This window comes from Melitaea cinxia, chromosome 13 (assembly GCF_905220565.1).
Source record: "Melitaea cinxia chromosome 13, ilMelCinx1.1, whole genome shotgun sequence".
Taxonomy (NCBI): Eukaryota; Metazoa; Arthropoda; class Insecta; order Lepidoptera; family Nymphalidae; genus Melitaea; species Melitaea cinxia.
Window position 1 is genome coordinate 16,346,298 of NC_059406.1, and position 72,089 is coordinate 16,418,386.

The window sequence follows — 72,089 nt, forward strand, 5'->3', positions numbered from 1 at the left end:
TGTGGAACTAGAACGCCATCAGATTCAGGTTTAGCACAAATTTCGGGTGCTTCATCAGGTCTGGTTTCGTTATCAGGACCATTGTCGTTACCAGAATCACTATCATCAGCGTCTGGGATAATTCTATCACCGCATTGAACGCTTTTGGGCCAGTCGCAATATTCCTTGTCAGGATTGTAGAGTAAATCTCCAGGGCAGTTGAGAGCAACAGGTTCCCCTTGGGAACATTTATAGAATTGATTACAGTTCTTATGTGGAATAAGAACGCCATCAGATTCAGGTTTTGCACAAATTGCGGGTGCTTCATCAGGTGTGCTTTCGTTAACAGGACCATTGTCGTTGCCAGAATCGCTGTCATCAGCTTCTGGCATAATTCTTCCATCGCAATTAACACTTTGGGGCCAGTCGCAATACTCCTTATCAGGATTGTAGAGTAAATCATCAGGGCAGTTGAGAGCAACAGGTTCACCTTGGGAGCATTTGTAAAACTGATTACAATTCTCGTGAGCAACTAGAACTCCATCGGACTTAGGCTCAGCACAAATCCATTTTGCCTGACCGGGGTCATCATTAACCTCAATATTTTTTCCATTAGTCAAGCACAGTGTGCTTACCAGCAGTATGATTGCAACTGAAATAAAAATCATTGTTTTAAAACAATTGTTTAATTTTTTTTTATTTATATACTTTATTGTCAGGTTGGTGTACTACTATAGTAAACTTTTTTATATTTTAACCATTTGTTTGTGAAAGGATTTATTTTATAAATTCATAATATATAATTTACATGAATCGACTCCACCAAAAATTCCTATACACAAAATTAAAGTTTTGTAATAATAATATAAAATAAAAAAAATAAAAACGCTAGTGTACACAATATTATTTTTATATATAAAAATACTATCTTTCCCAAAAAATTATGGTGTTACTTATGAAGTGAAATACAGTTTCTATTTATTTTCTAAAAGCGATGGGTAATACAATAAGATTCACGGAATATAATTGTGTTTGCTCGCAAAGGTAAAAATAACCGACTTCAATTACATCGACAAGTAATACGACGTAGGTAGACGAAACAATAGTCAAGTAAATACGCATTATTAGATATAGCTCGAAAAGTACTTGTACAGATTTCAATTAAATTTAAATGGGATCACATAAACCAAATCATCTTTTGACTCAAAAAAAAATATCAAACTCGGTTCAAAAGTTCTGAGGTAACATACATAAAAAAATGCTTCGAATCGAGTACCTCCTCCTTTTTTGGAAGTGTTTTCAAAATATTTGGGAACGGCTGTAAGAATTACAAATACATAAGTACATTATAAGTTACTTTATATTTATTAATTCAAAAACTCTAAAGAAGAAAAATATTAAAAATTATGTAGGTTTAGAGTAGAATTTCACAGCAATATTTCTGTAAAGCCTGAGACCAGATCAGATAATTGACATTTATATTTGTTGCTCATGAACGGACAATCGTCTATACAACTAAATAAAATTGGTGTGTCTGTTTGTAATATTAAAATAACCGCTTTTTACGAAATGCACATGGATGTATACATGGTAAATATACCAAAAACACATTTTTTAAATTGTTGTCTGTCTGTTTGTTCCGGCTCTGAAACGGCCGGACCGATTTTGACGGGCCTTTCACTGGCAGATAGCTGATGTAGTAAGGAGTAACTTAGGCTACTTTTATTTAAGACATGTATTTATTTTGTAACTCCGCGAACGGAACAATAACGTTTTCGTTAAATTCCACGCGGACGAAGTCGCGGGCATAGCTAATTATGAATAAATACTTTGTGAAACAAACTATTGAAAAATAAAGGCGATAAGTAAGAAAACCCTGGACCACCTCTAAATAAAAAAGAAATAAAATGATAAATTTTTTTTTTTCATAATCTGGAGCCATCCGTGTGGGTAAATATCTCGATCTTACAGAAGATCACAGCTAAATAATACTATTCTCAAGCAGTGTTGTGTTCCCGTGGTCAGTAAGGTGACCAGAGTTCCCGAGAAAGATGGGGTAAGGTCAGCAACGCGCTTGCGATGCCTCTGGCATTGCAAGCTTCTATAAGCTACAATAATCGCTTACCATCAGGTGAAACGCACGCTTAATTGCTTACCTACTTGTATATATATAAAAAAACAACCAACAAACATTTATTAGAAGTAAATATGGAGGATATTGAAAGTGGCATATATCCCACGTCATAACTTCTATATCTATACAGATAGAAATGAACGTTTCTCTGTATATCCTTTATAGAATCGTAAACTATGTATTTGATCATGTCATTATCTTGAGCAAAGTATTGTTGGACATGAGCCCACAAAGGTTTCTGAGTTAATATGACTAAAAATAATAATAAAAAAAGCATACCAACATTTCTAAATTTTAAATGACATTTAGTAACTATAGCACAACAACTTCAGCCTATCACAGTCCACTGCTGGACATAGGCCTGAACTAATATGGTTTGCCCATAGTCACCACGCTGGGCAGGCGGGTTGGTGACCGCAGGGCTGGCTTTGTCGCACCTAAGACGCTGCTGCCCGTCCTCGGCCTGTGTATTTCAAAACCAGCAGTTGGATGGTTATCCCGCCATCGGTTGGTTTTTTAAGTTCCAAGGTGGTAGTGGAATAGCACAACTAAGGAATATAATATGTGTAACAATAAAATCAAACAAAAAACAATACCTTTCATTGTAGTTGTATGTATGACCGCTATTATCACTTGTGTGCACTGAAATTGACTAAGTAATAACTAATGCATAAAGATTGTAACGTTATATACTGAAGCATTATCTGAATAACAAGATTAAAAATATAACTTCATTGAATTCAAAGAATTGATTTTATCTGACAAAAAGTAAAGTGCTATGCAATTAATTGTTGATAAAAATCTGTTTTAACTGACTCAAGAAATGAGTTACTATATTCATTTTTAAATTTTAATTTTTATATTTAATGAATTTCAAACAAATTATAAGGAATTTTGGGTTAATTACAAGGATATTTATCTAAATTAGATTATATGTTAATTATTATATTAATTCCAAATTACATCTTAATGTCCTTTGCAATCAAAACACCTGGATCTGGAGCCTGGAGTAGCAGTGCTAAAAAAAAAGCGATAACTCCTCGTCTCCTTGCCTCCAATGGTGACAAGAAGGCTGCTGCATTTTTTGCCCAGAGAATCGGCATAGCGATACAACGGGAAAATGCTGTCAGCATTCTTGGCATGGCGGACATGATTTATATCATGTCTATCTGTAAATGTTTAGTTCTTAAGTTGGGAATTGTAAATGCGCATAATATTTTAAAATAAAATAAAATATAGAATTAAGTGGATAAATTTTTTTTCTAGGTATTAATATAGGATCTCCTGAAAATTGGGTTACTATACAAAAGTAATATGTATACTGCATTTTTATGTTAATGTTTGTCGATTTCACCGAGGTCTTTGAAGCAAATTATTGGTACTGTACCAATAAATTTTTATCTAAATCTTTATGTGTAATCTATTTGTCGAAAGAACTCTTCATAATTTGTTAGTGAGAAACAAGCAAATTAAACCGATCCACGCGTTGAACGCTATTGAACATACCAGACTTTATTTGATTAATTAGCCAATATTTAATTAATTAATTATATTATAGCTAATGAATGCTGTTATTAATGCAGATTGCAGAATCGGCTGATAATAATGATAATGGAACTCAAAAGTAACTCTTTGAGTTTTCAATATTTTACTCGAACCATTTGTCTCGCATCAAAGCTATCGTTACTTACTCACATATCCTTGTCATTTATACTTTCACTGATGATGATGATGATAAAGATTGTATCATTCCACAGCATGGGCATAGCTTCTTTTTCCATGTAGGAGTAGGATCGGAACTAAATCGCCTACACTCAACTGAATAAGGCACACCAGGAAATATCCTGCTCAAAATCCAAAGCACCCCGACTGGGGAAGTACCTGGGGATTTTTAGAAGATCACAGCTAAATAATACTGCTTTCCACTTTTGTTAGCAGATAGCTAAAAAGAAGAAAGAAGAAGATAACTACTCTTACTTTCTCCAGTGTGTAATTTGCAATTTTTTTTATTTGCAATTGTGTTTACATTTTTCAACCGACTCCAAAAACGAAGGAGGTTACTCAATTCGACCGTATATGTTTTTTTATGTATGTTCAGAGATAACTAAGTCGTTTATGAACCGATTTTTATAAATCTTTTTTTGTTGGAAAGGAGATATCCCTGGTGTAGTATCATGGGATAAGGAAACCAGGATCTGATGATTGGATCCCAGAGAAATCGAGGGAAACTCGAAATTCCGCATAAATTTTTACTTGGTGTACCGATTTTGATAATTTTTAATTTAATCGAAAGCCGATATTTATCATGTGGTCACATTTAAATTACATCGAGATCTGATTACAACTTTTGGGAGTAATCTTTGATGATGCGTATTTACTTGACTATTTTTTCTACCTATGTTGTATTACTTGTCGATATAATTGAAGTTGGTTTTTTTTTCGTTTGCCAGCAAACACATTTATTTATTTCAATATTTTATGAGATTATTTAAGTGATTTAAGACAGATATTCGGAGACTCGAAATGTATTTGATTAAGAAGTACATACATAAAGTGCAATGGAATTAATCATCATCAGAACAAAAAAGAACCCTTGCTAAATGAACCTTATCTTTAATTATATTAATAGTCAACATGTTGTCATTATTTTGAGTGTTATTGCCAATAATACGTAGAAATAATTATAAATAACAAAGATTAGATTACAGACCAATCTTTCCTATTATTTTCAAATCACGTCATGTTGTCATTATCATTCTTGTATTTCAAGCGCCTGCCTGTCTGTTTGTTCGTGATAAACACTTTTCTATGAATTTTCATGCAGTTTTCACTAAAACAATAGATGATGACAGTTTAGGCTAGGTGTTTAAATTGTTTTCAGAATAACAATCTTATCTCGTAAGTGCTGAGGACTACATGTGTGTAACTAAGAAATCAGTCGATGAATTTATTATATTATGAGAATGCGAGGAAATATAATCGTTTCAATAGTTTCTGATTTCGTCAAAATAATTAAATATGCTACAGCTCATACAGATGGTCAGAGGATTTGAATGCAAAACTGCCCTTAAATTTTGCCGACGTCCTGTTCCATTGGTCAAAAATTTAATTTTTTAGTATTATTGATTTTTTATAAGTCTACTGGCCTTAACAAATTAATTAATTAAATTTTGTAACACTGTTATTTTGGAACGAAGTTCCTTATGGGACGATGCGGGAGGACGCCAAAAAACGTCCATAACGAAAATGCGTGGATTAAGATTTTTATACAGTTTACTAGTTGACCAGGCAAACGTTGTTTTGCCAATAAACTATCTACTATAAGTGTGCGGGGATTTACTTATAAGCAAAGAAAGAAGCGAAGAAAGAGAGAATTAGAAAGCGTTGTAGACGATGTAAGTATTCTCTATTTAGTTTAATAAATTAATCTTTATTAAAGTAACAAATATATCTTAAATTACAATTCTCGATATTTATCTAAACATCTGTTTGCTGAAGGTGACAACGGTAGACATCTAGCGGGGATAACTGATCGATTGATAGTTGATCAGTTATCGACCGGCGAAGGCAGGAGATCAAATTGAGTTGAGAAAAAAAATCATACTTAAAGGAAATTATTAAAAATAATAAAAAAAAAATTGCGATGGAAAAATAGGGGTTGATCGTATTAAGAGTAATATATCATTTTTTTTTATTCTATGACATGACAAAATAAAAATCTTGCTAAAAAATTAAAGTTCATAATTAACAAATAAAATATAGGGGCTTATCATAGAGGGTTGAAAATTTAGGGTTGTGTGTATTTTTTTTTGTCGTATCATAAAAAAAATAAAAAAAAAATTATCTATAAATTAAAAAAAAATAGGGGTGGACTGCCATTTGTGAATGTGGTGAACATTTAGGGGGATGAAAAAATAGATGTTGTTCGATTCTCAGACCTACCCACTATGCACACAAAATTTCATGAGAATCGGTCAAGCCGTTTCGGAGGAGTTTAACTACAAACACCGCGACACGAGAATTTTATATATTAGATGTATGTTGGGTATTCAGTGTCCAATGTATAGTCTGCGTGATGACTGTTATTATAATAATATATTTTTATGATTCTCTAGCCGACCGGTGCCCACTTCGTTGGGCGTTACTTATTTTTGTGATACAAATAATTATACAGTAAAGTTTTCATCTCGCTCGAATTCCTTCAAATATTTGCGAAGATTACCCCCTACAAACAAACAAAGTTAAAAACTTTACCTCTTTATAATATTAGTATAGATTATGAATAAAATACAAGTGTTAAGATAATTTTGTGAAGAAGTTGTAATTTTTATCGATAAAAAAATCATAATAAAAAATTTCTACATGAATAATTATTTTGTTTATACCTCGAATAGAACTTGAAATTAATATTTTTCATGACCCCATATGGTTCTTTTTTTAAATAAACAAACACGTATTAATTTTAAAAACTTAATTGATTTGACGTTTATTTTAAAATAAATAATAATAAATTCATTTTCATAATATTTATATTTGACTAAATAACTTATAAATAGTTTAATGGTATAAATTAAAATTTATGAAATTGGCATGAGAATTCCTTGTTAATTACATTCTTTGTGTACTCTTTATGATTAATCTCTGACCCTTGCTTACATGGAAAAAGAGGCCTACGTCCAGTATTGGCATGTTACGAGGCTAAATTAATTGCACTTGGTAAAAGAGATAACTAAATTATTCTGCCTTCACATTCAACGTTTTTATACCAATCACAGGTCCTCTTCTGTGGGTTATAAAGTAAATTAGTTGCGCAAGATATTTCTATCGCTGCTCCGTTAAGACAAAAATAAAACTTAGCGCAATGTTCATGAGGGACGAATGATAATTGCGTTTCCGCATTAGCACAAACTGAATTTTCTTTATTTATACTCATTCGTGAACCGATACTGTTTCTTCTAGAAACAATTCTGTCACCGCATTCAACTTGTTTCGGCCAATCGCAGTGTTTTTTAATAGGATTGTATAGCAAAACTCCAGGACAATTAAGAACAACAGATTTTCCTTCGGAGCATTTGTAGAACTGATTACAGTGCTCATGTGCTACTAGAGCTCCGTCAGACTCAGGGTTAGCACAAATCGAGTTTGCCTGACGGGAATCATTATTGATCTCTATATTTTTTGCATTAGTTAAGCAAACAGTGCTTATCAGCAGTATGGCTGCAGCTGGAAGAAGAATTACATTTTAGAATATTGATAGTTAAAAAACATGTTAAGCTCTTCTTTAGATTATTACGGACAACGCAATTGCACTAGTTCAATTAGCGACATGAGACCCAACGCATTCGGAATCTCAATTAAGTGGCCAGTAGGAAACATAGAAAGGGACATACAAATAAAAAACATAATGACAAAATTTTTTCCTTAAATCTTAAGAAGTGTGATCAAGTCGTAAGAAATATAATTTTACATTTGTACATTTATCAATAATATTTGTAAAAAAATCAAACAAAAACAATACCTTTCATTTTAGTTGTATGTAGGACTAATTGTAAATGAAAAATTGTCTAAAAGGTAACTAATGCATAAAAGCGTGACGCCGAAGTTTATATATGAAAGGACTATATTGCATAACATGATTAAAAGCCATTCTTTAAAAAAAAACGAGGTTATCTATTTCGTATTAACAAACACAAAGTTCTGCAGAAACAATTAGTTGATAAAAATCAAGGTAAACTGACTTTTTATATTTTTAACCGACTTCCAAAAAAGGAGGAGGTTCTCAATTCGACTGTATTATTATTATTTTTTTTTTTTTATGTATGTTACATCAGAACTTTTGAGCGGGTGGACCGATTTCGACAAATTTTCTTTTAATCGAAAGGTGGTGTGTGCCAATTGGTCCCATTTAAATTTATTTGAGATCTAACAACTACTTTTCGAGTTATATCTAATAATGCGTTTTTACCTGACGCCTTTTTCGTCGACCTACGTTGTATTATACCGCATAAATTTCTACTGGATGTACCGATTTTGATAATTCTTTTTTTGTTGGAAAGGGGATATCTTTAGTTTGGTACCGTGATAAGGAAACCAGAATCTGATGATGGGATCCCAGAGAAATCGAGGGAAACTCAAGAAAATCCGTAATAACTTTTTACTGGGTGTACCGATTTTAATAATTTTTAATTTAATCGAAAGCTGATGTTTATCATATGGTCACATATAAATTTTATCGAGATCTGATAACTACTTTTTGAGTAATCTTTGATATCGCGTAGTTGCTTGACTATTTTTTCGTCGATCTACGTTGTATTACTTGTCGATGTAATTGAAGTCGGTTTTTTTTTTCGTTTGCGAGCAAACACAATTATTCAACTTATCGTCCATAATAAAATTTAGAGCAGCTCGACGGGGAAAGTGGCTCGACCTTGCAGAAGATTACTGCTAAATAATACTGCTTTCAAGCGGTGTTGTGTTCCTGTGGTAAGTTTGCCGGAGCTCCTGGGAGGGGAGGGGGGGATTTGGAATGCGCTTGCGATGCTGCTGTAGTTGCGGGCGTCCATGGGGAACGGTAATCGCATATCATTCGGTGAGCCGTACGCTTGAAGTACTTGAGATCAGTTGGGCTAACATCAGCGCCTAAACATCAGCGGTTTGCAGGTTCGATTCACGCTCGGGATGGATATTTGTGTTTGTGCAAATATTTCTCCCCGGGCTAGGTATCCGTCCTTCTGGGTCTTCCCAGAGTCTTGGGTGCCTCGGAGAATTCGTTAAGCTGTCTGTCCTGGCTGTTATCATAGATGACTGATAGCGATCGTTACTCATAGTGAGGAGTATATTCACCTACCCGCAATGGTAGATTAAGCTCCAAACCTTCTCCTACATGGGAGAAGAGGCCTATTCCCTGCAGTGCTATATTACGGTCTGATTAGTGTAAACATGTTTGGCTGTCTCATAATTATATGTCGACGAGTTGGTGACATCAAAATCTACTAGTTAGAACTTGTCAATGATCTTTAATAAAATTTAGAAGTGATTCAAGACCGTTGCTGATAGCTTTTTATTATTATTGAATTCTTTAAGACCACGTTTTACTACGAGTAGTGCCATTATTAGTCTCAAACTGATTGTGACTACAACAATACAGCACTTCCATTTTTTAGCAGTGATTATTAAAAATGTGAAACGAGTCAGTGGAATAAAGATGGTGTACTTTACAATACTCTACCGTCCTAGAGTAGTTGAGGGGTATTCCCCGCAGGTAAAACAGATCTATCATACAATAATTGCACATGATATCAATTCGTCTTTAGTGTGAAATCAAATTCATTTCCTTGTTCAACTTACAAATTGCTTATCGTTTTACGTTGAGTCATATCATTGTTTTCGTTTGTAGAGGTCAAATCATAGATAAAACAGTAAGACGGTGTAGTCTACTAACATACACGTAAATTATTTTAAGCAACAGTGATACGTTTATCTTATCAATTGTCTTTAATACCCGAGCAAGTTTACCACATTATTTTGTTTTTATTACAATAATTTATAACTATCGATTCGACACAAATCATATTTATTGACAGTAATATAATTTTTATCTTTTTATCGTTGAAAGCAGGATATTGTTTGATAATAAGCGGAATATAAGTGAACATTTCATTAGAAATTAAAAAAGCAAAATCAATATTTCCAATACACAACTTAATAACAGCGTTTTACCTCAGCGTTAATCTTATTTGAAGCTTTTTTGGAGTTCATTGGAGTTTACTCTTTACTCCTTAAGAATCGATTTTCATATAAGGCAAGGTATGAATAAAATATTAGGAGTAAAATCTATTTAACAAATAACTTCGTTACGTTGGGTTCCGATAGATGGCGTTATTTGATTCGTTTATTTACCATTTGATATTGAAATTCCTTCTCACTCCTCTTCCTTTTATGACAAATCTTTTACAGTTCAAGCCTCTCGCTTATGGAATACCTTGCCATTGAATATCAGACGTGTACAAACACCTGCACTTTTTAAAAAGACTGTTTGGAAGCATTTTCTTGAAACTCAACAATAAACAAGTAATTCATAATTATAATGTATACATATATGTATTTATATGTATGTATGCATGTACGTGGGTATATATGTATGTATGTATTTATATATCTATTATAGTATGTATGTATGTATTTATGTATCTATTTATGTATGTATGTATGTATGTATATGTTTAATTATTTGAATATTTATGATAAATTTGTTGTAACTTGTACACCTATGCTGACGCTAGACCATTTCCTTTGCCCTAAGGTTGCCTGGAAGAGATCGCTTTTTAGCGATAAGGCCGCCCTTTGTACCTAATGAATATATTGTCAATATTTTCTTTTTTTCTTTGATATGTATTATTTCTGTTTTTGGTGTACAATAAAGTGTATTATTATTATTATTATTATTGATATGGTATTAATCTTCTTCTTAGAGTAGTAAGCCTTTTTATGCCTATTTAGGCAATCGACTTGAAGGAGTAAACTCCAGTCGTGCGTCGGAACTGACACACAAACTTTTTTTTATTTGAAAGAGACGAACTTGACTCCCGGTAGCGTGTCCATAAATTTTTTACTTTTCGTCCGGACGCTCATGTGACTCCCTTTTAAAACAGCCACCACCACATTGAACTTTCCTGTTACTTGAAAGAACCCTGGGCATAGTATGAATGAAATTTTCCTTCTCCAGGACCCTGATGATTTTGAGCCAGGTTTATCCCTCGGTCGCCTTTTACGAACCCCACGGGAAGAAAGGGGGTGGTGCTATTCTACTCAGCCGACACCACAGGCTAACTACATTCTTTATTAATTGTTAAATAAGGTTAAATAATGGACTCGATAACCTGAATATAATAAAAGTAACAAAGCCGTCTAGCAGACATACATAAAAACTAATCATCGACAACCCAAATCGGTGTTATCTTTGACCGGCTCTTATATGTTTTCAATTTTATTGTTTTGTAATACCTAATAATAATAATTTTATTGTATTAATAAATTCAAAGTTAATCGTCCATTATCCATATTTGGATCACTTGAAGTAACGCCTACGAATTTGTAGACTAAAATTGCTCTGGTGCGTTACTAATTGGATCGATACCTGGTTTTTATTCGAGTTTCAGTAACTACGTAATTATTATTACAATGTGAAATTTTTAACAAATAGAGACTTGTGAAATAGACGAAAAAGAATTCATTCCAATATTTTATTCATCGTCTTTGTATTTTCGCTTTTCTTTTTTATAATTCAATTTCCCGGTATCGTTTTTTTTTGTTACGCCTTATTTTATTTGAGAGACAAATATTATACGAAGTTCAACGACTATGATCAATACGGGTATATTTAACGAAGTATATAAGTAAGCTTTATTACAAGTAAAAGACTTTTTTTTCTTACTTTTGATAAAGCTTAATTTTCACAATGTACTTTAATGGCAAAACTGTTCAGTTAGAATGTCAACCATTGTGTTGCGAATTACTAAATTTTAGTAACATATTCGAAATTGTTCAATTACAAATAAAGGAATGTACGAGTATAATTATATTATACAAATTGCTTACTATTGTAGCATTGAAAACACTAAAACATAAAATTCATTATTAAGGAACAGGATGATAGGAGATATTTTAATCAAAATCTGAACCTTACAGATAAGGCAAGATTGCAGCTAAATAATATTGCTCTCATTATTCCTGTATTGAGTAAGGTAGCCTGGGGATTAGGATTAGGGTCAGCAATGCGCTAGTGATGCTTCTGGTATTGCAGGTGGCCACAGACTGTGGTATCCTCTTACACCAAGGCGGACGGTACTTACTTTAACGGTAAAACGCAATAATTGAATATTTTTCATCTATAATATATATAAACGCGAAAGGTCATTCATCACGAAATCTCTGAAACTATAACACCTACAAACTTGAAATTTGGCAAGTAGGCTCCTTATAGGACGTAGACATCCGCTAAGAACGGATTTTACGAAACTCAACCCCTAAGGGGGTAAAATGGGGGTTGGAAGTTTGTATGAGAGTCCCATGTTTTTGACGTAAGAGACTTGAAATTTAAAATGTAAGCTCTATAGATAGATGGTGAAAAGGTGTCTAAATAATGTGTCTTTAGAAATCAACCCCTTTTTGGGTTAAAACGGGGGATAGTAGGTCGGCTCACTGATCACGAAATCTCCGAAACAATAACAGTTACAAACTTGAAATTTGGCAGAAAGGCTCCTTATAGGGCGTAGACATCCGCTAAGAACGAATTTTATAAAATTCGACCCTTAAGGGGGTAAAAAGGGGGTTGGAAGTTTGTATGAAAGTCCCATGTTTTTGAAGTAAGAGACTTGAAATTTAAAATGTATGCTCTATAGATGGTGAGAAGGTGTCCAAATAATGTATATTTAGAAATCAACTCCCTTTTGGGGTTAAAACGGGGGATGGTAGGTTGATTCACTCATCACGAAATCTCCGAAACTATAATACCTACAAACTTGAAATTTGGCAGGTACGTTTCTTATAGGCCTTATACATTTGCTAAGAACGAATTTTATGAAACTCGACCCCTAAGGTGATAAAACGGGGGTTGGAAGTTTGTATGAAAGTCCTATGTTTTTGAAGTAAGAGACTTGAAATTTAAAATGTATGCTCTATAGATGTTGAGAAGGTGTTCAAATAATGTATCTTTAGAAATCAACTCCCTTTTGGGGTTAAAATGGGGTATGGTAGGTTGACTCACTCATCACGAAATCTCTGAAACTATAACAGCTACAAACTTGAAATTTTGCAGATAGGTTCCTTATAGGGCGTAAACATCCGCTGAGAACGGATTTTACGAAACTCGACCCATAAGGGGATAAAACGGGGGTTGGAAGTTTATATGAAAGTCATATGTTATTAAGGTAAGAGACTTGAAATTTAAAATGTATGCTCTATAGATGGTGAGGAAGTGTCAAAATAATACATCGTAATCTATATATATAAAACAGAAAGGTCACTGATTGACATCACGAGAACTCAAAAACCGCTGGATGGTCCATCCATCCAAGATGGACAAAGATGAAATTTGGCAGGGAGGTAGATTATAGTTAGTAGACGTCCGCTAAGAACGGATTTTGCGATATTCCATCGCTAAGGGGGTTTAATTGGGGTTGATAGTTTGTATGAAACATATACAGAAGCAACAAGTTCGCCTGATAGGTTATTCATACTGCAGCCTGAAAATAAAACTAAAAATGTGGTGTATAGAGAGGTTTTATAAAAATAACTATTAAATTATACTAAATTGTGCCTTTGAAAAAGTTACTCAGAGTGATAAGCATTTCAAGTGACTGAAATAAAAAAATAATTTGCGTTAAGCATCTTAATAGTAATGCATATCTTCATAACCACGCGGACGTAGTCGCGGGCAACAGTTAGTGTATTATAAAACAAAGTTCCCAAAAGCGTATGTGACCGATTCCCTCAAAATCTACTTAACGGATTTTCATGCGGTTTCACAAATGGAGAGAGGGCTTCAAGAGGAAGGTTTACGGAACGGCAAAGCCGATTTTGATGAGAGTTTCACTGGAAGTTTGCCGGGAAAACTTTGTGACAAACTGATTTCAACGCGGGCGAAGCCGCGGGCACAGCTAGTAACAAACAAAACAAATTAATGACACGAGGAAATTCATTTTATTATAATTATTTTCTGGGTATAAATTCCACATTTAGTGTCTCTCCTGGCAAATACAGAATTCCTCTGTAGTCGATTTTAATATCTGAAGGTCTAGGCATGTTGGGACAAGGTCGGAGCTTGTAATTGAGCAATATGGAGGCTAGACCGAAATACACTGTCGTCAAGGCGAATCTCTTTCCTAGAACATATAAAAATATTAACACAATCAATAAAAGTGAATAAATAATTATAAACATTTTTGAATATCATGCTATTTTTTAATATGTACGATTTTATTTTTGTGTTACCCACACATTAGGCATTCTAAAAATTTTTGAATATCATATCAAAAAAAAACCACATGGTTCGCTTAAACCGAAAATAAAATCATCATATCTAAAATATCGATCTAGCGGGTACATCGTTCCATAGCTTAATTGGCTAGAGCGCCGACACGGTCAGTCGGAGACGCAGGTTCGATCCCCGCTGGAACGGTCAATTTTTGATATGATATTCAAAAATGCTTAGAATTCCTAATGTGTCCCACACATTAACACAAAAATAAAATCGTATAAATAATTATAATCGTGATAATTTTTTGATGTTAAGTGTTTTTTAACCATTTCGGTTGGTGGTCTTAGAAGATACACGCTAAGCGAAATTAGGTAATTTTTTAGCTCTTCCCACTGTGTCTCAGTGAACACACATTGAAATTGTTACGATCGTTTGTCATCGATAACCAATGAAAGGCTAAACTTTGTTTGATTTAAAATAATTGCTTTGAAAGTGTTATAAATTGTTTATTCCCATATCAGCTATTTACTGGTTCACACATTGTATATCTTTGTCAAAATTATTTAATGTATATTTAGGAAGTAGAATACATACCGACGCAAAACCTGGGTCCCTCTCCAAACGGCAAGTAGGAATGTGGTACAATTTTGTCTTTATTTTCTGGTAGAAATCTGTCAGGATCAAACTTGTGAGGGTCAGGGAAGTACTTCGGGTCGTAGTGCATCCCAGTACTATTGATGTACACCACTGTACCAGCTTCTATAGTCAATTTATCATCTACTTTATAGTCATTCATAGCTATTCTATCGAGCCAGCCCATTGTTGTATATTTTCGAAGGCCTTCTGTAAAATTCAGCAACATTAAATTAGTAAATGCGCGCGCATATTCTAATACAGATTTAGAACTACTAAAAATAATTTTACATTCGACAAGAACATTGTATGTTTTTATTCTACCTTTAAAAACACATTCGAGGTACGTTAGATCTGAAAGTACTTTAATATCGAAATCTTCACTTCCATTACGCTCCGCAGCTTCCGCTAGTTCTTGGTACAGTTTCTCCTGAAACACAAATATTTTAATATCAAAGTAACACTTTTGGATATATGATAAACTAAAAACTATACACTCGTAATTCTAGAATAAGAACATCCGATGATTGATGTTTCTCGGGTTTAAAATTAAGCAACTGAACGATTCTGACTGGCTGAATGGACCTAGATGAAACTGGATGAGAATGGTGGTCTACGAGAACGCTTGACGCAAAACTTAGGAAGGCTTATATCCAGCAATGGACTGCGATACGCGGAACGAACGTGTCTAAAGAATATAAATATTTGGTAAGCTATTTTTTTTACTTCAGATATTCCATTACCTGTACATCTTGATTATAGGCCAATTCGTATAAAATAAATGTCATGTTTGTTGCCGAAGTCTCAAATCCACCGAGTAAGAAAATCGCTGCTTGAGATATTATCAGCTCATCCGTGTAAGCTGCGGATGGAAAAAGTTAAAATCATCAAATGACCAATAAAGACCGTGAAGTCTTTTCATTTAAAATATTTATACGTTTTCTACAAAATATGTACCACTTACGTAATAAATAAATAAATATCTACACTATACACACGGTCGTCTGTTATTAAAGTAAGCAACTTAATGCTTGTGTTATAGGTAAAAGGCGACTGGTATAGCTACATATTTTTTTTTCGATAAACATACTTGTAAATAATACATATATAAATATATAAATAAATATTTATATTACACCCAGACTTGGGGTGGGAATCGAACCCACAACCCTCGGAGCAGAAAGCAGGGTGACAACAAACTACGCCAATGGGCTAGTCAAATCATAAATACTACGAAATAAAATATAAAAACAGACAAAAGATTTCTTAAACTTTGCTATTATCTGTCAAAGTACTGAATATTTATTAGAAATCGTGATAAAAAAGTTAATATTTTTCACATTTGTTTTCTTCTTGAATTTTTATGAGAAGGTCAAGTAAATCTCTGGGCTCCGTGTAGCTCTCGTTTGCTTTCCTCTGCGCCACCATTGATCGGAAAATTTTCTCAAAATATACGATTGAAGATCGTGGGAACAATTTAAATCTGCAATAAATTTTCATTGTTATTAATGCTACTTAGAAAAAGATTTTGTTAACAAGGAGTTCATACGATGATGTTCATTTATTAATATAATGACGAAATAACACTTTAATAAAAATAGTGATGGCTAAGTTTAAATAAAACTTAATTTTGAGTCGATTTTGTCATCAAATATTTATTTAGTGTGAGACGTATATTCTTGTAACTATCGCTCTGGTATAGTAGTAGGAGTTTAGTCGCCTGAAACGCCGACGGTTTGTAGATTTGGACGATGGCATCCGTAAAAGTATTTCAAATTAAGTGCTTAAGTTACTTTAAATGACTAAATACTTTTAACATTAAAATATTTTTTTGCTACAGAAAGACATATTAGCAAAAGAAGAAACCTATCAAAATTAAATCAAACTAAAAAAGTGTCGAAATAATTTACATACCTAAAAATGTCAACTAGCTCTGGGAACAAGAATATGCTACCCCATTGTATGCCTCTGTACAAGCTAAAAGTCGTGAGTTCCCTTGTAATATCCCTTAAAGGTCCACCCCCTGTGAGGGTCGCGTCGCTTTTAACGCCGAACGCAGAGGCACCAATCACGTCAGTTGTGTAATCAACGAACATTTTCTAAAAAAAAAAACGAAAATAAATTAATTTAAATAAAGAAACAAAAATAAGTTGTAGGAAAGCTTGCTGTTGTTTCTTTATTTTATTAAATGAACAATAAGATTAATACTAATACTTAAACGTAGATTCAGACCAATGACACTCTTCAAAGCAACGCTAAATATTCGAATGTATTTTTTGTTATTATTATTTTTTTAATATAAAACGGCAACAAGCATACGGCTCACTTGATGGCAAGCAATTACCGTAGCCTATAGATGTCTGCAACACCAGAAGCATCGCAAGCGCGTTACCGATCCTACCGCGACCTTCTCCAGGAGCTCTAGTCACCTTTCTCAGCATAGGAATAAAACACTGCTTTGAAAGAAGTCCATTCTATGCTTGGGGTTTTTCTCAAAGATAGGATTAAAAATGAGACTATCCGCGTGAGAACGAAACCGACATAGCGCACAGAATTAGCAAGTTGAAGTGGCAGTGGGCTGGTCATCTGTGTCGGAGGACCGATGACCGTTGGAGCAGACGGGTCCTGGAGTGGAGACCGCGTCTTGGCAAACGCAGTGTGGGACGTCCCCCGGCCCGTTGGACCAACGATCTACGTAAGATTGCCGGTGTCGGCTGGATGAGGATTGCGGAAAACCGGCGCGAACTTGGGGAGGCCTATATCCAGCAGTGGCCTGCCATCGGCGAAGTGATGAAAGAAGTATTATTTAGCTGTGATCTTCTGTAACGTCAAAGTACTTTTCCAGTCGGGCTTTTCCAGATTTTGAGCAGGATATTTCCAGCCGCGCTCTACCTCAGTTACTCTTGATCAATATAACGAACATGTGATATGACTTTTGAAATTAATTGCTATTGAGAATAATAGGTTTATCTTATTAATTATATTTCTGTTGACGATGAAACATAATATCTACATATTTTACGATACAATAGGTTTTTCAAGCTTAGAATTAATATCTTACCTTGAGGTCAATTTTAACATTGCGGTCAATGTGGATCCTTTGAACCAACTCCTTGGCCTTGGTTCGCGTGTAATCTTGAACAATCCTGAGCTTGGCTGCTGTGAACGCGCTGCTCAAATGTCGACGCATGGTTGACCATATAGGATCCTACATACATATAAATGCTTATTATAATTTCAAATATGTAGCGTAGATAATTAGGTGTATTAGTTTTAAGTGTAAGCTTTACTTACTTAACTCAAACTACTGTTAAATGACTATTTGAAAAATTGTATATTGATGTTATTGATCGCGTTGTCGGTCATCAGCGAGATGGATAGACCAAGTGAAAAACTCATCTGCCACTAACTTTTACACGGTCGTAAGAGACGCCATGGGCAGAGACCGGTGGAGGCAAATCATCCGCTCCAGATGCAACCCTAATGCTGACCACGATCCTCAGACATGAGGGACCGACAAGAGCGAGAGAAAAAGTACCGTAAAATTAGGATACAAGTCAGTGAAAATTTGAAAGATGATTATTTAAGGACAAGTGTTATTTTAAAGATGATTAAAAATATCGAAAGAATTCTTGCAAACAGTTTTAATTAGAGGACGATGAAGGCTTCAACACGAGACTATTTCTAAGGAAAAAGATATTGTTTAATAAATACTAAAGTTACTTTTTTTTCTTTTTTTTTATATCGCTAGGTCGGCAAACAAGCGTACGGCTCACCTGATGGTAAGAGATTACCGTAGCTTATAGACGCTGCAACACCAAAAGCATCGCAAGCGCGTTGCCGACCCAACCCCCCCCCCCCCGGAGCTCTAGTCACCTCACTCACCAACAGGAACACAATAGTGCTTAAAAAAACAGTATTATTTAGCTGTGGTCTTCTGTAAGGTCGAGGTACTACCCGAGTCGGGCTGCTCCATATTTTGAGTAGGAAATTCCTGGTGTGCCCTACCTCAGTTACTTACGTTTACAGTAAACAAATTCAGTCCACCGATGGGATCCGTGTCACCAGAGCTTGCGAAACGATTTCTGAAATTATCGAAATCCTTGATCAGGATATTGCGGGCGATATCTGGCGAGTTGACGACAAGACATGGTCTGAAGAACAACCAGATGCCAAAATAAGGGCTCTTGAAATGTTGATACATTCGACGTATCCACACTCCCTGAAAATTAATGTTATTACTAAAAAAAAAAAAAAAAAATATCACACGTCTCTTATCCAATATACATATTAATTAGTCGCTTTTTAAAGAAAAAGTCCACCACGTATGTTTTGTACACAGTAAATTTTTTACTTTGTATGACATTATATTATTTTTGTTATATAAGACGAAATTGGTTATTTATTACATTAACGACGCGTTGGAGCAGCGGTCGCAGCACTGGTTGTTTCGCTAGCGGTCGCGGGTTCGATCCCTGCTCACTACAAACATTTATATCGGCCATATAGATTTGTCGTAGTCTGTGCGTTTGTGCTTGTGTATTGTGTATGTTTTCGGACTCCCGACACAGGAGAAAATCCTACCGGTGGGAAAATCCCGTTGAGTGTGAAGCGTTTGTTATTTATTATTATTTTTATGCGTTATGATAGTCTCAGAAACCTATAAAGATATTTTGTTTAAATAATCAATAATATTTATTTAAGGTATGTAAATACAATAATTCATTTCCATTAATACGCAAAATAGCTTTATCAATTTCTTTTAAACTTCCGATATAGCCTCAAATTATTATTCATCTGAATACATATGTATCTATCAGTCATCCACTAAGACAGATTTTAGATTTAATTTATAATCCTTAAAACTTACCATATTCTCTCTCTGCAGAAATGTTAGGCTGCCCAGTATTGGCACTGGTGGTAAATGGGGCACACCGCGGTCTTTCCAGTACCTCTTGAATTTCAACCATCGTAAATACAACCATATCACAAAACAAGCCGCAACAGTACCAACCAGCTTCAGATACATGTTGATATTAAACGAAGATTACAATGCAATAGCTCAAATTATATTTTTAGTTGTAAGTAAACATCAAGAGGCAGACAAGGTTAATGCGTATTTGTATCTAAACTCGATGATAACCTAAAGAAAAACCAGTTTTTGTTACTGTTGATAATTTTTTTTTCTAGGTAATCCAAGAGCGTTATGATGCAATAATAAATATTCAGTACTTTGACAGATAATAGCATAGTTTAAGTAATCATTTGTCTGTTTTTATATTTTATTTCGTAGTATTTATGATTTGACTAGCCCCTTGGCGCAGTTTGTAGTGACCCTGCTTTCTGCTCCGAGGGTTGTGGGTTCGATTTCTACCCGAGTCTGGGTGTAATATTTGTATTTGTATTTATATATTTATATATGCATTATTTCTTTGTATATTTATCAAAAAAAAAATAGTTATACCACTCGGCCGTTACCTGTAACACAAGCACTAATTTGCTTACCATAGGAACAGACGACCGTGTGTAATAAGATATTTAAAATACTTTGGCTGATAGACTTTCTATATTAATTTTAAGATATTAATTGGCAGCCGCAAAATCATTTAGGAAATTTTGTTATGAAAAAGATGAATACCTTGTGCTAAAAAGGAAATTTTACTTTGCAAAAATAATTACAAGTTACAATTTAATCACTCCCCTTCCTGTTTATACCATATTTCTTTATGTAGACACTAGCGACCCGCCCCGGCTTCGCACGGGTGGGTCAATGCTGATACTAAATATACTACAGAATATCTTTATTTATAGTATGAAGCTAGCTTATAGCATGGTTATTAACATAATAACAATAACATTCAAATATGCGTCGTTAGATTACACGTTGTTACAGAATGCGTTGAAGAAATAAAGGTTCACTGCTCGTTCCCCGTAGGTGATAGCGTGATAATATGTAGCCTATATGTTGACCCGACTTCTTAATAATATTCGTGCCAAATTTGAAGTAAATCCATGCAGTACTTTTTGAGTTTATCCCGGACATACATACAGACAAACAGACAAAAATTCTAAAAACTATATTTTTGGCTTCGGTATCGATTGTAGATCACACCCCAAGTATTCTTTTAAAAAAAATATTCAATGTACAGTTTTGACTTTCCTACGATTTTATTATACGTATAGATTATATGTCACGTGTACAAAATTTTAAGTCAAAATTATTAATTAATTTGAAGATACAAAGACCATAATTACAAACACAAGGAAAAGTACCCAGAATTTACCCCTATTGAACACCTATTTTTATATCCATGTCCGGAATCCTTTGTTGTTTTATTGATAGGTACATTAATATTAATCTGATTTAATCATTATAATTGATTATTAATTGTTTAATTATGAAGGCATAATATTATATCATAGGCATTATGACCATATTAATGAATTACTCATCGAGATGATATTTGACCAGTGACCCCTTAAATTAAACAAGAATGTGTTACAATTATCTGCAGTGTGTAAAAAAAGTAACGCCTCTAGATAAAATATAAGTATGTATATGTTGTATATGTTTTCATGTCACTACTAGCTTTTGACCGCGGCTTCGCTTGCGTAGAAATGGATTGTATTTAAAAGCTATACCAAATTACATATATAACCTTGCGTGAGCTCTTAGAACACCTTAATCCGGTCCTGTTGCAAAATCCGTTCTTAGCAGACATCTAACTATATAATACTATTCTAATTTGCAGCTCAAAATATTAAAACCTTTTTCAAGCCTTTTGAGAGCTTCTTATTAGAAGTTCTTAGTAGACGTTTATTTTTTACTGATGACCACTTTGGTGTAATGGTGCGTGTGCCATGTCAGCGGTGCCTAAACACCGACGGTTGCAGGTTCGATTCCCGCTCGGAGTAGATATTTGTGTTTAGACAAATATTTTTTTCCGGTCTGGTTGTTAGTCCTTGTAGGTCTCCCCATTATGCCTCGCAGAACACATAAAGCTGTTGGTTCCAGTTGTTATCATGTACACCTGATAGCGGTTGTGTAGCGACATCTATCGCGCGACCTACGAACTAAGGGGGGAGGGGCAGTAGCTCACCAGACACAACATCCGTCTGGCCGGAAGATCCTCCCTTTGCGATGGTGTATGAGGTACTTTACACCACGTTCCTCGTTCCTCCTCTCATAGTAGGCAATATTTTATACATTCTGACATTCTGACTTTTCTCCTACATGGAGAAAGAGGAATATGCCCAGCAGTGCGATATTACAGGCTGAAGCGAGACGCTTAATAACTATTTATTAAACGTCTATTGCGTTCTATTGCACGTTGAGTGAATTTAATCTTGTGGACCAGTCCTTTCATCAGTGTCCATGTCTCGGCTCCGTATGTTAGCACAAGCAGGACGCATTGCTCGAAGACTTTTGTCTTTAAGTGTTGGGAAATCTTCGAAATGAAGCCTCGAGACTGCCAAACGCCGCACAGCCCAACCAAATTCTCCTATCGGCCTCCTTCTCGAAGTTTCTGCAGCCTTGTATATCATAATTGTCTGATATGTGATAATAATTATGTTGACAAGTGCATACTTATAATATTAATTGAATACACAAAAAATGTTTAATTATCGAAGCAATCAATCTTGTTTTTTAAAATACAAATATCATAATAATAAAAAATTGTTGATTACCATGACGTGTTCGTTAGTTCCTGAGATTAGCGCATTCTAACAAACAAACAAACTCTTCAGCTTTATAATATTAATATAGATTAAGTAGAGACCAGCAATTACACTCAAGACACAAATGAATTCAATTTTATAATTTACTGTATGATTTGTTAGGAGTCATTATATTTAAATAAATAAAGTTCCCGGTATTGCTTTTTTTGTTACGTCTCGTTTATTTTGAAGGCAAAGGTTAGAGATCAATGACTTTGGTATAAACACGAGTATATGTATTGAAATATAAATAAGCTATCTTATTATTACAAAAAACAAAAATATTTTCTTCGTTTTAATAAAGGTTAATGATTTAGTACTGATAAACCAGACGATAGTCTCAAAACAACACAATATAGAATGACAAGTTTACTTAATTATATATTTTTAAAGTTCGTCAAAAAAAAAAAAAAATTTTGAAGACACGCTAGCGCATCGATCATAGAGCTGGAATGCGGCTGTTGCGCTGGCGGTTGCGGGTTTGATCCCGCATATGGTAAATATTTGTATTGGCTATACAGATGTTTGCCATGGTTGGGCATTTGTGCTTGTATATTATGTTTCCAGAACTAATACAGGAGTAAGTCCCAGTGGTGGTTGTTGAGTGTGATGCGTTTAAAACTATAATTTATATAATAATTATATATAATTTATTTATTGATTAAATGTACTTTAAAAAACTATTTAAAAAACCCAGGACGAAAAATTTTATCAAAATTTGGAGCAAATTCTGCAGTAAAGTTTCCAATCTGGCAGGAAATCAACGCAGCAGCAGTTGCAGATTTTCTTTAATCCACTTACAACCTGGTTAACCGTCTATTATTTCCTGGCATTGTGAAGTAAAATAAACAAATCCTTTATGCAAACGGAATATACTAATGATTTTCTCTAACAAATGAAACAAATTAAAAATAACATGTAGGTATGCATTGTAATATAATTATTTTCTAGGTATGAATTCCACATTTAGTGTCTCTCCTGGCAAATAGAGAATTCCTCTGTAGTCGATTTTAATATCTGAAGGTCGAGGCATGTTGGGACAAGGTCGGAGCTTGTAATTGAGCAATATGGAGGCTATACCGAAATATACTGTCATGAACGCGAACCTCTTTCCTAAAACATACAACAACTTATGATCTTCCAAACGATTCATATTAGGTGCAAATATATGTGCTTGTAGAAATATTTTATACTAGCCGATGTACTTGTATGTCTACCTGCCGTGTATTCTCTAGAGAGCACACAGGCGATTTTCTGGTTGTTTCATCATAAAAAAAACTAAATATATCTCACACACAAATATTCACACACATACACACGAAAAAGATATTATTTTGGTTGATTTAAAATAAATATTATAAAAAAATCATTATTTCTCTCATCAATAATTATTTGTCACCGCACTGGTTTGTGGCTGTTGCGCTCGAGGTTGTGAGTTCGATCGTCGCACAAGAAAAACATTTTTATTGGCCATACAGATGTTTGCGTGGTCTGGGTGTTTGTGCAGTCCTTGTGGACTTCCCCACCGTGTCTCGGAGAGCACGTCAAGCCATCGGTCCCGGTTGTTATCATGTACACCTGATAGCGGTCATTACTCATAGTAGGGAATATATCCGCCAACCCGCATTGGAGCAGAGTGGTGGATTAAGCTCTGTCATATTACAGGCTAAAGCATAAGAGTACATTTGTTAAATTTATTGAAAGTAGTACGTACCAATGCAAAACCTGGGTCCTTCTCCAAACGGTAAGTAGGAATATGGCACAATTTTGTCTTTATTTTCTGGTAGAAATCTGTCAGGATCAAACTTGTAAGGGTCGGGGAAGTACTTCGGGTCGTAGTGCATCCCAGTACTATTGATGTACACAGCTGTACCAGCTTCTATAGTCAATTTATCATCTACTTTGTAGTCCTCCATTGCTATTCTATCTAGCCAGCCCATTGTTGTGTATTTTCGAAGGCCTTCTGTAAAATACAGCAATAATTAATTATATATGTCTCTAGAAGTTATCTCCCATTCCTAATACACATGGCCATGAGAAAGAAAAGTGTTGTGTTATGAAAAGTTTTTTTTTTTTTTTTTTTAAGTTAATCACGACAATCATTATATATATAAATATCTGAATAGGTATATCAAAGGAACGTCATAATATTATACTTACGCCCGGTTTCCGAAAGGCTGATCAATGCAGAAATTAACAAATCATCTGTCAAATCTCTTGTTAAGCATGAAATGAGTTGCTAAAAGCATGGTTAACTACTTAATTTAATCATACTGTCAGTTGACATAACTGTCAAATTTGACTCTGGAATCGTATGTTAACCGCCATTTTGGGTTTCTGAAACGCGAATTAAGCTATAATCATTGATCAAACGTCTGGCAAATACTCGGTCAACTAATCGGTGTATATCGGCGAATTAACTTAAGGAAAACAATTATTTTCTACATGAAACTACATTTTGGTTCTTTAAAGGTATGTAAAACATATTTATAACCAAGTTTTATATATGTAATGTATGTTTTATCTTATAATAGTCTACATTTTGGTCTTGATAAACAAAAATTTTTTGTTCTTTGTTGTAGCTTACACAGATGTCTATTATTATTACGAAGAAGATACTGGTCAAAGTTCAATAATAAATAAAAACACTTCAGTGTCAGTCATCTCTATTATTGACACATTTTAATTGTTAAGTTTTAAATTTGATTACTAACAATATATAAATAATAGGGAATTTAAAAGAAAAGGTCATAAAAATATATATCTAAATATACATTTATAGGAACTATTAAAAAAATAAATATCTTATAACATACATTTTTTATAAATATACAAAGAAATAATAGATATATAAATATATAAATACAAATATTACACCCAGACTCAGACGGGAATCGAACCTGCAACCCGCGGAACAGAAAACAGGGCCACTACAAACTGTGCCAACGGGCTAGTCAGTTATTGTTTTTAGGAACTATTTCCTTTTATTGTATCTTCCTTAGATGTTTATATGATGCTTTATTAGATGTTTGAGTATTATCATATGTATTAAATAACATCACAACTAACAGTTTCTGTAGGTTTTGATACATCACAAATATATAAAATAATATTTAATTATGTTACATGACCACATGTTACAAACCGAATGTCAAATCAAACTAATCGAGGACTAGCTAATTTTGCTGTGAATGACGTTTCAGCAACTCCGATTGATTTGACATCCGTTTTAAATCTAACAGCCGATTAGTAGACCTATACTTTGACAAACGTTTCAGAAACCGGGCGTTAAATTCGAATTTCGAGTTTTTTTGGCACTAGCCACAAATATACTATGAATATATTCTACCTTTGAAAACACAATCGAGGTAGGTTAGATCGAAAAGAACATGTGAATCAAAGTCTTCACTTCCATTACGCTCCGCAGCTTCCACTAGTTCTTGGTACAGTTTCTCCTAAAACACAAATATAAAAATATCAAAGTTTATGCGTATATCTTAATCCAAGACCCTCATATCTTTATGATGTGCATCAAATTTTTGCAAGTAAGGAAATAGCATTGATTCAGTTTGTAACGTATCACTGCTGGGTAAAGGCTTATGCCCCATGTAGGAGAAGATTAGGAGCGTAATCTACTACAAGGCTTTAATTGGCATATAATTTAACAGCAGGTTAAAAGACATAATATAAGGACAAAAAATTTAGAAGATGCGGCCCAACACAGTTCCCGAAATCATGAAATGACGGCTCAATATCAGGTAGTTGATGACCAAAAATTATGATAAAAAATCATTGTGTTTACAGTAGCAGGCGACTTCCAAAGAGAAATTATAGACTTGGGCCACAACTACTAAAACTACTTTTAATATGTTTGGCCGTAGTTCATAGGTACCTACACTTAGGGTAGGAATTACGAAGTTAAGAATAATTGTACAATGATTGGCGATTGCTATTAGATGTTTATTAACTACTTTAATAACTGCTCTGGTGCATTTCCATGTTCGTGCCTGTACACCAGCGATTTGTGAATTTTAAAAAATGGTTTTTTTCAATTTATTTTATATCTCTTCGGCTTCCTTGAAAAGTCAGTATAGAATTTTTAATGCTATAAATTAAAAACTAATTGTTAGTATATGTGTCATGTTTGAGTGTTATATGTGTAATACATATAAATATGAGTATTCCACAGACTCCAGGAAAAATATATAAAATAACATATAATGCCCTATCTGCCGCGAGCAGCAATCGAATGGTAGCCGTAAAGACGACAATACGCACATATATACCAGAATAGTAGTCATAAATGATACAATTGTTTCAAAAGCATATAATTGTACCTGTATAATGATACCATGATAATACCATGTAATTGTATATACCTGTATATCCTGATTGTAGGCCAGTTCATACAATATGAATGTCATGTTTGTTGCCGAAGTCTCGAACCCACCGAGCAAAAAAATAGCCGCTTGTGCTATTATCAACTTATCACTGTAAGTTACAGATAGAAAAAGTTGAAATCGTCGAGTGAAATTTTGACCATTTCGACTCTCTCATTTGATTATATACTTTTCACAAAATACTTTCTCATCACAAATACTACATCAGAAAAAAATTATTAATATCGATTATTATTATTAAAAAAAAACTGTGTGTGTGTATTCGTTTTAACTCGGATACTTAACTGGAGCTTACTCCTTAATATGTACCAACTACCCTGTCATTTAACAATATGAGATGTTGCTCGGTTAAACGTCAGTGTCTCTATTCTCTTTCTCTCCCCCCCTCTCTCTCTCAGTTCTCACCGTTAAAGCTCATCTACTTTTCGAGTTATATCTAATAATGCGTTTTTACTTGACGCCTTTTTCGTCGACCTACGTTGTATTATACCACATAACTTTCTACTGGATGTACCGATTTTAATAATTCTTTTTTGTTGGAAAGGAGATATCCCTAGTTTAGTATCATGATAAGGAAACCAGGATCTGATGATGGGATTCCAGAGAAATCGAGGGAACTTCTTGAAAATCCGCAATAACTTTTTACTGGGTGTACCGATTTTAATAATTGCTGATGTTTGTCATATGGTCACATATAAATTTTATTGAGATCTGATAACTACTTTTTGAGTAATCTTTGATAACGCGTAGTTACTTGACTATTTTTTCGTCGATCTACGTTGTATTACTCGTCGATGTAATTGAAGTCGGTTTTTTTTTCGTTTGCGAGCAAACGCAATTATTAAAGAGTAAGCTTCAATTATTCTTCGTCAAAGTATCAGACATTTATTAAAATTCTTATTGATTATGATTGTTCGATATTTAAAAATATTCCCTATAATACGTAAAGATTGTTCGATATTTAAATATATTCTCACATTGATTTTCTTCTTGAATTTTTATAAGAATGTCTAGTAAATCTCTGGGCTCCTTGTACCTCTCGTTTGCTTTTCTCTGCGCCGCCACTGAATGGAATATTTTCTCAAAATACTCCATTGAAGATCGTGGGAAAAATTTAAATCTGTAAAAAAAAGTTATGTCCTTTTATTAATCTCGATTACAAAAATGTTTGAATTATATATTTTCGAGAGAGATTCGATTACGCAGAGTTAATACGTACAAATACTAAATTTGGAGTGTCTGTTTTTAATATTAAAATAACCGCTTTTAACTAATTTTGTCTGTCTGTCTTTCTGTTTGTTCCGGCTAATCTCTAAAACGGCTGGCCCAATTTTGTCGGAAAAAAACGTCGACTTGAAAAATGACGATAACTGATGTACTAAACTTAGGTTACTTTAATTACATTATTTTTTATAACCCTGTGAACTGAGCAATAATTATTATTTTGTTAAATTCCACGTGGTCGAAGTCGCGGGCATAACTAGTTTTATATAAGAAGAAACCAAAGATAATAGAATGTAATTTAATGTCTAAGTAGCTAACGTACCTAAAAACATCGACTAGCTCTGGGAAGAAGAATATGCAACACCACTGTATGCCCCTATAGAGGCTGTATTTTGAGAGTTCCCTTGTAATATCCCTTAAAGGTCCACCCCCTGTGAGGGTCGCGTCGCTTTTAACGCCGAACGCAGAAGTACCAATCACGTCAGTTGTGTAATCGACGAGCATTTGCTAAAAAAGTCAAACTTTATTTATTATGTATTACTGGCTCCACACGTATCGACTTATCGTTCCTGTGGGCCTAGCCAGTAAGGTCGAGAGGGTGGCGCAGAGCTTAGGCAACTGTGCGTTTTCCTGAAGAGTGACCTAAACAACACAGTGTCTTTCTGACACTGTCTAAATCGTCTGCAATAGACTGATTAAGACCAATGATGATGATGATGATGATGATGATGATGATGATTACTGGCGGTACTCTGTGCGCGATGCTTTTTTAATTTTTTTTTGCTCGTACCAACTCAGAAACCTTTCTGTGCTCATCCACAACACTTTGTTGAAGATCATGACATAATCAAATGCATAGTTTTGCGATTGTATAAAGGACATGCGTATTTATTTACGTATATGTGAATAACAATAACTTTTTATACAAGTAAACTCAGCTATGTCTTTGCGATCTAATTACCTTTTTAAATTTAGTTTAGTTCTTGTGAAATTGCTATTTTGTGTATGCCAATGAGTTTCGCACTGCACATATAAGGTCCATACTTCTGCCTATATATTACATATATTTACAATTATCTCAATGAAATCAGTGTTAGATCGATTTTCATTGAGCTTGGTACACCTCATTGAGTTTTTCTCATATATATCATCTATCTTCTCTCACTTGAATATAAACTGTACAAGTGTACACCATACAAATATGGTATAATAGCAACTTAATTTAAAACTAGTATCATAAATCAAGATTACAAACACAAGTAGAAAAAAATAATTAAAATGACCTTCAAATTCAACCTTCACCTAAGACATTCGTAAGAACGATTACCAGTTACCAGTAAGATAATTATATGATATCAACATGTATATTTTATTAAAGTGATTTTAGGAATAAAATGGAAAAAGGCAAAATAGCAAAATAGATTTACCTTACTGATTCTAGTTCTTTTAATGACTGCATCTGCTGTGTGGTTACGGCATTAAAGAATATAGCCACACTCTCTCTTCCCGTGGGTATCGTAATACACGACTAAGGGATAACACAGTTCCACTACCACCTTGGAACTTAAAAAGCCGACCGATGACGGGATAACCATCGAACTGCTGGCTTTGTAATACACAGGCCGAAGATGGGTAGCAGCGTCTTTGGTGCGACAAAGCCAGCCCTGCGGTCACCGACCCGCCTGCCCAGCGTGGTGACTACGGGCAAAATACACGAGTTAACGCTATCTTTGGCGTGAACTTGTGGAGGCCTATGTCCAGTAGTGGACTGCGAAAGTCTGATGTGATGGTGTGTAGGTACCTAGATTATTTACTATACCTTAGAGTCTTCAACGTTAGCATACCTGACACTTACCTTGAGGTCAATTTTAACGTTTCGGTCATTGTGGATCCTTTGAACCAACTCCTTGGCCTTGGTTCGTGTGTAGTCTTGAACAATCCTGAGCTTGGCTGCTGTGAACGCGCTGCTCAAATGTCGACGCATGGTTGACCATATTGGATCCTACACGCATGAACATCCTCTTAGAATTTCGATATTCGTATTACGCGTAATTAATTTTAAATGTATATTTATTACTTTACTCGTATAAGTTAAATTACTAGTTAAAAATTAACATTTCTCTTCTTTTCTCTTTCTTTACAATATATATATATATATATATATATATATATATATATATATATATATATATATATATATATATATATATATATATTAAAAAGATAAGATGTTTATGTTTCATTTTGTACACCTACACCGACACAATACCATCCCCTAGGTTGCCTGGATGAGATCGCTTTTCAACGATAAGGCCGCCCTTTGTACCTTATGATACTCTGTTAAAATCAATCTGATATGTATTATTTCTGTATTGGTGTACAATAAAATGTATTTTTATGTTATGTTAAGATATATATATATATATCTTAACATAATATATATATATATATATTCATCTTAAATAATGACTACCTATCTAAACATCTCACGTATTTTATGAACGCCCCCATACTGCTTGAAATCAATATTATTTACGTGTGATCTTCTTTAAGTTCCCCAAAATTTTTAAATTTCCCAGTCCGGCTGCTCCATATTTTGTGCAGGATATTTCTTGCTATGATATATTCCCTACTTCACTTAAAAAAAATCTATTAGGCGAACTTTAGATAAATGCTACAATCGGCAATAATTACGATACCAATTAAAAAAAAAAACCATCCCTGTTAAGTTTAATTAGGAGAATATCTTGAGAACATTTTTAAGCAGAAAGATTAATTTTAATAAATAAACTAAAGTTACTAACGTTGACTGTGAATAAATTGAGTCCACCGATGGGATCCGTGTCACCAGAGCTCAATAAGCGATTTCTAAAATTATCGAAATCCTTGATCAGAATATTGCGGGCGATATCTGGCGAGTTGACGACAAGACATGGTCTGAAGAACAGCCAGATACCAAAATAAGGGCTCTTGAAATGTTCATTCATACGACGTAGCCACAATATCTGAAAATATATAGTTGTTAGAATTATAGACCAGGTTTCATCTGCATTGTAGGTACTTATTTGTTTAATTTACAAATAGTCGATATCGCATCCTCGTTAAATAACTATTTAATAGTTTATGATTTCTTTTTTGTCATATACCAGTCTCAGAAACGAATGGAAATGAACGTTTTTTTTTTTTAAGAAAGATCATCAATCTTAGTTTTTTTAATTGATTAACCAAGTTTGAAATATTTGACTAGCTCATTTACGCAGTTTGTAGTAGCCCTGCTTTCTGTTCCGCGGGTTAATTTTGGTCAAGTCAACAAGTGTGACATTTGTAAAACTAAATAACCCCGTACTCAAAACAACGATTGGCTTCAACGATTTCTTTAAAAACTTAAAATTTAATCCCATATTTGAAATAATATTATTTTCTCTGTGATTAATTTTTTTTACCCGAATCGAAGTTCATGTATTATAAGGCTGTAATTACTTAATTTAGGAAACTTACTATATTCTCTCTCTGCAGAAATGTAAGGCTGCCCAATATTGGCGCTGGTGGTAAATGGGGCACACCGCGATCCTTCCAGTACCTCTTCAATCTCAACCATCGTAAATACAACCATATCACAAAACACGCCGCAACAGTACCAACCAGCTTCAGATACATGTTGATACTAGACAAAGTGTAAATGTGTGGAACAATATTATGATAATATCATGATTACGCAATGCGTAACACGTAATCACGCAACGCAATACGTAATTATGATATTATTAATAGAAATAGACAGACACAAAGTTAACTAATAACTACAGTTGGATAGAAAAGTGTCCGGCCAAAGATAGTTTCATGATGGAGTAATGTTTAAAGAAGTCCCGAAGTTCTTTCATTATTATTTTTTATTTATGTAATAGGTATCACATCAGCCTATCGCAGTCCACTACTGGACATAAGCCTCCACAAGTTCGAGCCAAAAATGGCGTGAACTCATGTGTTTTGCCCATAATCACCACGCTGGGCAGGCGGGTTGGTGACCGATGTGATAGGTATACTTTGAGTTATTTATATAAATACAACTTAAAAATAATTACAAATATTACGAAAGTAGATGCAACAACTAATTATAGGTAAACATATGTTTAACAGGAAATTCAAACATTAAAACTATACAATTTGCAAACGTAAATAAAAAAAAAAAAAACAGAAATAGAATTATAGTGTTATAGTTGTGGTGGTGGTTATAACTAGATTACTTACTACCACTGTATATGATATAGTTCGGAAGTTGTGTGTAGTAGATATCGATGTAGGTACCTTTCAACAAGCCGTGCCGATGTACCAAGAAAGGAAAATCCAATGACAGCACTAAGGTATAGAAAGTATAGAATATAGAAAGTCACAATAGCAATTTAAATTTAGAATTTATATTAAGGTATTTAAATGAATACAAGCGAAGATATTGATAACGAGACAAAAGCACACTGCCGATAGATTGCAGCCGAGCATTCGCGACCGGCGCGTACGATGCGTTCGGGTAACGAAGTTAAACGCCGAGGACATTTACAACGTACAATATTTTTATGTTACGTTCTTAAATGATATTTAATTTTTTTTACTGTATTATACACGTGTGTGTGTGCATGTTTGTGTGTACAGTACAGTACAAACCCACACCATAAAACATAATATAAATACTGTTATAAAATTGAGTGACAACGTTACTAAGGTCATGGCTGTCATGGTACTTGGCTGTTTGCAAACGAAGGTAGGGACTGACTCCTAACTAGGAACCTGTATTTAGAATATCATTTGTGCAATTTAAAAGTATACAACATATTATATAATACTTCAAACGCGCGTACGCCGCGTTGGCGCAACGGTTACAGCCATGGATTGTACCGCTGGCGGTTGCGGGTTCGATCTCCGCACATGACAAACATTTGTATTGGCCATACAGGTGTTTGCCGTGGTCTGGGTGTTTGTGCAGTCCTTGTGGGTCTTCCCACCGTGCCTCGGAGAGCTCGTTAAGCCGTCGGTCCCGGTTGTTATCATGTACACCTGATAGCGATCGTTACGCATTGTAGGGAATATATCCGCGAACCCGCATTGGAGCAGCGTGGTGGACTAAGCTCTGATCCTTCTCCTACATGGGGAAAGAGGCCTATGCCCAGTAGTGGGATATTACAGGCTGAAGCGAATACTTCAAACCAAAATAGTATATTCCACCACTAGCTATCGACTACCGAAAATTTTTACTCCTAACCGCTTTTTAAGCGTATGCACCGCACAGCAAACAAAGAAATACATTGACTTAGCGTAATCTGCAAGAAGAGACACAGATCGCTTTATTTGTTTGTTTTTTTTTTTTTCGTTTTCATTATTATTTATATTTATTGTTTACACATCATACAATTGAACGATGTACATATCGTTCGATACCCCCGACCTTCGACCCTTACTGATTCTTATTACTCGAGTCATTCACCTTACTCATTCTTATTACTCGAGCAGTATAGATGAGCGTTGATGTACGTCAAAGAGGGCCTCTTTAAACCTACACCTAGGTTGCAAGTCCTAGGAACTGCTCTGAGTTTCTCCCTCTAACACACGAGTTCATTTCTACAGAAGTTCGTCCCCCTCCCCGTTAACTAATAATTTTCTTGTGTTACGTTACGCCTTAAATTGTAATTAATCGGTCTGACCACCTTTTTCTGTATATACATTTTATTTATTTATTTATTATTATAAAATATATAAATATATAATTTTGTTTGAAAGCGTCTATCTGTCACTCGTTAATCGTTAGTTATATCGTTTGTTGATCTTGCAGTCGAAATCGTTTTTTACGTACTCCTGTTCGAAAATAACGTGTGAAAGCTGCGGAACGGAGCATGATTGCACTTCCCGCAGCGCCGGAGCTAAGATGGAGTCAGACGCGAGATCGAGGGTATTGTAATAGCTCTAAATAGTAGCATTATTCTAACCTCAAAACTTCAACCATGGATCTCCATAACCATGGGGTTCCGCAGGGTGGGAGTGATACCAGCTGGTAATCAACTCCCCTCCTCCCCCGACCCCCAAAACCCCATAAACCAACGACCCGTAATCTAGAAACTTACCAATAAATGTGGAAAGTCAATTTGTTATTAAAAATTTGGTAGTCAAACATTTCATATATTAGTTCTCTACGTTTTTCTAATATGAGCAGACTAAAATACTAAAGCTGCTGCTATAATAAAATATTTCTGTTAGAAGTTACTTTCTTTGTTATTATTTTGAAAAACCCAAGATGCCACAATGATGCACAAATTGTAATTGTTTTCGCTCCAAATGTAAACAAACACACAGTAATGAGGACGCTAGACCACACTGCAATATTCCACAATGCTGCCAACTAACGAGTCAAATAATAATATTTTGGAATTTTTGCGTTTGAGGTCCCATCAAAATTTGATATTGAGATCTAACGAGTAATTTTTATTTTACTAAAATTATTTAAAATGGTATATTTACCATTTTTATTTTTATTTTCCAGTGCTCGATATTTCGAGATTATCTACGAATGTCTTAATTATAAGACTAAGGTTTGTGGGTAGATGTTGGCGGCATTAGAAGTGTCTATACCGGATTACCTCCTGTCTCGTAAGTTTTCTGCGTAAACACTGATCACCACTACTATTGCCACTTTTACTCCTACTATAGTCCCTTGTTTTACATACATTCGACACTCGATCCCATGTTCTACAGAAAATTGATATTAAAATTTTATTTTTCTTTAGTAATAAATGCAATCATAGTTACGAATTAATAACTGTAATAATAACGCGCGGAAAATACTTCAAATGTACGATACTTCAACATTATTATCGATAAAGGTTACTTTAAACAAAAGATTTGATCATAATAATTTCTCACGCTAATGTGTTTTTAATGCTTCAAAAATATTTAAAATATGAAAAAAATAAAGATACACGCTCCAAAGGTGTTGCCGATACAACGTTTTTTATATGAAATATATTTTGTAATCGCTTACATCGTTTACCATTAGATGATGAGCCGTAGCCTTGATTTATTTACTTAATTACATACAGAACAGGTTACAGCCATTAAAAGATACAGAAATAGTTCATAAATACCATAATGTCTAGGTTGAAACCCTTTATGTGCAGGACATACAGCAAAGTAAGACACTAAGCAGAACAGAAGTGGATGGATTGGAATAAACATATATACATTGAAACTTAAAAACTAAAATTGATTAACCAGTAACATGTATTAAAAGTGTGGTTTTAAAAGAAGCGAGAGAACAGTGATAGTTGTCTATATCGATACACGTACTGACAAGCTGGTTGTACTGGCGACACATACGAGATAAAGGATTATAATAAGAGGTGTTATTACGATAAACGTCAAGAGAGAACACTTTAGGCCTTCTAATACGGCAGTTTATGTTAAAGTTAAGTTGAGACAGCAAGTATGGTGAGTCAATGATAGGCTAGAGATATTATTTGAAACCTTTTCATTCTTTCTTTGTAAGTGTTGAGGTCGCGGTGCAGGTTGAGGTGAAAGCAGACCGATTCAAGAAAACGCTTTTGTATTCCTTCTGTGCGATTGATATGAACGGAGTAATTTGGCGACCAGATCACGGTGTTGTACTCCAATATGCTTCTCACGAGAGCATGATACAAAGCTAAATAAGATAACGTCTTTTTAAAAGGTTTAGACACTTTTAGAATTAATCCAAGTAAACTAGTAGATTTTTGGGTGATAAAATCATAATCCGTACGAAAATTTAATTCTTTGTCAAAAAAAATAATAATAACTAAGTGTTTGATTCAGTCTTCCGGGATAAATTGTATTTTTTTATGAAACAATTAAAATTAATAGTAAATTACCGACCTAGTTAAAAAAAATTCTTTAAAGTTTCATTGTTTTTCGTGTAGTCTATCGATTCCAAACGAAGTTTTTCAAAAGAGTTTTTGGTTTCCATTAGCGCTGTTTCTAAACATTCCAAAATCAAATTTAAATACAGCTGAATAATAAATTATTTTATAGAAACCGAACATGTCCATTTACAATTTTTATTTAAAAAAATTCCATTCTTAAAATAGCTATCAGCATACTGTACCACAATTATTACATCACAATAATCTGTGACCTTATGTATAATAGTAAAATAATGATAATGATGATGGAACACGTGTTATTTTTTATAAAAATAATAAAGCTAGATAACTGCCAGTTTTATTTATTACATTGACAATGTATATAATATTATGAATCACTGTTTGTCAGGGCACTGGTACGTATGTCTCGAGTTATCCTAGTCTAGGGACCAGGATTTCACAGAAACGTGTACAGCAAAATCTTATGAACAGACTTCTAATTTCTTAGATTGATTTATTTATATTTATCACCATCATCATTTCAGCCTAATGCAGTCCACTGCTGGACATAGGTTTTCACAAGCTCGCGCCAAAAATGGCGTGAACTCGTGTGTTTTGCCCATAGTCACCACGCTGGCCAGGCGGGTTGGTGACCGTGTATATATTTATATATATTTATAGGTTGATATAAACTTATTTTATTATTGAAATTTCCTCACTCACGATATATAAGATGCTCGACTCCTAACTGCGGTTCTACTAATGGGAGGTTCTATAGGTATAATAAATATCGTTCCGTATGGAAAAAAAAATCTAGCCATTTTTTAACTTTATATTTTGTTTTGATATATGTAATTATTATATTTAAGAAAAAAAATAAGGCGATACGAAGTTTGCCAGGTCAGCTAGTCTAATAGGGTAAAACCGGGATAGATGCCTCACTTTTTGAAATAGCCACCTAATTTTAAAAATATGATTTTTATACGAATAATTTTTATTAATGTAGCTAGCTCAATCCTTTATGTTGAATTATGACTATTTTTTTTCAACCTAGCCAATGCAGATTAAGCAGAAATTAGCTTTTCGTGAACCCTTTTTTTTTGAGGATAGATGCCTACCTATATGGATAGTTGTCCCCACCATGAAAATAGTGAGTAGGATATATGCCCTTTAAACCGTGTAAACGAAAAACCCAAACCAAATGTTAGGTTAGGTTAGTTCTACTCCTAAAACATCGATTGTCTCCAAGAAACATGGGCCATAGCAATGAAAAAACATTTGTGTTTTTTTATATCTTTCAATTGTTATAATTGGAATATAATTTTTATATCACACAGATTACTATACCTAATTAAATTTTTAGAGCTTTTGTTTAGCTAAAATATAAATTCTTAAGTTTCAACATGATATATATATATATATATATATATATATATATATATATATTTAATTAAATTTTACAAGCATTTATTCAACAAAAGTATAAATTCTTAATTGTTGGTCTAAAATATTCATATCAAGTGTCAACATGCACATTGCACAATCATACTTTCTCATCGAAAGCTGACTGTAGGTTTTCTATAGTCCAAGAACATACTCGAGCTCGCATTTCTTCCTTTCTTTTATATTTTCGTGGCATAGTTCTGCTAGAATCAGTAAAACATCCAAACATAAATATACGTAAGTACACAAAAAATATAAGAGACACAAAAAAAAAATTATACATATAAACTTACTCTGTATATGGTGAATGAAGGGATAGATGACCCCCCCTAAGGGCACTTATACCTCAAAAAATCAGGGCAACTATCCTTTGTGATTGGGATAGATGCCTACGTATTTTTTAAATAAATTATAAACAAAATAGCATCTATTTACAACTATATGCAGACTCAATGACCCAGTATATAGACGTAATAAAAAATATAACGGAATTTATTACTATTTATAAAATTATACAACCTTAAATACTAACCTTTAAAACTTTGACGTGTTTGTAAATTTCGCCACGGAGAAAATTACACACACGATCCAAACGCGTCCTTGCCACACGAATATCTGTGAATATCTGAGGGACGGGGTGACTTTGACTCCTACTTATGCGATTAATTTTTATTTGTGAGTTCGGGATGTTAGGTTTTTAGAACATGAGGCATCTATCCCACTGCGGCATCTGTCCCGGTTTTACCATATATAAAATTCTCGTGTCGCGGTGTTTATAGTTAAACTCCTCCGAAACGGCTTGACCGATTCTCATGAAATTTTGTGTGCATGTTGGGTAGGTCTGAGAATCGAACAACATTTATTTCTCATTCCCCTAAATGTTAAGGGTAGTCCACCCCAAAAATTTTTTATTTTATTTTAGATAAATTATTTATTTTTTATTTTATTATGATTTGGCGTTAAAAAATACATACAATTCTAAATTTTCACCCTTCTACCACCAACCCTTATTTTTAAATAGCGTTTAGCGGCAAGACAACGTTTGTCGAGTCAGCTTGTAAAATTATAAAGAAAAGTTTGTAACCGCTCTGGTGTAGTGGTGCGTGTCCCATGTAGGCGCCTAAACATCAGCGGTTTGCAGGTTCGATTCACGCTCGGGATAGATATTTGTGTTTGTGCAAATATTTCTTTTCCGGTCTGCGTATCTGTCGTTGCAGGTCTCCCCACCGCACCGCGGAGAGCACATTCAGCTATCGTCACCGGTTGTTGTCATAATTATATAAGGCCGATAACAATTACTCATAGTAGGGAATATATCCGCCAATCCGCATTGGAGCAGCGTGGTGGATTAAGCTGTATCCTTTTCCTATATGGAGAAAGATGCACATGCCCAGCAGTGGGATGTTACAGGCTGAATCGTATATAAAACATGATATGCTCATGTAAGTATGTGCAGAGCACGTGCGCGGCTGCGGTCGCTTGAATGTGTAACAATTTGCAACGGACGTGACGAATCGTCTATGTTGCGTGATAGTAAGTAACTGAGACTATATACTAGACAACAACAATATCGAAATAGCCTTTACAACCTTCATAGCTTGACTTTTATCACTATATGCTATTGTTTATATTGTATATAGTAATAGTTTGTCGTTATATTGTATATAGTTTATTATATAAAAATATTTTTTAATATTACCAAAATTTGTAGAGAACATGACCGTTATCTGTGTAGCGTGATAATAGGTAACTGAGACAATACATTGGAAAATAAACTAGAATATTTTTTTTATTTTTTTAAGTACTTCGTTGTATACAAATATAGTTTAACATGACATCATTCGAATGTGACACTATTTGCAACGGACGTGACGAGTTAGAGTGACGTAATGAAATAAACTTGTGACAGCTTTATTAAGTTTCATATTACTCTGTTGCAAGCAAATCAAAAATGCATTTACATATAACGATATAAAAAAGATACACATTGATTAGCCAGTTGGCGAAGTTTGTAGTGGTGCTCTGCTTTCTACTCCGGGGATTACGGGTTCGATTCCCGCCAAGTCTGGATGTAATATTTGTATCTATTTATGTAGGTATTATTTCTATAGATATTTTATATGGGTATTATATTTGTTATAAGATATTTATTTACTTATTTAGGAAAAAAATGTCTGGTCTTTGTTATAAACAACACAATAAACTAACAATTTCCTCCCCTTTTATATAACCTTAAAATGCTTTGTACTACTTACCACAGCACTACCAGCGATCGTCAATTTCGCTGTACAGCAAAGAAAAGAGAAATAAAATACGGGTTCGACTTCCGGCGATTATTGCAAGCACGTCGAGGATATGACGTGTCAGCGATGTCGTTACGATTTCGTCACGATTCTCGAATGCTCTTTTATTAGCTGTTTTGAATTTAAAATAATCGAATTATATGTCTATAATTAAATAAACTCAGGTAAATATATTGTAGAAATTAAAAAAAAACTGCAGTATTGTGGAAGGTAATTTTGAATTTCGAATATCTTTTGAAAATATTTGGAGAACCATATCGATTATAGAAAACATTTTTGCTATATTTTATCTATATCTTGACAGCTACGCACAGATACCAACAGTATTAAACAAGCCTTAATAGAGTGCATAATTTGTAATTTCATCCATGTGTGCATTAGTGCATAATTTGAAATTTCATTCATGAAAGATACTGGATATATGATAATGAATGGATGTGGTGCTTGTCATGTGGTCACATTTAAATTTGTTCGAGATCTGACAAGTAAATTTTAAGTTATTTGTAATAACGCGTATTTAATTAACTATTTCTTCGTCTTATCTACGTTGTATTACAGGTCGATGTAATAGAAGCCAGTTTTTACTATCATTTGCAAGCAAACATAATTATTTAGTTTCTATATCTATAATAGCTTTTTTTTTTCTATTCCGTGTTACTTACAGTTATTATATGGTGTAGTTTACAGTAATATCTACATTACATTTAATTTCTTTATGCTTCAATTCAGCACAATTTCCTAAGTTGTAATTTCTTTCACATTCCTTTTCAAAAGTGTGAACCAACTTAATGTTTTTTTTTTTGCTATTTTTGAAGTTTCTGTTTGGGTTCGGATCGGTTTTATGGCCTTACAATATATTATAGTGACGACGCCTTGGCGCAACGGTCACAGCACTGGTTTTTGGCTGTTGCGCTGGCGGTTGCGGGTTCGATGACATGACAAACATTTGTGTTGTTGCCGTGGTCTAGGTGTTTGTCTAGAACATAGAAACATTTGTCTTGTTCTAGGTGCAGTCCTTGTGGGTAAACGAAGTCCGCTAGGTTCAATTGGAGTATCTTATTTTGTAGAGTTAAAGATTTACTTTCAATATACATTTAAATTTTTATGGTAAACATTTAATTTCAAAGGTAGTTTACGAAATTTTTTTTTGTTTGTATCTTTTTTCACAATATTTAGTTCTTAAATTATATTATAAGTCATACTTGTGCAGTTACTTTGTACCTATAACTTGTCTTTGTGTAAAATCTAAAGTATTTTTCTCAAGAAATGTTCCTCGAAAAAAAGATAAAGCTATAACATCATCATTACAGCCTATATAGTCCACTGCTGGACATAGGCCTCCACAAGTTTACGCCAAAAATAACGTGAATTCATGTGTTTTGCCCATAGTCACCACGATGGGCAGGCAGGTTGGTGACCGCAGGGCTGACTTTGTCGCACCGAAGACGCTGCTGCCCGTCTTTGGCCTGTGTACTTCAAAACCAGCAATTGGATGGTTATCCCGCCACCGGTTGGCTCTTTAAGTTCCAAGGTGGTAGCGGAACTGTGTTATCCCTTAGTCGCCTTTTACGACACCCACGGTGCTACGTGTTAAAAAATTGTTCGTTGGGTTAGAGAGACACCCACAACTCCTAACACGAGACACAAGAGAGAGAGTAAAAAAAAAATCCTACAGAATCTTAATCTTCTTTTTCAAAAACTCACAAAATCAACTTACACTAAAGCAAAGCTTATACCATAAGAAACTACAATGACTCACCCACAATAAATTGCACTCAGATCTTAAGACGGCGAGAGAATCCAACCCAAAAAAGAAAAGAGCAAAAAAGTGCCGCAAACACTCGCCCTGAGGCTTATATACCCTAGCAAACCCCGCGCGTCGCGACACAACTACCCCCTAAGGTGAACCGCAACGTAATACGATACGAGAGTATTCCAAAAAATTAAATCAGTCGCCTAGAAAAAGTAAATAGCAACGCTAGTGCATAACTGTGCTATTATACATCAGCAGGAACGAAACTACGTGCTAATAAAAATATATGCTACAATACCCCCCCCGACAGAGAAGAATTTTGCATCTCTGGCAAAATTCTAAAAAAAACTAATGTAAGGAGAGAATCTGGTAAGCTCAGGAAGGGATTATAAAATTTAACTCCATACTAAGAGAAAAAAAATTTTTTTGATAGATTAATCATAAGAGATAATCGAATTACAAAAACACCACATATAATTTTGAATTCACTGCAACACTGTCTTACGACCCAATCATACGTCACTAACATACAACATCCTGAAATTCAACTATCAATGTGCGTTAACCGACCTAGACAATTAACGCCCTGACACTCAGAGTGACGGTCTATAAATGAGCACCACTCAGCAGCTACTTAAAATTTTTAATTTAACAATTTTTTTTTCTTTTTAATCCATATTTAATACCGTATTCCCGATGTAGGCTTTAGAATGTGCATAACACAATTAGAATCGAATATATATTCAATAGAATAAAATAATATGTGGAATCGCCACCCGTTCCAGAATTAAGTTGTAACACAACAACAACAACTTATGGCGTAGGCTTTAAACAAAATAATATGAGTGGGTAGATACGTTAGAGATGCACCCAACACACACAAATTAAGTTATTGCTCAGTGGAATAACTCAACAAAAATAAACACCAAAAGTACATTAGAGATGTACCCAACACACAACTATCATAAGTCATGTACTTGTATAAGCACACAAAAAAAATAAAAAAATGAGATCATCACCCGTCTCAAAAATGGAATACGTAATATAGATTTAAAACAAAAAGAAAACAAATATCAATTACCCTTACTACCAGAACTTCCTGTTAACTTCAAATCTTTAAAATGCCAAACCCCAAGATCTTTACCATTCATATCCTGTAATACGTATACAAGAGGAGACCTTTTACCAACAATTCGACATTTGATAAATTTAGGCGCTAATTTCTTAGAAAAGTATTTATCTTTATCACTCAAGAAGTAAGTTTTCTTATAAACAAGATCACCAACATTAAATTCCGCAGTCCTACGACGCAAATTATAACTTGAAGTATTTTTTAAATGAGCGGCATACAACCGAAATTGAACTTTATCGAAAATACTCGCCAACCGACCTAAGTTCTCCGCATAACAGTCACGAGGAGTAAAAATCATATTTTCTATACTATCTGTTGGAGCGCCTATCAGTTTTTAGAAGCAAACTCAATTTTGTAATTTTGTATGCGTTTGACAATTGTTAATTCACCGTCATTTTTTATTTTATATTTTATATTACTTTGTTCGAGACGGTTCGTCATTATTAAAAAAGACTTCATCCATACCGGCAGCAAATTATTTTAACTCTCTCTTCTACTAATCCTTCATGTGGTCGAACTTCGAACCGGATATTATTTAAAGAAGAATCAGCTATTATATTAGAGGATTTATATTTTAAAAGAAGAAAGATTTGCAATCGTGTAATTTGGATGAAGAGGATTTTCAATGGTGTTAATATTGAACTTAATTTAAATTTACTAGTCATAATATCTTAACCCAACACTCAGGTAACATAATTAGCTTAATTTTATAAGGTGAGTTACTATAATTATTATTTTAGAATATAGTGTTAGTTGTATCATTTATTGTAGACCTGTAGCATTTTAAGATTTGTTAGCAATAAAGTTAAAACGTACCTTTTATTTTTTTATATTTATTAGGTACAGTAAGAATTAATGCTTACATTATTTTTAACTATTATTATATTGTATAACAAGTTATTCCATTCAAGTTAACGTGCCTAGTTTTAAGGTACAGTAAGTTTAGTGCTTACATTATTTTAGGTTAGCTTGATTTATAGAACAATATTTATTATTATTTAATAATTAAATAGTTTTGCACAGGTATTTGAAACAATAATATAATAATTTTATACTTTACGTTGGGTACTGCTAATAAAATTATTTGGTTACCCACATTTATATTTTGCGCTGCGTTAAGTTGTTGAATTGATTGATTGGTACTGTTAAAATTGTATTCCCTTTATAATAAGATACTTTTTTCTTGTTGTTACTAAATTCTCAAAATAATTACAAATAAAGCTTGATTATTTTTGTTACTTTCGTATTAAATTGTAGATTAGTGAAAGTGGGTATTTATTGGTTTTTTTTTGTCGAATATAAAGTTGTTATCAGTTTACTTAAATAATTTTAATTGTTTTTAGCGTAGATTTTATACCGACTTAATTATAATTTATACTAGTCACAGTTACTTTAGATTCTGCAATTTTAAATTTCTATTAATCATCTTGCATTAGATTTCTGTTAATCATCATTATTGTTTTAAAATTTTGTTTAACCTTATTACTGTACAAATTCCAGGTTGACTGCACTCGACTCCCAGAATGTCAGAGGAACGAGAACTAATAAAAAAGCGAGGGAGCTTTAAAGGCCGATTAACTGCTTTCATTAATTATCTCGAAGCTCTCAATATTAAAACATTAAACGAGTTTGATGCAACTGAGATAAAATTACGACTGGGTAAGATTGAATCTTTGTACGAACAATATGATGAGGTACAGACGCGTTTAGAATGCATCGTCGAAGATGCTCGCGCACAGTTCTCTGAGCGATCCGAGTTTGAGTCACAATATTATAAATATTTAGCAATGGCTCAGAATCTGTTAACTAAGTTTAATAACGACAATAATTCGATTAGTAGTAATAGAAGTACTCGTGCTAGTAATCATAAATTTGTTAAACTACCCACTATACAATTGCCCAAATTTAACGGTTCTTACGAAACTTGGTTGGAGTTTCACGACACCTTCACTAGCCTCATTCATTCTAACGATGAAATAGATGACGTTAATAAATTTCATTATTTACGCGCTTCCCTGGAGGGATCTGCTGCTGTGGTAATTCAATCCATCGAATTCTCAGCGAGTAACTACTCGGTGGCTTGGCAGTTATTGTGCGATAGGTTTGACAATAAACGGTTGTTAATTCAAAATCACATCTCCGCTTTGTTTAATGTTGAACCGATTGTAAAGGAATCATCGTTAACTTTGAAACGTCTCATTGATCAATTAAATAAAAACTTGCGAGCGTTAGAGTCGCTTGGTGAACCGGTGAAGCACTGGGACACACTTTTAATTTACATTGTTACACGCAAGTTAGATCAAAAAACATTTCGTGAATGGGAGGAATTTAAGGGACGTGAAGATAAAGACTATTCTATAAAATTTAAGGATTTCATTAGGTTTATGCGTAACCGCGCTGATTTAATTGAAACAATAGAACTGTCGCGAAGCAATGTATCTAATTCATTTGTAAAGGGTCCTAAGTTGAAGTCTATGGTGGCTCAAAGTCCAATCAATTCCGGCACAGATGTTGTTACGAGAACTTGCCCTAAATGTAAAGGTGACCATAATCTAAATACTTGTCCACAGTTTCTTTCGTTGAGTAACAATGATCGTTTTAAATTATTGCCAGATTATAAGGTGTGTTATAACTGTTTTCATAAGGGTCATTTTGCTAACCGCTGTAAAAAATCGGGTTGTAAGTTATGTAAACGTAAGCATAATACGCTCATTCATGTTTCGAACTTTAAGAATATGTTGAATAATCGCAACGACAATAATTTTAGTAGCGTGACCGATAACCCGTCATCATCAACATCACCATGTACTACGAGCGACACAAATAATGTAGCCTTATCAGCTCACGTCACATTTTGTGGTAATCTTAAAGAGCGTGAAGTTCTGTTATCAACCGCTTTATTAAATCTGTATGATCGTAATAATCGTGTGCATACCGTTCGCGCCGTTCTTGACAGTGGCAGTACTTCGAGTTTTATGACTAATAGGTTGTGTAAAAGATTAAATTTACCAACTAGTCAGATAAATAGGTCAATCTTAGGCATAAATAACGTGAGCTCTCACGTAGGTAAAACTTGTCATGTTTCCATGACATCATTAGATAACAGTTTTTCTACTGACGTTTATTGTTTTGTTTTACCATCAATTACTACTCAAGTGCCAAGTTCTCAGTTAAACTTAACTAATTTAAATATTCCCTCTGAGATATGTCTAGCTGACCCTACGTTTTATAAGCCCTCTGATGTAGACATCCTAATAGGCGCTGACCTATTCTGGGACTTGTTAGGGTCACACAAAATAAAATTAGGTGATGGAAAGCCTGTGCTCTGTGAAACCAAATTAGGCTGGATAGTCTCTGGTACTATCAGTAACAAGCATGTTACATTATTTTCTAAAAATACATGTTGCAATTTAGCCAAAATTAGTCCTTCATCTGTTGGTATTATGGACCAAATTAGAGCCGATTCATCACGTTCATTGATGCGGACATCACGGCGTTGCATGAAGTCACCAAAGCATTCTTGTCAGCATGTATGCCATTGAAAAAATGAATGTCAAATGAACCAAGCCTAGTATCAGATTCTGCTGAATCATCATGTAACTTAAATATTGGATCTAATGAGGCCAATAAGTTACTAGGCCTAAGCTGGTATGCCAATTCTGATGAGTTTTCATTTTCTATAGACTCATCGATGACATCTCGTGGTAATACGTAACGTGATCTACTTTCAATTATAGCTCGCATCTTTGATCCTTTAGGGCTGTTGTCTCCATGCGTCATTAACATAAAAATGCTATTGCAACAAATGTGGTTAGACAAGTTGGGATGACACATTACCGCCTAAAATTAGTATGCATAGGCAACACATTGTCAAAGATTTGCATCTTTTAAATAATTTCCGCATTCCTCGTATTGTAGTCTGTGATTCATACAAAGAATTAGAGCTTCATATTTTTACAGATGCATCTGAGCGGGCGTATGGAGCGTGCGTCTATGTTCGCTCCTTAAATGATAAAGGCAACTGCATGGTTCGTTTGTTAACGGCTAAAAGTCGAGTAGCACCGATAAAACCTATGACAATACCACGATTGGAATTGTGTGGAGCTTTGGTGGGAGCCCGTTTATATGACAAGGTCGTAGGCTCACTTCGGGCAAAGATAAGTCGTGTCTTTTGCTGGACTGATTCGACCATAGTGCTGGGTTGGTTACAGATGTTGCCTTGTAAGCTTCAGCCATTTGTGCGCAACCGCGTTGCTGATATTTTAGAAAAAACAGACACTTGTATCTGGAGACACGTTCCAACCTGCATGAATCCAGCTGACTTGATATCTCGTGGTATCGATATTAGTACTTTGCACAAACATGATGTGTGGTGGTCTGGTCCCGAATTTTTGATGGAGGATTCGTCTCGTTGGCCTTCTCAAGTCAGACATTCTGAGCTTCTACCGGAAACTCGACCTGACGTGTCGTTAAGCGCTGTCATTGACAACAGTACATAACATAATGGATTAATTCAGTTTAATCGTTTTTCTAACTATTTACGTCTTGTTCGTTCCGTAGCCTATGTAATGCGGTTTGTTAGGTGTTGCAAAAAACAATTACCAGTTAATAAGTTTTTATCTGACGATGAATTGAAGGATGCATTAAATTTAATTATTTTGAAATGTCAAAAAGAATCTTTTCCAGAATATAGTTTATTGATTAAAGAACAAAGTTTACCTAAAAGTAGTTCTCTCTTAAAGTTTAATGTTTATTTAGACGAAAATAATTTAATGCGTGTTGGGGGACGTCTTGAGAATTCTAATTTTCTTTATGATAAAAAACACCCATTGTTATTACAGTCCACTCATCATTTTACGAAAATATTATTTGATTATGAGCATAGAAGATTGATGCACGCTGGCCCTCAGTTATTGTTAGCTTCAATTAGGGAAAACTATTGGCCTATAGGAGGTCGCAATTTAGCGAAGGCTTGTTATCATAAATGTGTGCGCTGTCATCGAATGAAAGGTAGGGTTGTTACTCCTTTAATGGGTAACTTGCCACGGGAGCGCGTCCTTCCAGGTGGTCATCCCTTTGAGACAACCGGCGTAGATTACGCCGGCCCGATGACGTGCGCTAGTCGCCAAGGTCGCGGATGTAGGTTGGTGAAGGTGTATATAGCAATTTTTATTTGCTTCACCACCAAGGCTATACATTTAGAGCTTGTAGGTGATTTAACATGTAAAAGCTTTTTACTAGCCTTATATAGATTTATTTCGCGAAGAGGAAAACCGACTGATATTTTTTCTGATAACGGTACCTCATTTGTTGGTGCGTACAATGAGCTTTCGAAATTTTTAAAAACTAATAGCGATTACTTGGGTGAAAGTATGGCCAATGATGGAATAAAGTTCCATTTCATTCCCGCGTATACTCCTCATTTTGGTGGTCTCTGGGAGGCGGGTGTTAAGTCAACAAAGTATCATCTTCAGCGAGTGTTGGGAAATTGTAATTTGACGTACGAGCAATTTAACACCATTTTAATTCAAATTGAAGCCATATTAAACTCTCGTCCACTAACACCGCTGTCTTCAGATCCTGCTGACTACATGCCGCTGACTCCAGGCCATTTTCTCATCGGTCGCCCTCTTACTTCCATATCACAGCCAAAATATCAAGATCACTCCATAAATCATTTAACTCGTTTTCAAAGAATCGAGCAACTCCGCCAACATTTCTGGGCGAGATGGAGTAAAGAGTACGTTTCTGAATTACAACAACGCACTAAATGGCATTCACGTAAGGACGATTTACAGCTGAATTCCTTAGTAGTGATAAAGGAAGAAAACCTCCCTCCACTGAAATGGAAATTGGGACGAATTGTTGCCGTCCATCCGGGGACCGATGGAGTCGTTCGTGTTGCTGACATACAAACATCAACGGGAATAGTGAGAAGAGCCTTTAACAGAATCTGCCCGTTACCAGTCATAAGTTCGAGTTGAAAGTTCCTTTCAACGCCCGGGGGCATGTTGGAGCGCCTATCAGTTTTTAGAAGCAAACTCAATTTTGTAATTTTGTATGCGTTTGACAATTGTTAATTCACCGTCATTTTTTATTTTATATTTTATATTACTTTGTTCGAGACGGTTCGTCATTATTAAAAAAGACTTCATCCATACCGGCAGCAAATTATTTTAACTCTCTCTTCTACTAATCCTTCACTATCAGAGTCCAAATAATGCGAACCACACGACACTAACCGAAAACTAAAATTAATTATAACTAAAATATATTAATAATTGATTTCACTTTTATCAAAGTGTCACTAATACCTGCCAAATCGGTTATAATATCCAACGGACTGACCAAAATCTCCTCTGACGGTAACAATTCCGATAATTGTAATATTTGTTTACGTAAAGCTAAAACCGTGGCAGCTGGCTCCTCATTCCGAACAACCACCTCATATTCTAACTCAGCCTTAGGCAGGGATACGAATTTTATTAAGTGAGTCATCGTAGCACAATAATAAAATTTAAACGAAACAAAAAGTACAAAAGAAAGTTCGATTTAAATTAATGTTAAAATGTAACAAAGAAGTACAAAGTAAGCAAAAATATTCGTTAATAGAGGGTAGTCAAAAAAATTTAGTTACGGCAAAAATTATTGAACAAGAAATAATTAATACAAAAAGTAGGTAACTGAAATTTTTTATCAAGGAACGATTAACAATGCAAAAACCGTGACTACGTTCGTACAAATCTTTTAAATTCAAATAAAAACTTTTAAATATTAACTTTAAATTTTAAACATACTAATATAAATACACAACCTAAACGAAACAGTAATCAAATTTAATTACTAAAAATGAAAAGTAATAATTTAACACAATTCACAAAACACAAAACACACAAAGACACAAGGACAAGAAGACCCTTTCCATACCCAGAGAAAACACTTGCTAGGAATAAGAAAAAGAAAAAAAAAAATTGAGTGCCAATGCGATACCCTACAAAATAAAATAACCAAAATAATTCACCGACAAACAAATAATTTTAAATATTAGAGAATTTACGTTGGGCGCCAGTGCTACGTGTTAAAAAATTGTTCGTTGGGTTAGAGAGACACCCACAACTCCTAACACGAGACACAAGAGAGAGAGTAAAAAAAAAATCCTACAGAATCTTAATCTTCTTTTTCAAAAACTCACAAAATCAACTTACACTAAAGCAAAGCTTATACCATAAGAAACTACAATGACTCACCCACAATAAATTGCACTCAGATCTTAAGACGGCGAGAGAATCCAACCCAAAAAAGAAAAGAGCAAAAAAGTGCCGCAAACACTCGCCCTGAGGCTTATATACCCTAGCAAACCCCGCGCGTCGCGACACAACTACCCCCTAAGGTGAACCGCAACGTAATACGATACGAGGGTATTCCAAAAAATTAAATCAGTCGCCTAGAAAAAGTAAATAGCAACGCTAGTGCATAACTGTGCTATTATACATCAGCAGGAACGAAACTACGTGCTAATAAAAATATATGCTACAACGGGAAGAGAGCGGTGGCTATATTCTTTAGTACCGTAGCCACACAGTACATAAGTTATAACCCTTTAGCCTTAATTTTTTTATATAATTTTCCTATTCACGTAGTTTACCTACATTTTACCACTTTACGAAAATTTCAGGTTCATAAGGATATAAGCTCTAGTTACATCAGTATTCACGAAAAATGTACTGAAAAATAATTGTGAAATTCAATGAAATCGCACGAAAAATAGTGTCGAATGCTTTCACTGATTCTCTACTAACAATGGGGTATAACTTGACAAATATCCATTTTCGCAAAATTTTATAAAAAGCCTATTTTTTTAAACTTTTAAAGTATTTCCGTAACTAAAGCGTAAAAGCTAAAAAATCGTTATTTTCCCCAATAGTGGGCCATGTTAAAATCATAAAAATAGTATAACTCGACTAACATCGCTCATCACAGGACAGGATAGTTCTAATAATAGTACAGTAACCTGATTAAAAAATTACTTAAGCCAAACCTTAAAAGTTATGTATGAAAAACAATTCGGTACATTATTTGGTATAAAAACCATTAAAAATACAAACAAGCATTCAAAGGAACTAATTGATTCCAAAACTTTGCTCATTAAACCGCTCTTTAAACTATTACGAGAAACTTGAATGTAATCAAAACAATAATAAACAATTTAGCGATATTAATTGCTGCTGCTTAAGAAATAAAGTTTTAAATCGCTTGTTAACTTTCTAACTAATAGAGACATGCAAATGTCAACGAAACTTCGTCTTAAAGCGCCAATAAACATTTTACGGCCTACAGTTGGGGAATTTATGATGTCGAATAAAATATAAGATCTGCTTGCTTTACTGCTATTTGAGTAGGAGATTGAATGAAGATTCAGTGTGAATACGTCTTAATGTGATCTAACTGTTTTAAGGTGAACAATGAAAATACTATTGATACATAATTATAACAAAAAATTTTGAATTAAAAATTAAAAACTAGTTCGTTCAAGTTGCCCGTTAAATTACTTTAGAATTGTCATTTTTTAACCGACTTCAAAAAAGGAGGAGGTTACTCAATTCCGTACACGTACCGTACAATATATATATATATATATATATATATATATATATATATATATATATATATATATATATATATATATTAATGCATGTTCGGGGATAACTTCGTCGTTATTGAACCGATTTTGATAATTCTTTTTTTTTGTTAGAAAGGAGATATCCCAAGTATGGTACCATGATAAGGAAACCAGGATCTGATGATGGGATCCCAGTAAAATCGAGGGAAACCCTTGAAAATCCGCACAACTTTTTACTGGGTGCACCGATTTTGATGATTTTTAATTTAATCGAAAGCCGATGTCTATGATGTGGTCACATTTAAATTTCATCGAGATCTAATTAAAACTTTTGGAGTAATCTTTGATAATGCGTATTTACTTGACCATTTTTTTGTCTACCCACGTTGTATTACTTGTCGATGTAATTGAAGTCGGTTTTTTTCGTTTGTCAGCAAACACAATTATACAAATTAAAATTGTATTCGTTACGATAAATTAATTATAGTTGAAATTGAACCAACCGCCGCTTCGGAATGTAGATTCTGCTGACAAGAACTGGAAAGAAACTTTACAGTTACTCATTAAAAAAAAACGAGTGTGCTTCTTCTTTCTGTGTCGTGACCACACGACCGAAGTAAAACTTATGTAGCTCCTTGTGCTTACACCTCCCTCTTTTGCCCCCACTGTAATGTACGAAACGTAACTCTTTTTCTATCTTCACTAACTTATATCTCCCTCTCAACTTCCATCCGCTCGATCACACTTTTCGTAACGCTCTCGACACGCATTTACGAGCTAAGAGGGAGTAAGCTGTACTCCCCAAGTCAAGCGTGCGTTTTTTTATTATTTTTACTTCAAAAGTGTGAAACCTTTCCATATTAATATCTTAGGAATAGAAAACGTAAATACGATAATATTTATATATAAGATTAAAAAAATAATTAAATGAAAGTAAACATGCCGCTGTTTACAGATAATGGAATTTGTTATCTGTTGTGAGTTCATAATCATTATAAAATTGGAATCTCACTAAAATGTTATGAAATAATATTGATGCCGAGCACTGTATCTATTCTTATTTATTATTTAAAAACTTTGTACCCCTTTTCAAGGAATTTACGCGGACGGAGGATTGTGAAATTTTGCACACTTATAGTTTAGAGGAGTGCAAAATGTTAATATATATATTTTTTTAATTATATAGATTTAATTAGTGTTGTTTCATCATTACAGCCTATACAGTCTTAATCGCCTCTTACGACACCCACGGGAAGAGAGGGGGTGACTATATTCTTTAGTGCCTTTTACCTTTAGTGTTGTTTAAGTTTTAGAATTAAAAAGACTGCGTGGCAATAGAGCAAAATTACCAAAGTTTCGCGTAGCTTGATGGCTGCCAATATAAACGGGGTGAAATTTGCATCATAATGTGTAGCAAATCGATTTTTGAGCTCTTTATAATACTAGTATACCGCTCTACTTCCATTTCTTAAACATTACAACAATCATGTTCCAAGAAATTTTGTGTCTACCTATTGTTTGTAGCTGGTGTTTATGTAAATAAATAATAACGAATCCCCAAAACTTCATTGACTAGACACAACCAGACTGGGTTATCTCAACTTTATAGAAGATCACTTCAGCCTTTAATATCCCACTGCTAAATCTACCACGCTGCTTCAATGCGGGTTGGCGGGTAATATGAGTATCGTCCGCTATAAGGTGTACATGATAACAACCGGTATCGACGCCTTAACGTGTTCTCCGAGGCACGGTAAGGAGACCCACCAGGATAGCACAAAAACCTAGACCACGGCAAATATTTGTATGGCCAATAAAAATGTTTATCATGTACGGGAATCAAACCCGCAACCGCCAGCGTAACAGCCACAAACAGACCAGATCACAGTCGGATATATATTATAGAAGATCACACCCAAAATAATAAATACTTTTGTGCGTTGTGTCTCTGCAATAATTAATGTAGCGAGACCTCTTAAGGCGCACTGTACTCACAATAGAGATGTTGCAATGCTTTTGATGCGGGCGTCTCTAGATTACGGTAACCGTAGTCGAACGCTCGTTACCCTAGCTCACCAAAAGTTTGATGTTACTCTGATATCATTTGTTTATAGATGGTAATATTCTGAGCCAAAATAGCTGAACTGATTAATACGGACTGAATTCTCTTAAATTTTTAATTGGTGCTGAGTTTGTCTGCAAATTAAATTTCATTTTGGGCGTTGAAAGAAAGCATCTTGAGGGAACTTGAATGTTTCGCTCGTGCCTCCACACGTTTACACGTGGATTAAAGAACCCACGTTTTTCTATAAATTAAAGTGGTTACTATTCTTCATACAAGAATATCTTTTCTGATCAGTCTGACGTGGTAAAAAAAGTGTGTGTGTGTCAGCTACGACGCACGACTGGAGTTTACTCCCTCAGTCGACTGTCTAAATAGACACAAAAAAGGTTACTAGTCTAAGAAAAAATTATTAAATAACCTTTATAAATTAACCTTTTACCATATCCATTGGTAAATAAACGAATATAACAAAAACGTAACGTCATTCGTTCAGTAGATTTCACCTGTCATATTTTTTTCATACGGGGGGGGGGGGTATATGAATATCAAGTTTTAAGGAGTGAACTCCAAAAATAATATTTATTTATTTAAAACACAGTCCATTTGTTTGGTTACATTCGAAACTTACAGCTATGTTCATATTATGTATATGTTCTTCTATATAAATAAAAATGAATGTTGCGAAGCGCATAAATCAAGAATGATAATAATAATAATAATAATATAATCATAATATAATGATAATATTAATAATATAATAATATATTCTTTATTATACACAAAATATAAACAAACAGTAGTGACTAAAAAAAAGATGTACAAAGGTGATCTTATCGCAAAGGAGCGATTTCTTCTAGATAACTTTTGGGCACAGGACACGATACTATAGTGACGGATAGGAAGTGTACAATATTCATATGGATAAATAAAAATAGTGTGTAGTAATGGTTTGACAAATTTTTTTGTATGTTCCTTAAGGCTCATGGAAGGTTTTAATAAAAAAATATTATAAAATTTGATACAAAAAAATTAAAAAATTAATATTTTTTTTACTATTAATTTTTGACAGAATAAAGTCTGTCCGGCAGCTAGCTATAAATAAAATGATTTGCTTAATTTCAGTGGTTATGTTACACATTAACAAGACACCCCTTTCAACATTTTGTCCAAATTTTTATGAGAAATTTAAGTAAAAACAGAAGATATCATAAAGTCAATATAAAAACCCACCTTTATCTTTAAAAAAAAATCTTTTTTTTCCTAATATTTACGCAACGATAACAAATATAATACTATTAACATCATCTAATCTAGCATCTCAAAAACATGATAGATTGTACTTCAAAAGAGCCTTAAAAATTTCGGACCCCCAAAAAAAATCGATAAACAAAAACCGATAACCGATTTTCAGTTCCCGCAGTTTATTAGTTCAGGACTTGTCAGTAGAAGGACGAACGTGCATCAATCACGCGACGCGCGCCGTCCATCAACGACCGGCCTTTCAGTTCGCTGAAAAATGTTTCGAATTACGACCTCTCACAACCTTTTATGTAGTTTTAAAGGTGTAACCTTTAGCGGTGACAGTTCCATAGTTTCGGAGCATTTGTCTCGGAAACAAAAATGTATTCTATTGTTGAAATGTTTTGTTGTACCAAAATAGGTCTGGCTCGTAATTTGCGGGATGTGTAGCAGACAATATCGTATAAAATTGCTAAAAACTAATATAATAACTTAGGTAGGGCACAGCAGGAATTTTCTGCTCAAAATATGGAGCAGCCCAACTGGGGTAGTACCTCGAGTCTTGACCTTACAGAAGATCACAGCAAAATAATACTGTTTTCAAGCAGTATTGTCTTCTTGTTGGTGAGTAAGGTGACCAGAGCTCCTGGGGGGATTGGGAATTGGGTCGGCAACGCGTTTGCGATGCTTCTGGTGTTGCAGGCGTCTATAAGCTACGGTAATCGCTTACCATCAGGTGAGCCGTACGCTAGTTTGCCGACCTAGTGACATAAAAAAAAAAGTAAAAATATTTAACTTCTTTGGCAACATATAATGCTATCGGTCCTAGGCACCAGATATAATAGGAAAATACTTCGCCAATCTTTATGTGTAGTGGAAAAGAGTGGCGGGAAAATCTCAAGCCCTTTTTTATGCATAATATCTTTGTCCAACTGTGGAACTTGAAACTTTACGAGCTGATTTACTGCATTATTTTTCTTAGTATTTGCTTATTTATGTAATATTTAATTGAACACTAGCAGAAACCACACGACTGAAGTGAAACTTACGAAACGTAACACTTTCTCTTTCTATCTTCACTAAATACCCGATCACACTTTTCGTAACGCTCTCGTCACGCGTTCACCAGCTTACACTCCAAGTCAAGCATGCGTAAATAAGTTTTACTTTAAAAATAAATATAGGCTGAAGGGTATATTTGCTCTTAGAGAAAACGTAAAATGTAAAGTAGCCTTATTAACATTTTATACAAATTAAAACTTTACATATTATAAGCTTACAGAAGACCACAGTTTAATAATACTGGGTGACTCAGCTGGCACTGATTTAGTTTTTATTTATTTATTTATTTAGGAAGCCAACGTAGGTTAGGTAACAACCAAAATACAGTGGTTTTTATCATTCGTACATACTTAAGCATAGAATATCTTACACTATACACCACACTTAAAGGCTATTTCAGCATGCAATACACCTGAAACAGTTGTTTCGAAACATACTAACAATAAATATTTATCTTATGTCAAATTAACTCACCAATAAAAGTATAAAACTGACGAGTGAGGGTGATAAGAGTTCCTGGCTGCTGAGTGGGAGTAAGGTCGGCAACGCGCTTGCGATGCTTCTAGTGTTGCAAGCCTCTAAATACTACGGTAATCGCTTACCATCAGGCGAGCCGTACGCTTTTTTGTAGACCTAGTAGAAAAAAAAATGTTAATAGCAATTCTGGAAAACGCACATAAATAAGTAATAGTAGAAATAAAACTTCAGTGCTCATTTGTACAAGATCTTTAAATGTCTCGGAAAGTGTGAAATAGAGGTAATTTAACATTGTTAATAGCGCTCTTTAACGTTAAGTGCTCTTCTTGAGTCTGGGCTAGTTTTTGCATAAGTATCGTCGTTTGTACTTGGGCAGAGTTGTTACAATTTAGCACTTGGAAATAGTTGCGATATTCAATTTTTAAATTTCGAAAACCGATTTCAGCTTTTATGAACAGTGTTTCTAGAAAATTACACGAACTTTTGCGACACAAAAACAATTATTTTTTTTTATTTCCAATAAAAGATGAATTCTAAAACATTTCAATAAAATGTCCCAATCTTAACGGTTTCCATTTAAAATTATTATAAGAATCTGTATCGAGGTCTGGAAATACGTGCGCAGAACCCACAAATTGGCAGAAGACGAAACTTTGGCCAATTGTGGAATTTCCAAAACCCATTACAGCATGCATATTCAACGTCGGTAGCCGTGAAATGAAATATAGTTATAGCAAAAGTATTTAAGAATTCCCAATAACGTGGACTTGTGGAACCAATTTCCGCGCTTAGGCTCTTGAGATTACCGGCCGAGCCTTTTTAATTAAACTGAGGGGACGAAATATTTTCGAAGATGGAACTTTACGATGGAATATATTATTTTATTTTTTAAATAATACTTTGTATAAGTTAGAACTTTTGTGTTTGGTAACATACAATGTATCAAACTACAGATATCTAGTTTTGGAAATATACGTATGAGTATATTAAATAAACAAAAAAAGTTTGTATGTACTTATTACGAACGTAGGAAGCGGATAGGATACTTCATTGGCTAGCTGACTTCGCGTTGCTAACTTCTTCTTCGTTGACTAACTAACTTCAGGGTGTAGGTTTTTTGTCACGGTCTGCGCGCGCATCGTAAAAATTTACCCTCATCATTTTCTCTAACTCCCAAAAATAAGTATACGTAACTTCAAAACTTTATTTATTCAGGCTTCAAAAGCATTTTTAAATTGTCATCTGGAATAAAGATCAAGAGAAGGGGAGCAGCTCAACTGGGTGAGTATCTCAAACTTACTTTCTGCGCCCTAAAGAAATAAGCTCCAGGGGATGTGTTGTCTTGTCAGGAGAAAGTGAGGTCACCGTCAATACGGTTGTGATGTCCTTGTGATGCTTCCTATGTAAAAAATGTGAGGAGTAAAATCTACTGAACGAATGACCTCGTTACGTTATTGTGTGCCATCTATTAGAACCCTATTGAGTTCTGATAGATGGCGTTATTTGATTCGTTTATTTACCATTGGATATGGTAATCCCTTTCTTAGACTAGTAAGCCTTTTTTGTGCCTATTTAGAAAGTCGATCTGAAGGAGTAGACTCCAGTCGTGCGTCGGAGCTGACACACACACTTTTTTATTCGTTCACGCAGGGGAAATAGGAGGTATCCATGAATAAAGGTAACCCGTTACCATAAGGTATAATGTACACTTGCTTATCATAGTAATATAAATGAAAAATATTGAAGTACTTGCCATATCAATACAGTAATAATAGAGTGAGTAATAAAAATAAAAGTGACATCACTCATTTCAAAAATTCGACCAAAATAAGAGAAACATCGCCTTTATAGGTATACAAAGAAAAGAATCATTCTTTTATTTTGTTATCACAGTAGATACCACTTTGTATTCATGATTTGAATAAAAATAGAAAACCTATTTGCAAAAGTTCAGAAACAATATTTCGCCTTTTCTCGCAACATTCATTTTGATCTGTAAATTGACTTCCCTGCCCGATATCTTGTGATAACGTTAACAAAAAAGGACTATCGTTTGTAACTAATTCATTGTTTGCTTTGTTTATATAAACATATAATCGAACTGACATTACAACAGCAATGTAAATCTTAAAGTAAATATTATACACATTGAAACGTTCATTGTAGGCAGAAAATACACACTCTAATTCCAAGGGTCGCCGTGGATTAATAAACCACCTTTTAGGGCGAGACATAATAGCAGTCATTTATTCTTTTGTAGACAAATGTTTTAAAAGATCAGAGAGTAGTTTTGGACAAAGAACTGAAATTACGTAATTTACACAAAGGTTATTTTTTATGTAGTTAAAATAAAATCTTCCAAATGCAGCCAGCAGGTTTTTGTTACATCTCTTTATTAGGACTTTTGTACTTTTGTATAAAAATTTAATGTTCTTTACAAGATTAAAATTTTATTTAATTTATATTTTTAGATTATGCTGATTTTACACATGACATTATTTTATTTATTTATTTATGTATTATTTCTAGCTATATCAGGCGACTGTTATCTATAACACAAGTATTAAATTGCTTACTATAGGGTATGTTTCTCCTTATCCTTTTACGGCCGAACCCAATATTCAGTCTATCTCTGGTTATGTCCTACTAGAGACAGAAATATCTATCTATCATTCATTTTACTGACCCAATAAACTTGTCGACGATAGGCAATCTTATCCTTCAAAGCTATCTATCGACGAGAGGGAGGATAGCTTACCAGAGATAACAGTTCGTATGAAAATGACAGTTTAAGCGTCCCAATAATAATAGAGTTCTATCTGTCAGTAACGTTGGTTATCTTTAGTAACAACAATATCCGATCTATAGTTTTTGGGGGATAACTAAGATTTATTAATTGCAAAAGTATTTTCTTTGTTTAAAATAAAATTAATTTCGAGTGAAAAATAATGGCAGACTCAAGTTCAAGTAGCAGTTCAAGTGATATTGCTCTTTTGCAACAATTAATTGAATAAAAATAATAAGTTTCTTGTGAAATAATACTTACTTTACTCATCTTGTGAATAAAACAAACAATTTGGTGAATGATTGTATAATTTGCAATGATTTGTATAATTTGAATTTTGATTTGTAAAAAAGTTATAAAAATTCAAACGAAACAACGATTCAATAAAGCGTAATGGCCTCGTAGCGTCTTTTCGTGTCGTGTTAAAACGTTCCGTTACTAGATTTATCATGCATTCCATATTAAAACAATATCATTTATTATAAATGAAAAAGTCTGTGTAAAAATTAATTTGTCCATATTTTTATAAAACAAGATTACTTTAATATGAATAAAATTTGTATGACAAATTTAAATACTACAAAACATCTGTGTAACATAACTGAGGCCGTCTGTGACGCTGCGTATACTGGAATGTAAGGGAGAGCTCAGGTAGCCGGTCTATCTACAGCTAACTGGAGATAGTAGTCCCCTATGCGAATTATTGGGACAACTACAAAGGATAGATAGTTAGTTATTAGCAGTCGATGATAACTACCTATCTCTATCTTTAGATTGAATATTGGGTTCGGCCGTTAGTTCATATAGAAAGAGACATATGCCTGCAGAGGGATATTACATGCTAAATCGTGAAGCGAGGTTAGATTATACTAAGGTAGGGCACAATAGGAAATATCCTGCTCAAATCTGGAGCAGCTCGACTGCGGAAGTACCCCGACCTTACATTTCGTAAAAAACTATTACAAAGTATTACAAAAGTTTAAAAAGTATCCGTCTAGAATTGCTCCAGCAGTTCTCGAGCTTTGTGCTTAGCAACACCTTAGAGTTTATTTTTTATTTATATAAAACAATTAATATATACCTCAAAAACATTAACACAATAGGCCTCTTTCCCCATGTAGGAGAAGGATCAGACCTTAATCCACCACGCTGCCCCGCTCCGTGTTGGCATCACTTTATTATTTTATTATTATTTTATTTATATTCGATACATTTCCAACCTCTGTGATGCTCAAAAACGAGGAGAACTCGTATTTAATCTCGCTCTAGATAGTCGGTGAGTTACGGTACAGGGCGAGATCCGTGAGTATAGCTCGCCGAGTTGTTTCTATATAAGCTTTTACGCTTAGAAAAGTTGTTATTTATGTTTTGATGCTGAAACAGTGGTTAAATAAATATAATACTATACTTCATTTTAAATTTTCAAAGCGTTTTTGAGAAGTGTAAAAGATACAACTAGCGAACTCGTTGGCACAGCTTTCAGTGATAGCTGATACTGCTTTCTGTGCCACTAGCTGTTCATTTGATTCCTGGCCCGTTTGTGTGTAATATATATATATATATATATATATATATATATATATATATATATATATATATATATATATATATATATATATATATCTATTATGTATTAAACTTTAGAAGATAACTAACTTTCTATCTTTACTAACTTATATCTGCCTCTCAATTTCCGTACGCCTCGCCCGATCACACTTCTCGTAATGCTCTCGTCATGGATTCACCAGCTTACTCCCCAAGTTACCTAAATAAATAAAAATGTTTGCGCTGCTTTTTTCCTCGAAAAAAAAAAAGATAATCAAATTAAAAAAAAAACTCTTTCATCAGACTTCAAAAGCACTTTTAAATCCTAATTTCACATAAAATTAAAATATTTTTAATAAATTCATTATTGCTCAAAAAACCATTAGACGATTCAGAAAAAAAATTCTCATCACTGTTTGTCATCACTGTCTGTAAAAATTTTTTACTCAACAAAACCCACAATGTCAAATGCTTTCCTAAACTTATTTATTTATTAATTATTATTTTTGTGATGCAAATATGTAGTAAAGTTTTCATCTCGCTCGTATTTCTCCGACTTGATTTACATATACTATTATTTTCCACCGAATTTTTTGTTCAATAACAATAAAATACGAACTTGTGCACGTCTATATCCAGCAGCGGACTGCGATAGGCGGAAGTGATGAATAAAATATAGCCTATGTCACTCCTGAATAGTGTAGCTTTCTGTTAGTGAAAGAATTTTCATGATCGGATCAGTATTTGCGAAGATTACCCCCTACATACAAACAAAGTTAGAAACTTTACCTCTTTAATATTAGGATAGATAAATGGCGAGACGGTTTTTTGTTCGTTTATTCTGCGAAAACTACTGAACCGATTGGAATAATACTTATACCATAAGATGCAGCGTGTTTCGGAGAAGGTTTTAGTATATGATATGTTGGTGATTACTTATCGTCTAAATAATATGGACGGATAAAGGTCATATAAGGTCATAATTTTTACTTAATGTATCAATATTGATGCTTGATTGGTTGAAAGATGGCGCTTTTCGTTTGGTCTCATTTAAATTTGGGCGAGATCTGATAGTTTTTGAGTTATTCATAATAATAATACGTCCCTATTACGAGTATATTTCGGTGTGACAAAGTCAGCCCTGCGGTCACCAACCAGCCTGCCCAGCGTGGTGACTATGGGCAACACACATGAGTTCACGCCAATTTTGGCGCGAAATTGTGGAGACCTATGTCCAGCCGTGGACTGCGATAGGCTGAGGTGATGCACTCGTCATTGTATTGTGAAATGGATTTTTTTTCTGCTATATTTACGTTTGATTTGTTTAAGTACGCTTCAGCCTGTAATATCCACTACTGGGCATAGGCCTCTTTCCCCATGTAGGAGAAGGATCAAAGCTTAATCCACCACGCTGCTCCAATGCGGGTTGGCGGATATATTCCTTACTATGAGTAACGATCGCTATCATGTACAGCATGTATCAGTACATGATAACAACCGGGACCGACGGCTTAACGTGCTCTCCGAGGCACGGTGGGGAGACCCACAAGGCCTTCACAAGCACCCAGACCAAGGCAAACACCTGTATGGCCAATACAAATGTTTTTAAATAAACGTTGTTTAAGTACAAACAAAAATTATTTATTTTATTATTTATTGCGTTTCATCTGTATCCAATATAAAATCGCCATCAAAAGGTATCGTCGTTAAAAAGAACAATCCATTTGTTGGAATGTTTACAGAAAACAAATAGAAGTCACACGAGTGACTTTTTTCAGCTTTCCATCGATTGTCATGATTGTCTTTTTGTTCGACTAGCGCCGAAATATAGCGATGGTTTCAATTTCGGTTTTGTCAACCGTAAAAATTTTACACAAATGTTTAAATGTTTTTCTTAGTATAAATTATTTTTTTAATACTCAAGTAAAATATGTTTTAATGGTGATTACATTTCAGCCTAATATAGTCTACTGTTGGACATAGGCCTCCACACGGCGTTAACTTATGTATTTTGCCTATAGTCACCACGCTGGTCAGGCGGGTTGGTGACCGCAGGGCTGGCTTTGTCGCTCCGAAGACGCTGCTGCCCATTTTTGGCCTGTGTATTTCAAAGCCAGCTGTTGGATGGTTATCCCGGTATCGGTCGGCTTTTTAAGTTCCAAGGTAGTAGTGGAACTGTGTTATCCCTTAGTCGTGTCTTACGACACCCACGGAAAGAGAGAGGGTGGCTATATACTTTAATGCCGTAACCACACAGCAACGGTGATTATTTTAGATATAATTCGCTTTCGTATGTTATTACTTTGTTATTGCTTATTTTTATTATTTTTTTAATATAAACAGGACTAGCCGGTTGGCGCAAAAATCACTGAGACTGCATTCAGCTCCGGGGGTTATAGATTCAATCCCCACCGTGAGCCTGGGTGTAAAAAAACATTAAACACATATATGTCGGAGATGAAGAAGGTATAATTTGTCGGCTTGAAGGTATAGGTATTTCTCTCTCTCATCGTCTCGGAGTACTCAGTCTACTGTGGGCTTCAGTGAGTACACCAATTTATTATAACACAGGAATCAGTTAACAGAAAGGTAACGCAGCACGGAAGGCGGGATAGTTATTAGTTAAGGGGGCGAAGTCTAACTTCTTAGCATTTGATGGATTCACGGTTCACCGTGCGGGTGCCGAATTCATCGTGTGGCAGAGGGAGTAACTCAGAGCAGTGCCTAGGACTTGCGACCCAGGTGTAGGTTTAAGGAGACCCCCATTGAGATACGTATCAACGCTCACCTTCACTGCTCGAGTTGTCCGCCCTAATATGTAACAATTAATTCGTTTGCACAAATTAATTATTAAAAGAGTCTAGGTTAAGCTACTAGCAGGATACAACAAGTGTATCGCGCCAAGCCAGAGAACAATTCGAGTAATATAATAAATGAGGGTTGGTGACTATCGAACGATGTGCTAGGTGGCGCGATCGTTGCATCTATTGTTTATAAATTCCTTTCTAATTGCGTACGACAGCGCTAATGCCGACATATATTATATTTATTCATGTTACTTTTTTTTGTAGTCGAAAAAAAAAATAGTTATCATTCAACCGTTAACATTAACGCAAGAATTAAGCTGCTGACTTTAAGAATAGATAGACACACACACACACACACACACACACACACACACACACAAAAACAAACACATCAAGGAATTCTTTTCAAGGAATCCTTTTCTTGTTCCAAGTTAGATTTCATAGCATCGTGAGAAAATGTAAGACGTAAAACTTGAATTAATGAAAACTGAACGACTATCAAATAGTGCTTTTGAATTTTTAATGAAAAGCGGTGATTACGGACTCATTGAAATCTTCGCTCGATTTTAAAACGCCGTGAAAACAAGTTTAGCGTTTACGAATGTTAAGTGACGCGGGTTCTCCTCGTAGCTCTCTTTACCTTTAAATATTATTATTTTTTTTATATCACTAGGTCGGCAAACAAGCATACGGCTCACCTGATGGTAAGAGATTACCGAGCCTATAGACGCTTGCAACAACAGAACCTTCGCAAGCGCGTTGCCGACTTAATCCCCTACCCCCCCCCCCCCAGGAGCTCTCACCTTACTCACTAACAAGAACATAATACTTCTTGAAAACAGTATTATTTAGCTGTGATCTTCTGTAAGGTCGAGGTACTACCCCAGTCGGGCTGCTCCATATTTTGAGCAGGAAATTCCTGCTGTGCCATACCTCAGTTAACAATATTATATATATATATACGAATTGATAAAGAACATTACAGTAAGAACATTTGTGATAACAATAGGCTGTAGGATGTAAATCTTGTGTCAGGTTCAGAAACACAAAAAATGAACACAAACGTCCGATGTGTGAGAAATAAGTGAAGGTTCAATACAAACATTAACCATAAGTTTGAAGAACAATGTCCTATCGATTATTTTGATCTATAACTCTACCACCGCTCTGCTTTGGTTGCGCGGCCGTGTTGGCATATACACACCGGCGCTCACAGGTTCGATGCTCTCTCAGAGTGAATATTTTTTATACTAATCTAGGCTCTAATAATAAAAAAAAAACTTAGGACTTTAATAAAAACTTGCGAGGACCCTCAGATTACCTTAATCTGGTACTGGTTATTTAGTTAAATATTAGTACAAACCCACCAACCCGTATTGGAGCAGCGTGGTGGATTAAGCTCTCCTTTTCCTACATGAGGAAAGACGCCTATGTCCAGTAGTGGGATATTGAAGACTGAAGCCCTGAGTTACAAAGTAACCCGCTACCATCAATATTAAGGCAACATCTCGCAATCATTATACAAAAAGATTGTCATTTTTTAGCCACACAAAAGAAAATAACCAAGCGTCATTTAAGGGAATCATTCATAATATTATTAGCTTCAAGTTTTCAAACATTTCATCCCCTAACACTAAAGTAATAAAGTCCTAACTCGAACGTAACAGATTATTTTAGAGAGACATGCAAATGCCGACGAAACCTGGTCTCAAATCCACCAATAAACATTTAACAGCCTACAGTCTGAGAATTTATGGCTCTAAATAAAATATAAGACCTACTTGCAAATTTACTACGCTTAGCAACGAGGAGCAAATTGAATGGAAACTGAGTGTAAAACTCGAGTGACTGATTGAATGAATCGTGATAAACGAATGTGTTTGAAAATTATGATTCATGAATGTATGTATGTTGTATGTATGTATTTATGTATACATGTATGTATTTATGTATTTAAGTAAATATATTTACACGTTTATGTCACAATTTGTACACCTACACCGACACAATACCATCTCCTCTGCCCCTAGGTTGCCTGGAAGAGATCGCTTTTCAGCGATAAGGCCGCCCTTTGTACCTTATGATACTTGATTAAAATCAATTTGATATGTATTATTTCTGTTTTGGTGTACAATAAAGTGTATTGTTAGTTATGTTTTTGCAATTTTAAATAGCTATAGATTTCTTAAACCTTTTTGTATGGAATGGAACTACTTTGAAACTGGTATGGATATGGATCACAGTCCATCCTGTAACATTCCACTGCTGGGCATAGGCCTCTTTCTCCATGTTGCTCCATGTTCCTGAAGGATGAAAATAAGAATATGGATAATGTTTTATAATTTGGGCATTGTTATAATAAATATTTTCATGGCCAAGATATATAAAAGTGTTTCCCGAACGATACAATCTGGGTGCCTTCAAGGCCAGAGTGAATAGGCTGTTATTAGGCAGGCATGCTCCACCTTCGACCGCATCGTCACTTAACATCAGGTGAGATTTTGGTCAAATGCCTGCCTATTAGTCATAAAAAAAAAAAAAAAAAAAATTCGAATTCGCATTTTAAATTTTGTGATTTTTTTACCGCTTCTTCTTTATCGTGATCTACACAGAATGTCTGAGATCGCTAATTCATTGATTAACGTCGTGTTATATTTTTTTTTTTTATAAATGTACAAAAAATTAAAGATTATTCTTATAAAATGTACCTACTTTGAAGTTATTAAAATGTGAATAACGTTTTTATATTAAATAGTAACTGAATGACATAATTATAGAAGAATCGTGATATAAAAAATATTTTGAATACACTTTAACTTAAAAAATAACATATTTTCTTTTTTAATATTTAAGTAATATTAAGTAAGAGTTTATAGACGACGCTTTGGCGCAATGGTCACAGCACTGGTTTGTGGCTGGTGCGCTGGCGGTTGCAGGTTCGATCCCCACTCATGAAAAACATTTGTAAAGGCCATACACATGTTCGCCTAGTACTTGTGTAGTCGTTGTGAGCCTCCCCACCGTGCCTCGGAGAGCACGTTAAGTCGTCGGTCCCAGATGTTATCATGAGCACCTGAAAGCGATTGTTACTCATAGTAGGGACATAGTATGGAGTATATCCACCAACCCACATTGGAACAGCGTGGAGAATTAAGCTCTGATCCTTCTCCTAGATGGGGAAAGAGGCATATACCCAGCAATGGAATATTACAAGCTAAAACGTAAGTAAGACTTTGGTCATATCGTATCATTAATATTATCATACCAGTGATACAAATCACTAGACTAAACTCAAGTAGAAAAGATACTCCATGTTTCCGATTTCGTAAACTAAATGTTACTTTTCTTGGCCAAGATATATATTTAATAAAATTCCACAAAATATCTTGCGATTGCCAAGAAATGTATTTAATATTTTTATTAAAAAAGCTTTATAATACCAACCGTATTATTCAGTGCAAGATTATACAAATGACAAAGCTGCGTTACCGCTGGCCTTTATACAGCATATATAATTTTGTGCTGTGTGGCTACGGCACTAAAGAATTTAGCCACCCCCTCTCTTCCCGTGGGTGTCGTAAGAGGCGACTAAGGGATAACAAGGTTCCACAACCACCTTGGAACTTAAGAAGCCGACCGATGGCGGGATAACCATTCAACTGCTGGCTTTGAAATACACAGGCTGAAGACGGGCAGCAGCGTCTTCGGTGCGACAAAGCCAGTACTGCGGTCACCAACACGCCTGCCCAGCGTGGTGACTATAGGCAAAACACATGAGTTCACGTTATTTTTGGCGTAAACTTGTGGAGGCCTATGTCCAGCAGTGGACTGTATAGGCTGTAATGATGATGATGATGATGATAATTTTGTTATGATTGTTGGTTTGTATACCAGTATTTTTTATATACAGTTAGGTCGGCAAACAAGGGCACGGCTCACCTGATGGTAAGCGAATACCGTAGCTTATAGACGTCTTCAACACCAGAAGCATCGCAAGTTTGTTGCATATCCTACCCCCAAACTCCCCCAGGAGCTCTGGTCACCTCGCTCACCACAGGAACACAACGCTGCTTGAAAGCAGCTTTATTTAGCTGTGATCTTATGTAAGGTCGAGGAACTTCCGTCCGGTAAATATTACTTTGTTTATAATTCATCTTACATGTGCTTTTGAATTTGACTTTTTGATTGATTGACCATAATACATTCTTTGAATGGGTGATAGCTTTACGTAAACTATAAATTATTATTATGGGTAATCATTACTTAGTATAAAACAAAGCCGCTTCCCGCTGTCTGTATGCTTAGATCTTTAAAACTATGCAACGGATTTTAATGCGGTTTTCTTTAGTTGAGTGATTCCAGAGGAGGGTTTATATGTATCATACATGCATAATATAGTAGAGGAACACTGATAGTTTTTGCAACCGTGCGAAACCGGGGCGGGTTGCTAGTAAATCTCTATGAATCCCTACTAATATTATAAATGTGAATGTAAGTTTGTTTGTTACGCTTTCACACGAACACTACTTAACTGATCATCGTGAAACTTTGTACACATATTCTAGGAGGTATTAGAAGTAACATAGGTTATTTTAATTAAAAAAAATAAACAATGCGAGCGAAGCCGCGTGTTAAAGTTAGTTATAAAATAAAGTGAGATTATACTATTTTTGAACAACAAATTTTGGTTAAATAATTTTCATCGATTTGACCATTGTAACAAATGAAAATAGAAACTTGCTCCTTTTAGTTTGTTGTCTATTTCTGTAAAGTATAGTCTATTTTTAACTTTATGCGAATGAAGTTGCAGGCGTCTGCAACACAATAAACTAAGGCGAGTTACGTAGAGGTATCATAAATTCCGAAAATTCCTCGCTAGATTTTTCCTCCAACGGCTATATTCATACGTCTGGGAGTGTATTTCGTTTCATTCGTACGTCGATAACTTTTAAATTATAATGCTGTGTTAAGTTGACTTTTAATTTATTTTTACTATCGAAGATGTCTTGTAGTATTTTATTCAGTTCAAGAAGTATCAAGAATAGATGATAAGCATGTCGACTTAGTAGCGTTGTATTTCATGCAAAATATTACTAGTTTTATTATAAAACACATTCTTTATAATGAGTGACGTTTAGTTTGAGTGAGTTTTTTTCGTTACGAAATTTCTGGATTCGGTCCCTGCGCTCAAGGCCTGCGATAGAAGCTATGCAATAGCTTAAAATTATACTCTACTCATTTTAAAAGTTAGAAATATAAAACCTTTTTGACTACTAATTAAAAACGAGTAAATAGGTATTTCAGCATATATTGAAATTTTACCCTTACACGAATGGTAAGTTATATAAGTTAGTGTATGTTCATTTTATTTACTGTAATTACCTAAAACTGACTAGAGTAGACCCAAGGGGAAACAGTTGGTCTCAGAATTACCCTGTGAAGCCAGATCGAGAGTGAACTCTGACAAAAGTTAGGTAGTTCTAGCGCACGAAAGTCAAATCATAAATGCGGTATACAAAGAGATTCTAAATTATTACAATCTAATTATTAAATTCTAAATAATGATTACATCTTTTTTAATGCGCACGGCCAAGGAGTGGAATTCCCTGCCGGCGTCTGTATTTCCGAGTTCATACAACCCGAACATGTTTAAAGCGTGAGTGAACAGGCTTCTTCTGGGCGATCTCGCTCCATCTTCGACCTCGTCTCTGTTCTAGAGCTAGACTGGGGTCAAGAGTAAGCCCATTACATAGTAAAAAAAACAACAATAATGTGTCACCACCTTAGTACCTTATTTTTAAATAAAATAAATTTCTGAGTGAATCAAGACGCGGATAGCTGCTAGCTAACACATATATATGATATTCAGGTTTATAATATACTAGCTGTGCCCGCGACTTCTTCCGCGTGGGATTTAACAAAAAAGTTATTGTTCAGTTCGCAGAGTTATACAATACGTACATTACAAACTTTACAAGCGTTACTCCTAATTAGTTATCTCGTAGTAAAAGTTCTGTCAAAACGGTCCAGCCGTTTCAGAGATTAGCCGAAACAAGCAGACAGACAGACAGACAAAAATTGTAAAAAATGTTATTTTGGTATATGTACCGTGTATACATCCATACGCATTTAGTAAAAATCGGTTATTTTAATATTACAAACAGACACTGGAATTTTATTTATATGTATAGATGATGCGATGTATTCAAAAATAAACATTATTTATAATATTAAAAGTGTTTTCATTTAAATTTTATTCCTTTTTCCGGGACTATGATTTCTACATCAAAGAATAGAATTGTTCAAGCATAAAAACCTTTTTGTTACGGATGAGGGTAAACATACACAAAAACTACACTTCAGTAAGCATTCGTTCGAATTGTATAATGTGTGTAAATTATGCGTTTCGTTATACAAAAAGCTATAAATACATTAAAGCAGGTAGAGGGAAAAGTGACTATAAATAGAGCACGGGGATCTCGTTTATTTTCGACTTTTACTTGATGTTTTAAAGGCTATTATCATCCTAAAGGCTTTGTAACACAAAATGAGCATTTCTAATCAGTATTATACTTTCTGAGCAAATCATGTTTAAGTAAAAGTGTTTTTTAGGAAAATATATTTAAAATAAAATTTAGACTTCTTGTATACTTAAAAATTGTATTTTAACTAAAAATGTCAACACTTCGATATCACATAACCGAATTCCATTTTTCCTTCCTTGTATCGAAACAAGAAAAAAACATTTACGAAGCATACATATTCAAAAGACTGCTAAAATCAATAACGCATTTATTAAAAACGAAACAAAAAAATGAAAGATGAAAAACAGATTTGAATATGTAAAGTAAACACAACCATAAAAGGCCAGCGTTGAAACAAAAAGAATGCATTATGTAAATGAAACAGCAGATTGCAGTAAGAGAAACTAAGCGAGAGGATCTGCGTTCTTTTATTCGGAACATAATTTGCCATTTGTAGCGCGCATTCGGGGCAGCCGTGAATAGAATTACCCGACCACGAAATGTTGTACCCGTGTCATATTGGAGCAACTAGTGACCGACGACTTCCAGACTTGGACGTATTTACACGTAAATCGAGTGAGCCGTCCGTCGCGTTAGACGTAGCAAATTTGAATTTTAAACTAAGCGCTCGGTTTTATGCTGAAGGTAAATTCTGAGGAGGTTTTAAGCAAGGCGAATAATTTCGTTTTCGGCTATATAAACTCCTTGCTGGCCCTTAATTAAAAGACCCCTTATTAACATCCCGGCAGCTTTATAAATTTTCTCGAATTACCCCCGGGTTTCCTTGTAATTTTTATTATTAAGTATTAATATTAATATAATATTTTAAATTTTTAATGTCTTCGTATTTTAAGTGAATTACGTTTAAGTAACTGTACTATAATTTGAAAATAATATAATATTTGTCTACAAAATAAGAAGAAACGTAAGAAGAGTCAATTTCGATTCATTCTTAGATATTTATTTAATAAAATAGACGTCTTAAAAAAACACGTGGTTACTTTAATGCCCAATGAACACCGATAAGATTTTATTAATTTTATACTATTGCAACAATTTTAAAAATATATGTGTTACAAATATTGTTTTGAATATTTATTAAAATTTATACTATCGCAACTCTTTTTAAAAATAAATGTGTATTATTTTGTGGGTAGAAATGAAATTGAAAAGAAAAAAATATGGACTGGGGAGGGTAAGATACATTAGAGACAAGACGAATTAATTTGAATTTAATCATATGTAAATCTGTGACGATCTAGAAAATAAATACAAGAAGTGATGATTGATAGGTGAGTATTATTTGCAAAGCCTTCAACAATATGTAAATAAAACGAATAGCGTCAACTAAAAAAAACATCGACAAAATTCGTACTGCCATATTTTTCCTTTATTTAATTAATCGTCTTTCATACAATATATCATATATAGAAAAATAAACAGTTACCCTTTATGTTAGGCTTTTTATGTCAGACTTTTAATCTAAAATAATAATACGAATTAATAAACGCTTCACACTCAACGGATCCCCCAGTAGGATTTTCTCCTGTGCTGGGGGTCCGGAAACACACACAGTACACAAACACAAACGCCCAGACCACGACTAACATCTATAATATGGTCGATACAAATGTCTGTCGTGTAATACCCACGCAGAGCGTTAACACCGTCTTCCACGCAACACACACCCAAACACACAACGCACAACTACAAACACAACAAAACTGTGTCCAACAAGCCACTCAGAGAAACAGCTTAACGGCTCCGCGGATTTCTCCTGGCCGCACCCTTCTGGGTCAAATAACAAAGGTCATGCCCTCCTCGCTGCAGAAACTGTTCAGGAATAGAGCCGACCAAAACGCACCTCCGCAACCGACCCACAGCGGGATGACACAATCCTCGCTTAGCGAAGGGAACGGAAGCGAAGTAGTGGGAATTAAAACCAGATGCGTGGCTCTGTTCATGGACAGCGAAGTAGAGAGGATGGGAATAAGTTTCTGTCGTTCCGAAGGACGCGATCGGCTGGCGATTTCGCCGGGGCTCGCTTTACTGTTAAAGGGTAGCACGCAAAAGACAAGTATAAAGCGCACTAAAATCACAGCGCTATCGCAAGAACAGAAGGGCGACTCGACCTACCGTCTGGTGCGTTTGAATAACAAATCCATCGTGCTGTTCGAGTGGGGAGAAACGTCCCCCTTTACGCAGTCTAGTGTGTGGCTACGCCGGTTGAGCGAGACCCCCGGTGGAATCCCCAAAAGAATTAGCGTGGATTCGATGAGGGTCGGATATGATAGAGGTGACGTATCTGATAGGTACGGTTGCCTAATGGCCTCCAAGTACAGTGAGGTCATAGTCTACGAAGACAGGGGGGAGGATCTCGGATATCTAAGA

The 72,089-nt window shown here is 34.6% G+C and overlaps 4 protein-coding genes and 1 long non-coding RNA gene across 6 annotated transcripts in view; 1 reads left to right on the forward strand and 4 right to left on the reverse strand.

Moving 5' to 3' along the window:
• LOC123659020 (chondroitin proteoglycan 2-like) overlaps window positions 1–2,772 on the reverse strand; it is a 3,403-nt gene extending 631 nt beyond the window's left edge. The window contains exons 1-2 of the mRNA XM_045594302.1: window positions 2,710–2,772; window positions 1–631 (exon numbers count right to left, since the gene is read on the reverse strand). The exon at window positions 1–631 is cut by the window's left edge and continues 631 nt beyond it. Coding sequence (XP_045450258.1) covers window positions 1–631; window positions 2,710–2,716 — 638 coding nt within the window. The 5' untranslated portion in view covers window positions 2,717–2,772. The remainder of the gene's footprint in view (window positions 632–2,709) is intronic.
• An 11,022-nt stretch (window positions 2,773–13,794) lies between these two features.
• Window positions 13,795–30,943, reverse strand: LOC123659019 (cytochrome P450 3A19-like). 2 transcript variants are annotated; one of them, XM_045594299.1, is made up of 8 exons: window positions 30,871–30,943; window positions 29,922–30,068; window positions 28,389–28,573; window positions 27,820–27,962; window positions 26,822–26,940; window positions 15,048–15,153; window positions 14,685–14,933; window positions 13,795–13,995 (listed from the first exon to the last, which is right to left on the reverse strand). In XM_045594299.1, the coding sequence occupies exons 2-8, from the start codon at window positions 30,048–30,050 to the stop codon at window positions 13,823–13,825; spliced, it is 1,104 nt and encodes a 367-aa protein (XP_045450255.1). In that variant the 5' UTR covers window positions 30,051–30,068; window positions 30,871–30,943; the 3' UTR covers window positions 13,795–13,822. The 2 variants fall into 2 exon arrangements, with proteins under 2 accessions (XP_045450255.1, XP_045450257.1); XM_045594301.1 differs by lacking the exons at window positions 26,822–26,940; window positions 27,820–27,962; window positions 28,389–28,573; window positions 29,922–30,068; window positions 30,871–30,943 and adding exons at window positions 15,467–15,585; window positions 16,064–16,206; window positions 16,638–16,946.
• Window positions 21,920–24,994, reverse strand: LOC123659022. Its single transcript, XR_006743958.1, has 3 exons — window positions 24,603–24,994; window positions 23,244–23,246; window positions 21,920–21,933 (listed from the first exon to the last, which is right to left on the reverse strand). It is a non-coding gene; the product is annotated as an uncharacterized LOC123659022 (long non-coding RNA).
• Window positions 23,299–25,982, reverse strand: LOC123659021 (cytochrome P450 6j1-like). The gene is made up of 3 exons (XM_045594303.1): window positions 25,792–25,982; window positions 24,157–24,405; window positions 23,299–23,555 (listed from the first exon to the last, which is right to left on the reverse strand). Exons 2-3 carry the CDS (start codon window positions 24,380–24,382, stop codon window positions 23,383–23,385), a joined length of 399 nt encoding a protein of 132 aa, XP_045450259.1. The 5' UTR covers window positions 24,383–24,405; window positions 25,792–25,982; the 3' UTR covers window positions 23,299–23,382.
• A 13,154-nt stretch (window positions 30,944–44,097) lies between the features above and the next one.
• On the forward strand, window positions 44,098–47,073 carry LOC123658959. The gene is made up of 2 exons (XM_045594250.1): window positions 44,098–45,115; window positions 46,535–47,073. Exons 1-2 carry the CDS (start codon window positions 44,098–44,100, stop codon window positions 47,071–47,073), a joined length of 1,557 nt encoding a protein of 518 aa, XP_045450206.1.
• Window positions 47,074–72,089: the final 25,016 nt, after the last annotated feature.

Excerpts from the sequence above, each read along its gene's own strand:
- LOC123659021 (XM_045594303.1), bottom strand. The coding sequence starts at position 24,382 with ATGGGCTGGCTAGATAGAATAGCAATGGAGGACTACAAAGTAGATGAT. Across the intron at positions 23,556-24,156 it reads AGGACCCAGGTTTTGCATTG|GAAAGAGGTTCGCGTTCATG; the intron begins GTACGTACTACT and ends TGTATGTTTTAG.
- LOC123658959 (XM_045594250.1), top strand. The coding sequence starts at position 44,098 with ATGTCAGAGGAACGAGAACTAATAAAAAAGCGAGGGAGCTTTAAAGGC. Across the intron at positions 45,116-46,534 it reads AACTTGCCCTAAATGTAAAG|ATGCATCTGAGCGGGCGTAT; the intron begins GTGACCATAATC and ends ATATTTTTACAG.
- LOC123659019 (XM_045594299.1), bottom strand. The coding sequence starts at position 30,050 with ATGCGTCGACATTTGAGCAGCGCGTTCACAGCAGCCAAGCTCAGGATT. Across the intron at positions 28,574-29,921 it reads ACGTTAAAATTGACCTCAAG|CAAATGCTCGTCGATTACAC; the intron begins GTAAGTGTCAGG and ends TGACTTTTTTAG. Across the intron at positions 13,996-14,684 it reads GGGACCCAGGTTTTGCGTCG|GAAAGAGATTCGCCTTGACG; the intron begins GTATGTATTCTA and ends TATATGTTCTAG.